At 48.1% G+C, this 71,908-nt stretch overlaps 2 non-coding genes and 1 pseudogene across 2 annotated transcripts; 1 reads left to right on the top strand and 2 right to left on the bottom strand.

Annotated features, from left to right (window-relative positions):
• Positions 1-30,255: 30,255 nt before the first annotated feature.
• On the top strand, positions 30,256-30,329 carry TRNAT-AGU. The gene has a single exon. It is a non-coding gene; the product is annotated as a tRNA-Thr (tRNA).
• A 19,229-nt stretch (positions 30,330-49,558) lies between these two features.
• TRNAC-GCA lies at positions 49,559-49,630 on the bottom strand. The gene has a single exon. It is a non-coding gene; the product is annotated as a tRNA-Cys (tRNA).
• An 11,191-nt stretch (positions 49,631-60,821) lies between these two features.
• Positions 60,822-64,998, bottom strand: LOC120381640 (annotated as a pseudogene).
• Positions 64,999-71,908: the final 6,910 nt, after the last annotated feature.

The raw sequence follows: 71,908 nt of genomic DNA, 5'->3' as shown, positions 1-71,908 counted from the left end.
GATTTTTCCATCTCCTCCCCATCCCTCCCCCTTAAAATGTAATGAAGAAATGTTACCTTTCTCTGAAAGATGTTTTTCTAGAAATAAATAACAAGAGACATAAAGTGACATAGTTGACTTAAGTGATGGCAAACTTACAGCAGTATTTTTTTCCCTACGGATCATTGTACGCACAGACACTCGCTTTCTATCTGTTCCCCTTGTCTATATTATACTGAGGCCATAGGGCTGGATCCACAAGGGGTCTTAGGTATTGTGATGCTGAGCATCATAGAGTCTCACTTTTAGTTGTCCAGAAAAATCATAGGGAAAACAATGAGATTCATAGAGCCTGAGTTAGGGGCCTTGGCTTGTGACAGAGACATGCCCAAGCAAGCGTATTACAAGCTCATCAAAGAGAGGGTCATTTGTGGTCTCTGCCAGAAGCAAAGACCTAGCTGATTCTCATAGTTATTGTGAGATGTCTGTACAAGGGAAAAATAGTTTTGTAACATGTAGAATATTATGTTCCCCAAAACTACTGAAGGTAAAACAGCTCACCTGAGGCTGGGTGAGTCTCAGAACTCAACTCATTTAGCAGTGAGGACACTGACATCCAGGGCCGGTGCAAGGATATTTTGCGCCCTTGGCGAAACTTCCACCTTGCGCCCCACTTGCGTCAGCTCCCCACCCTCTGCCCTGAGGCACTGCCCCCGCCCCAGCTCACCCCTGTTCCGTGCACGAGCACCCTGAGCATGCCATGGCCGCTTCACTTCTCCCACCTCCCAGGCCTGTGGTGCCAATCAGCTTAGGCACCACAAGCTTGGGAGGCGGGAGAAGTGAAGCAGCCACGCCGTGCTCGGGGAGGAGGTGGGGCAGGGGTGAGCTGGGGCGGAGAGTTCCCTTGTGTGCCCCCCCCCTTACTTGCTGCAGGCGGCCCTCCCCGCGCTCTCCTGCCCCAGCTCCTTCCGCCTAAATGCCGGTGGCAACCAGGGGGCCGAAGATCCAGCCACCATGGCCGCTGCTGAAGAAAATGGCGCCCCCCAAATGCCGGTGCCCTAGGCGACCGCTTAGGTTGCCTAAATGGTTGCACCGGCCCTGCTGACATCCCTGGACCCAGGCCATCCCTATGTTTACACCCTGGGGCAGATGCGGGCATGAGCATTTACAAAGACAAACGGACCCCAAGAGAAGACTCTGACTGGGGACCATCAGAGTTGAGCTGAAGTTAATGAAACACCCTGAGTATGAAAAGACAATAGTTTAGGATTGTATAAGAGGAGAAGAAAGCGCACAAGATATTCCCCATTATGGAAGAGAGACTCTGCTAGCAGGAGTGTCTCATGAAAGGTGGATCCAGACTCTTTGGATTGGATAAGTGCTGTTTGGATCGACCACTGAGTGAAACATACCTTGTTGGACAGGAAAGTACTTTAAGACGTACAGGGTATAAGAGTGCATTTTATATTTTGCTTTTACCTGTCACCTTATGTTTGAAAATCATAAGAGGGGGAAGGATAGCTCAGGGTTTGCACATCCTGCTAAATCCACAACTGTGAGTTCAATCCATAAGGGGGCCATTTAGGGATCTGGGGCAAAAATCTGTTAGGGACAGTACTTGGTCCTGCTGGGAAGGCAGGGAATAAACTCACTGACCAGTTTTATGAGAGGTATATCTCCATATTATAATCCTTTTGCTTGCTTTTATTTGAATCTTTATCTCAAGATCTGTAAAATAAACGTGTTTGGTTTTACTCTAAGTGCCTTGTGTTAACAAGTGTTGAACTGAGGTGAAGCCAGTTAACTGGGGTGCCCTGCTTCCACGGAGGCAGTGGACTGGTGCATTGCAGGTGTCCAGAAGACAAGGGACTGGGCAATTCAGTGTATCAAATTGGGGTGTGTAAGTTGCTAGTCTGCAGAGAGCCAGAGAGAGAGGGTGGGGCTTGCGGAGCCCAGAGCGGAGTGCCGGTGTTGCCAGAAGCTGTGAGAGCGTTTCCTATGGTGGGCACAGACAAGGCTCCCACTGTAAGCAGGTGGTCATCATTGACCCCAGACACCTTGGGTAACCCCAAAGGTGTGTCAAGGCTCCCTATACACTGAATGGCAAGAGATGGCCCATTCGAATGGGATCCACAAAAGCCAGCACACAAGGTAGGCAGCTGCCAAAGACAGCCAATGGGAGATGCCAATAATGGGGGCATTTGCCTTTCTCAGGGGTTTGGTGCCTTGGGATGGAGGGAGAAGCCCTCACTGCTGGTGACCCAAAGCTGGGAACCCCTCTCCTGCAGTCAGGTGGCTTAGGTGCCTACGTTGTTCCATGCAAGACAGTATGGCACATGCCTTTAGGCTTGTCTATACTTCCAGCTAAGCGCTGATTTAGTGGGTCTGGTGATGACCTGCGAAATCGATGGCAGAGTGCTCTCCCGTCTATACTCCACCTCCGTGAGAGGCAGAAGGTAAGTCAGCGGGGAGAGTATCTCCCGTCGACATAGCCTGGTGTAGACACCGCTGTAAGTTAACTGAAGTTACGTCAACTTCAGTTACAATAACTTACGTAACTGAAGTACCGTAACTTAGGTCGACTTCCCGCTGCTCAGTACTAAAGGTGTAACTCCACACAAAATGGTCAGGGGGAGAGAGGATTATAGTGATTCCCATTTAATAGTTAATTAAGTTTAACAACTTCAGCAAAGGGGATAGGGGGAGCCCCGTGTCAGAATATCCCACTGCCTAGTGGCTAAGGCACTCATCCGAGAGGTGGCAGATCCCTCCCATCAGGCAGAGGCGGGACTTGACCCAAAGTCTCCCACAACCCTGGTGGGTCCCCTAACTGTTGGGTTAAAGATTATAAGGGAGGTCCTCCTCTACTCCCACCACTACCATATCAGGCCCCATAGGTGAGAGAGAGACTCCTCCACCCATCTTCCCCTGGTTTGTGGATCATGCTGAGATTCAGGTGGGAGGTAGGTGCTCAGATGCCTAGACTGAGAAAGCAGCATGCATGCCCAGAGACAGAAACTTAGACAACAGGAGAACTTTTAGAGCTCAGGTTTATGCCCTGAGTGAGTTTAGATGCCTACAGGATTAGGCGTCAGCCAAGTGGGGTTTTGTGGATCACAGACACTGACCTTTCTGTTTCGCCAGTGCAGATTGCAGTCTCTCTAGGGAGAGAAAAGGGGGAGATGTGAGATTTCACCCTGCCGTATTTATGATGGTGACACTCCCCCCCCTCGCCCCCAGCTAATGTAACTGGCCCAGACACTCACCATTCTCACGCTCCATTTCAGTTAGCAGAATCCCTAGAGGGATAAAAGGGCAGAGGTGATATTTAAGTTCTAAGGCCAGAAGGGACCATTGTGATCATCTGCTCTGACCTCATGCATAACACAGGCCAGAGAACGTCCCCAAAATAATTCCTACGGCCGCTCTTACAGAAAAAACATCCAGTCTTGATTTATAAACTGCCAATTATGGAGAATCCACCCCAAACAACCCTTGGTAAATCGTTCCAGTACTTAGCTAATACAGGTGAGATTTCACCCTGCTCTGTCTGAGATGACCCTACTCTCCGGTAATGTAGTGGGTCCAGACACTTACCCTTCTGATTCTTCATATGAGTTTGCAGGGTCTCTAGGGGGAGGGGGAAAAAAAAAAAGGTGAGATTTCACCTTGTTGTGTTTATGGTGCAGTTCCTGCTATTCATGTAATTTATGCAAGAGAGGCAGGCAGTCAAACAGGACCCACAGACAGATCTGTCTTGATGTTCCTTCACTCAGCATCCCTACTGCCCGGGCCCCACTGACTAGCATGTCTAGGGATTGCTCTGCGTGTCTCCCCGAGGGGCCATCCTCACTGCCCAGACCCCGTCACACTCCTGTCAGATCTGGCTGCTGTGGGAGTGGGGTAGAGAAGGTCTCTGCTCCCCTCTGTGCCCATCCCCTGAACGGCCACAGCTCCCCCCACCTCCTGACTGTGGGGATGGGGACAGGAAGTGAGCAATGGTAATGGGGCATTGACCTGGGCTGGATAAGGGATGGGATCTGGTTGGCTCCATCCAAGCCCAGCTCCTGCCTTTGTGGCTGGCATCTGCCCCCTGGCCCTAGTGATACCTGGGAAACAGCTCCCTGTAGGGCTGGGGCAGATGGTGGGTGCCTAGCTCAGAAAGGGGTGGATCCAGCCCTCGGATCCAAACACAGCTGGAAATGAGAGAAACGTGTCAGGTGAGACATTTCCCTGTTAGCAGCTTCCCTCCTCCTCCATCTCTATTGGGTGAGGCATTCAGAGGGGACCAGTGTTGTTACTGGAGGCTCCTCGACTAAGCCCCACCCTTCAGCTCAGTCCACCACAAGAATTCTTGCAAAGCTGCAGAAACACTCCAGGAACTAGAGAGACAGCCTGGAATTCTGTTCTCTAACCCTAAGGCAATTATATGTCTACGTCTCCCGGAGAGAAAAAAAATCAGCTTGTTCCACGCTGTGTTCCAGTCATTTACCAGACTAGCAGGGTGGGATGAATGAGAAGAGATGCTGAGAACAGAAAAAAAAATTACCAGGTAAGAAATCTCATTCTGCTGCACAGCTTCTCTCCTCATTCATCCCTAATGGGAAGTACAGAATCGCAGAAGATGGGGGTGAGGGAGTATAAAACACAAACGTAATATTATTGCAGTAGAATAATTGGCAGAAATGGAATCTCTCCCCCCACCCCCCAGCAAAGGCTGTTTCATTTAAGGAATTATGTGGGAACCAATACAGTAACACCTTCCTATCAAAGGATGCTTCTGCAGAAGAACAGAAACCTGCTTTGCAAATCTTCCTCAGATGATGCTCAGTCGCTTCTTGTAATACAGCTAGGGACCTTGTAGAGGGAGCCTTGATTCCTTCTGCGAATGGTTTCCCAGATGCCAAAAGGTGCAAACTTTTAAACATCTTGCTGCAGGAACTTTGAGGCTGCAAGGTCCTGGGATTTTGGATGGCATGCAATGAACTATGACTAATGGCTAAAATGAAGTGACGGGGAAACTGTTTCCAAGGAACAATGGGAGAAAAACTTCGCCTGGGCAGAAAGAGTTTTCGTCACGAAAACAGGAGTGTGGCTCTTGTACGGCTGGAGGCACTAACTCCAAAAGCTGCCTGTCTGAGGTAATGGCAGCTAGAAAAGCTAGCCCCAGGCTTGTCTCATCTGGCCAGTATGAGGAATCTTAACACCTGATGATACTCAGCTGGGGAGTCCAATATACCTGCCTACACATCCCCCAGTGAGGCTGTTACCCACTTTTCTGTGGTGCTAGGACCCCTATAATCACCCTGGAAGAACACTAGTGTAGCTGAGATTACTAGAACATTGTGGTCTTTCGTATTTGTAATGTGGCAGCATCCCGAGATGAGGCCCCATTGTACTGGGCACATCACAAAGAGACAGAACATGCCGCAGAGAGCATTCTCTTCCCCCCTCACTTCTGAAATGTGACACAATGAGATCAGTGAGTGAAATTCCCTAGTTGAGTTCTGTCTGGCGACTCCCTGCAGACGTGCACCTCTCCTCCGATGCCCATGCTGTTACCTGTAGGTCATCCAAGTCCATATGAAGATGGACTTCCTGCCTCAAGGTGCAATGGAGATTCCTTGAATGTCTATCAAGTCCAAAGGACCTTCTGAGCCAATGGAGGACTAGGAGAAAGACTTCAGCTTTTTCTTTACCCTACTGCCATTGCCTACAAGAGAATCTTTGCTCGCTGGTTATTCTGGAGTTCTTGCACCTTCCTTTTGAAGCAGCTGATGTTGCCACAGTCAGAGACAGGACCCTGGCTTGGATAGACCCCTGGTCTGATTCCATATGGTCATGCCATTGTTTCTGGCCAGACACCACTGACAGAGCTAATGACGTGAACTAAATGCATGTGCACGCTGAGACTTTGGCCATGTGGAATCAGACCAGAGTGGCTTCAGCATGCTGCTTGTACTTACCTTTCCGCTAGGGGCATACAAAGGTGTTCCAGGAACACTGCCTAATTTTGCATTGGACCCAGTGTGTGGTTCCATGTCATCAGAAAGAAGTCCTGGAGACACATTTTCAGAAATCCCACTTGGGATGACACTGATGCATGCACCAGCAATCCTCGCAGCTGGAGATAATTGGCTGTGGATGATGACTGCCCAGGAATGGCTGATGCAAATCTTTCCCTAGTGCACTGCAGTCTCCCTTCTTGTTCCTTTACCTTTTGCTCTGCGTTGTGTCCAGATGCAATAGAGGGCCAGGGCAATCACAAGAGCCAGGATCACTACCAGAGCCACCACCCAGGGAGAGACCCATGGAAAAAAAGAGATCTGCAGGAGAAATACTGATTTAGGAACAAACACATGTAGAATGAAGACAGGACATTGAGAAAATGGTGACACTGTGACTGGCTAAAAGAATCTCACAGGGAAACACAACGTGAAATGTGGCTTCTTTGAGTTTTATTATTAAGCCAATGAAATTCCGAGTGCTAATCTGGTTACCAAACATGGTTAATTAATAAGAATGGGGATATTAGTGGTAGGCACGGGGCATGGCAGAGCTCTACTACACCCATCTGCCACTGGTGTAACTTAGAGCAGCCCCTAGGCTTCTCTACCGGATGTCAGGGCTGCAACCAGTGCAGACTGGCCCTCGAGATCAGAATGCTGTAACCAGTTACTGATGCTCCACATTCTCCTGTGCTCAGGGAAGCTCAACCACACAGGGATTTTAATAACAACAAAGCCTGAGTCTGAGGGCAGGTTTACATTGCAGTGTAGACATACAGTGTGTTCCTTGCTCACTGGGGGCAGGGGTTTCCTACAGAATCTAGAATCACTAGGGGGTGATTAATACAATATTCCGCAACAGTGGCTATGCAAATTCCCCAGTCCTTGAAGCTTGACCTTCTGGGGAATAGGAGGAGGGACGGGTTTTATCTGTTTCCAGGAAGTTGCGGGGACAAAGTGAGACTTTTGGAATAAAAGGCAGTTAAACCAGACTCAAGGTCTTCCTGGGTGAGCAAAAGGACAGCACCTTCTTTACACTGGTGCTGGAGCCTGAGCAGACCTGCTGGGGGAATCACAGTGAGTTGCAGAGGGAATCACAGTGAGTTGCAGAGGGGACTGCAAGTCAAAGCCCCCAGGCTGGAAGGAGAGAGATGCAGGTATCTTTCTACGAGAGATGACAGCTGGGAGCTGGAAACCTTAACTGGATGCCCTCAAGGAAGACCAGGAAGGAAGTAAAAGGTGACTCTGTGAAACTGATGCACTGGGCATGCCACAGGGAAATGTTACAGCCCTTTGAGATGGAAGATGAATAGTGCTTTACAAATGCAAAATTATTATTACAGTGACAAAATATTGGTTCTATAATAATTGTTATTAGCTAGGAAATAGTACAAAAAGCCTGAACTGTTTTTCTAAAATGTTAAGCTGGATTTAGGTAACATTTTGTATTTACACGTTATAGGCTTGATTGTTTATGCCTAGCAAATCTCTCTATCAATTTCATTGTACAATGAATGCAGGATCAGGCTCATGAAATGAGTCAAAAAATGCCGTATGTGCACAGAGGAGGTCCAGGTTATGCTGCCTGTGGAGTTCTGCATTTCCTGACTTTTGTGCAATTCAATACAAGTTACAGTTTGAGCCCTCTTTTCTAACCCCTTACGGCAATGGGAGTTTTGCCAGGGTTTGAACTGCAGCAGGGGATCCATAGTGCAGCCATTCCACTGCTGTGATCTTTTCAGGTGCAGTCTAAGCAGCAATGCTGAGATCCTGACCGGGGCCCTTTTTCACTGTTCAGGAAAAATGACTTCAGTGGCTAGATTTTGTCAAAAATACTCAACACCCAGCAACTCCCATTGGGAACACAGGAGAATTCCCTCTGCAGCCTGACTGAGAAGAAAGGAGATTGCTGGTTGCTCAGCTTTTCTGGCTAAACACCCTCAGCTACTATTGAAGTCAAGGGTTTGTCTACACTAGAGTTTTTTACCTGGAGTAAACTGTCAGTTAACCCGAGGTAGCTTTTACAGGTCAGTCCGGATAGCCCACAAACGTTATATAGAACTATTTTGAGTCACCAGGTATATCCAAAGAGACTTGAGGATGCTCAAGACCTCACTACTAGGAGACACTCTAGTAAGTGCTCCCCACTAACATCTGCAGTGTCTCAGTCTGTCCATGTGCGGCACTGACCTGCTATGTAAATTGCTGACTCTCTCTCCTGGTTGACATGCGGGTTCCTAACACAGCAGGACACTTTCTGGTTGGACTCTTCTGTTATAACAATGGCAATCTCTGTTTGAAACAGGCCACTGGCTGCTTGGGATATGTTTTCAGAGGCTGATGGTAAGAGCTGCCCCTGGAGATCTCTCCACTGAGCCTCGGGCTGTGGGTACCATCTGGATGAACGACACACCACCTTGATCCCTCCGTCCTGATGTCCCTCCACAGAGATGTCAGGGCCAGAGCCCAAGCCTAGAGGGGAATGCACTGAACTGATGTTAATTCTACAATATTGTGTTATGAGCCAAATGTTTCATGACAGTATCTTCAAGAACACCCCTTTGGGAAGGGGGGGAGGCATGGATTCTCGTAAACTAGGAATTTCTGGGACACCTGGAAGATGTGAACAGCACTGACCGAAGTAAGGAGGAGATGATGTAGGACGGGGTGGCCAACCTGTGGCTCCGGAGTCCCGTGTGGCTCTTCAGAAGTTAATATGCGGCTCCTTATAAAGGCACCGACACTGGGGCTGGAGCTCCAGGCACCAACTTTCCAATGTGCCAGGGGTGCTCACTGCTCAATCGCTGGCTCTGCCACAGGCCCTGCCACCACTCCACCCCTCCCTTGAGCCTGCCATGCCTCGCTCCTCCCCTCCCTCCCAGAACCTCCTGCAGGCCATGAAACAGCTGATCAGGAGGTGCGAGGAGGGAGGGGAGGTGCTGATTAGTGTGGCTTCCCATGGGTGGGAGGCGCTGGGAGCAGGGGTGGGAGCTGATGGGGGCTGCTGATGTATTACTGTGATTCTTTGGCAATGTACATTGGTAAACTCTGGCTCCTTCTCAGGCTCAGATTGGGCACCCCATATGTGTGGTATTGTTCTATCCACTCTCAAGGCCTGATCCAGAGTGTAACGCCTCACATTAACCATCTGGGCTTTGGATTAGGCCTGGAAGAGCTCTGTAGTGTCAGACTAGATTGGTTATAGAGACCATTTCTTTTGCATTATTAGGGTTACAGTTAGTCTGACTTGCTAACAGAGACTGTCTTGCATTAAGATCCCCTACAAATCCCTGTCAGTTCTTGCTCCACTTCCACAATGCCTTACACTCAACTCAGTGGCATCTCTCTGTTATTCTGTCTGTGTTTGTAATGTGACACCTTTTGAACGCTGTACCTAGTTGATTCCAAAAGTGCAGGGACTGTTCTAGGTCTCACTGGGCACTTGATTTAGGGGAAAATTAGAAAACCAAATAGGGGACAAATTAAGCCTCTGCCAACTGATTAGCCCAACCACAACTTCAAGCCCCTTTGCAAGTGTCCAGAGATCAAACTTCCAGCATAACTAGTGTGTCACACACTTTGTATCTTGTGTAGGCTGAGTGCATCGCACGCATGAGGGGCTCCTTGCGTACCTCCATACCCCCCCCAAGTCACTGTCCCATCCCCCTCTACTTCAGGGACTCCTGCAACTCCCCCAATCTCCCCATACCAGGGGTTCGGTGTGCACACCCCCATTCCCACTTCCCCCAATGCTGTCCCTTTCCCCCATGCCAGTGGCTCTGTTTACTGTCCTATTTCCATGTCCTCCACACTGGGGTCCCCATCCTTCCCATCATGCCATGGTTTCTGGGTCTCTCTTCTCCCCCATAGATTGGAAGGGTAGGGTGGATGGCTGGTGCCCTCTCTCCCCTGACAGGAGCAGGTGTTGAGGAGGCAGGACTTTGGGAAGGAGGAAGGAAGGAATGACATCTCCACCCCCTCTGGCTGTCCCTGCTGGCTGAGTATCCACCCCATGGAGGGAGAACAATTATTTCTCTTCTAACACTGGAGGTGTCAACATGATAAACTCTGTTGGCAGAGTGAGTAGGGCTGTTATGCTTCAAGGTGTTAATGGTGCCATCAACAGATAGCAGCTCCATATGGCCCCCATTTCCCCCCATTTTTGTTTTCTGATTGTCCCCAAGATCAACAGGATTCTGGCCTTTGATGCTGAGAAAATTCCCTAAAATGTTGGAATTGATCAGAGGTGGCATTCAGTCCCTTTGGCCCCACTGCCTCTCATTGATTGCTGTTCTGTCATATGTGCAGATCCTTCATTTTCTCTAAGGACCAGGGATAAGCTGCTACATAACCCAGGAGGCTGATAGTGTGAGCAGGAGTAAGGGAATCAGTTTTCCTTTTAACGATGCTATAAACAGGCTTGGTGCAGCAGCTGCATATAAGAGGAATCATGTGGAGTAGTTGTGAACCACCTAATTGACATGCATGAAGGCTGAACTCTTCCATAACCTTCACTTGCAAAGCAAAGTTTAGAAGCAGCCTCAGAGTACAGAGCATTCCAGCAAGCCCTTCAATGTGTCCTGAGAGCAGACACTGACTCTACTGGGAAATTACGGGAAGTCAAAAGAGAATTCAGAGCATTGGCTGGCAGAGAAACCACAAGCATTGTCTCCCAAGAGCTCTCTATTTATTATCCTTTCTGAAGTAAAAACAGCAGTGAAACAAGTTACTAACCTTCCACCTGCAGGAGCACTGAGGCGCCTTGAAAAAAGGTAAGTGATTGAAATAAACAAGCGTACTGGCCCTCGTCAGAAGGTCAGATATCACGTATTCTCGGGGAAACACTTCCATTGGTGATGTCATCTTTCAGCAGCTCTGTCCTTCCTTGATAGTCCAACATCTGATTTTCATACTGATCCTGCCCATCTTGGTACAGGTGCACAATTGCAGAGTGCTGGGATCGGATCCATCTCACCTCCATGCTCTGAGCACTCATCCTGGGGGAGAGGTGGCAGGGCAGGACGGCCTCCCACCGACAGATGCTGTGATTGGACGATCAGGTCCAGTCCCTGTGAACTGTGCTGTGAAATGTGTCAGGGATAAAAAGTCAATTAAATCAAAGAGGAGCTGAGTGGTGTGTTAATTCAGCAGTAAGACCCACAGTAAGAGAGAGCATCGTGTATTAGAATGCCTGACATGGTCTCACGCAGTGCCCTACACACGTGTACGAGGGCAGAGCTCGTATGTGAATTTTATGCATTACTTGTATGATCTCTGACTATGGCTCAACACTTCTCATGGACACCCTGGGGATAATGGTATGGGGGGCCTGATTCTCTGATACGCCAAGGCCTTTTCCTGCTGCTGCAGCGCAGGGACTGTCCCAGCTGCTGTAGGGATGGTGTAAGCCAGGGGTCTCAAACTCAAATGACGAGGGCCACATGAGGACTAGTACATTTGCCCAAGGGCCGCATCACTGACACCTCCCCCCTGCCGCCCTCGGCCCCGCCCCCATTCCACCCCTTCCCTGAAGCCCTGCCTCTTCCCACCCCTTCCCTGCCCCCATTCCAACCTCTTCCCCAAAATCCCCACCCCAACTTCACCCTCTGCCTGCCCCCAGAGGGTGCAGGAGGGGTGTAGGGTATGGCAGGAGCTCAGGGCAGGGAGTTGGGGTGTGGGGTGCAGGAGGGATGAGGGGTGCGGCAGGGGCTCAGGACAGTGGGTTGGGGTACAGGAGGAGCAGTGGGGGTTCAGGGCAGGGGGTCGGGTGCAGGGTGCGGCAGGGGGCTCAGGGCAGGGGGTCGGGTGCAGGGTGCGGCAGGGGGCTCAGGGCAGGGGGTTGGGGTGCAGGAGGGGTGTGGCAGGGGGTTGGGGCAGGGGGTTCGACTGCAGGAGGAGTTTGGGGGGGGGCGGGCTCTGGCCTGGCACTCACTCAGGGCAGGCTCCCTGCCTGCCTGCTCCTGCCCTGCTCCGCTCCGGGAAGCAGCTGGAACGTGGGGGAGCAGGGGCACAGGGGAGTGCGTGTTACTGTTGCTTCAGGCACCGCCCCAGCATCTCCCATTGGCCGGGAATGGGGAACCGCGGCCGATGGGAGCTGCTGGGGGCGGTGCCTGAAGCAACATCCACACGCACCTGCCTGCGCCTCTCCTCCCCCAGGTTCTATCTGCTTCCTGGAGCAGTGCAGGGGCAGGGCAGGTGCCCTGCCCCTGGTGCACACAGGGCCGGAGCCGCTCTAGGTAAACGCTGGGGGACGGTGGGGGGGCTGCAAGGAGCTCGCAGGCCACAGAAAATAATCTCGCAGGCCGTGTGCAGCCCGCGGGCTGCATATTTGAGACCCCCGGTGTAAGGGCTTGCAAAGTGTAAAGATCATCGCTACACAGGTGGTCACTCTACGGGTAAACGTAGAGATAATGGAGAGGGAGGACGAGGCAGATCGGAAAGTGCAGGAGGCAGTTCTGTGTATTTATACCTGCCAGAAACCAGCCAGAGGCTTGAGAAGATTGAGCAGAGGTGTAGCAACCATGGTTATTAGGGACCCAGCTGTGCCCTGCAGTGTCTCCATTTGTGTAAAGAGCATGAGACACCAGGCGGGGTGAGCAGACGTGGTTTGCAAGACAAGGCAGTGATGTGAGAGGGATGTTAATAACCAGCAATAGACCAGCAGCAAACTCAGCGAGGAGGCCGGAGCTCCTACCTGACACCAGCCTCCGCACCTGTAGAGCGAGGCAGAGAGCGACGTAGCCGGGCAGAGCGGAGCTCACTGTGGAGCCGGGGGAGAAGGAGGGAACCTTCCCTATCATCACAGCTGGATCTGGGGAACAGGAGAAATAACAAACCAGATGGCGGGTGAGTGTGATGCAGTGACAGTGCCATGGAGCTGCAGGGAGGAGGTAACAGGCCTCACTGCTGCCTAACATACAGCCAAAGGGAAGGGATTTTCCCTACAGTCCTCGTCTGGCCCGGCTCTGAGCTAAAACCCCCGAGCTGCTGTCTGGTCTGTTTAGATTGTACAAAGCTCTCCAGGGCAGAGATGGTCTCTCACTATTGGTGTGTCCAGGGCCCAGTACAATGGGGCCCCCATCTTGGTTTGGGCATTTAGGTGTTACCGTAATCCCAGTGAATGAATAAATAAGAAGGGAGGTATTAAGGAAAACAAGCCAGTGCAGGCAAAGCTCTTGAGCTTAGGCCACTTATTGCTTTGGGGAAAGCAGCTCCATCTCCCAGCAACATCTGTCCCAGGTGAGGGTATTCTGGGGATCTCGCTACCTCGGGGCAGTGGGGGGCATTCCAGTGAATAACATCACCCTTTGGCTTTCTGAACAAGCTCCTTCTCTGCGTCCTGGTCACACACATCAATGTAACATCAGCTAGAGCAGGGGTCGGCAACCTTTGGCTTGCGGCCCGTCAGAGTAATCCGCTAGCGGGCCACGAGACAGTTTGTTTACATTGACCATCCGCAGGCATGGCCACCTGCAGCTCCCAATGGCCGCGGTTCCCCATTCCTGGCCAATGGGAGCTGCGGGAAGCGGTGGCCAGCACACCAGGGGTCAGGCAGTTCCTTAGTGTATGTGCTTTGAGAACGCCTGATGGAAAGGACCATCTGTCACAAAGGTGAGCTCACCTGCATGGTAAAATATATGGGATCACCCAAGGGGACTGTCTGTGACTCCATGTTAATGCTGGTACAGTGCCTGAAGCGTTTACACTGGATACTTGGTTGGTGAAATCTCCATACAGACCTCACACCCAATTTGGGGTTTGTTCCCTGCTTCTTACCAGTCTGCCCGAGGCTGGTGCTCGTGCTCTCCAGTCACTGGAGACAGCGTTACAGAGAGAGGGGCTGTGACTTCCCCATGGTCACTGAACAGGTCTGTGACAGAGCCAGGAACAGACCCTGTTAACTCCACAGCCCCGTCACCCGCAGCTTGGGAAGGTCCCCCGAGCACACTGTATTAGGCTGCAGGAAGAGGTGTGCAGGGACTGCAGCTGAGCTGCCCTGCCAAGACAGCCTGTGCATCCATGGACAAACCACCTCGCTGGGGGGGTGTCCCCTGGGTCAGGAGAAGTCAGTGTCCAGCCCTGTGGGGCTGCGCTCCTGGCTCATACCTCCAGCACTCACTGCTGCCCCTCCCTTCCCAGCTGCACTGTTCAGCCAGCCCCAGGCCTCTGTGAGGTCACTTCCCCCCGCCCCCACCTCAAACCTTCAAACTGGGACATGGTGCACCAGTACCAATCAGAGTGCACTAGTGTAACTTCTGTCTACACTAAGGGTTTGCACCAGTGCCTAAAACACCAGGGTGGCAGAGACCTTCAGTGCCCAAAACAGCAGTACGGTGGCACTAGAACCTATTTCTAGCTCGGTCACTAGCTATACAATTTGGTATTGGAGAGTTGTCTGGCGGCCTCCTTTTGGTAGTCAGACCTGTTCATGACTACAGCACCTCCTTTATCAGCCTCTTTGATTATAATGTCAGGATGGTTTCTGAGGCTGTGGATGGCATTGCGTTCTGCACGACTTAGGTTATGAGACAAGCGATGTTGTTTTTCCACAATTTCTGCCTGTGCACGTCGGCGGAAGCATTCAATGTATAGGTCCAGACTGTCATTTCGACCCTCAGGAGGAGTCCATGTGGAGTTCTTCTTCTTGTGCTGTTGGTGGGAGGGTAACTGTGTATCAGTGTGTTGTTCAGTGTTGTCCTGAAAGTATTCTTTGAGTCGGAGACGGCGAAAGTAGGCTTCCAGATCGCCGCAGAACTGTATCATGTTGGTGGGGGTGGCAGGGCAGAAAGAGAGTCCCTGAGATAGGACAGACTTTTCTTCTGGGCTGAGTGTGTGGTTGGATAGATTGACGATATTGTTGGGTGGGTTAGGGGTACCACAGTTGTGGCTCCACGTAGCAGGTAGGAGTTTAGACAGCTTACAGTCCTTTTTCCTTTGTAGAAAGGAGAAGTGAGTAATGTAGATCTCCTGTCTTATTTTAGTGAAGTCCGTTTGTATGGATAAATGGACACAAATCAGATGTTAGGAATGGCAATATTCAAAAACCTGTAGGAGAACACTTCAAGCTCCCTGGACACACACTAGCAGATCTTAAGGTGGCCATCCTGCAGCAAAAAAACTTTAGGACCAGACTTCAAAGAGAAACTGCTGAGCTTCAGTTCATCTGCAAATTTGACACCATCAGCTCAGGATTAAACAAAGACTGTGAATGGCTTGCCAACTACAGAACCAGTTTCTCCTCCCTTGGTTTTCACACCTCTACTGCTAGAATAGGGCCTCATCCTCCCTGATTGAACTAACCCCGTTATCTCTAGCTTGCTTCTTGCTTGCATATATATACCTGCCCCTGGAAATTTCCATTACTTGCATCCGAAGAAGTGGGTATTCACCCACGAAAGCTCATGCTGCTAATTGTCTGTTAGTCTATAAGGTGCCACAGGATTCTTTGCTGCTTGTATTGTAACAGGAGGCTATTCAGTAGATTATGTCTTTTCAAATGGTACCTCACAAGCCCTACAGTGATAAATGAAGGGGAGGGGAGGGATCTCCCTTTTATAAACACCCAGCCAGCCAGTTGGCTGTAAAATCCCTGTTGGTGCGAGTTCTCTGCTTGCTCTACCTCTAAAGGGTTAACAAGCCAACAGGGTTTAAAAAAAAAAAAGTATTGGGGACCTGACCAAAAGAGCCAATGGAAAGGCTAGAACTTTGTTAAATGGGAAAGTAACTTTCCCTTTGTCTGTTGTTCTCCGGAGAAGGCGACACGGAGTAGCAATGCTGTTTATGGCTTGAAGCTGGTATGAAAATTCATCTTCCATACCTAGAAGAAATGATTTGGCCAGGGAATGTTTAGACAGACACAATCAGGTTTATTTTTTATTTTGGCTTTTGGATCTACTCGGTGCTATCCCAGATGCTTTTGTTTGCTTGTAAGCTTTAAGCTGAACCCCCAAGAAAGCTATTTTGGGTGCTTACAAACATTTTCTTTTAAGATCTAGCAGAAGCCTGAGTTCCAGATGTATTGTTTTCCTTTTCAGTTTTACTAAAATTTACCTCTTTTAAGAACAGGATTGGATTTTTGGTGTCCTAAGAAGTTTGTGTGTGTTGTTTGATTAGCTGGTAGCCACAGCTAATTTCCTTTGTTTTCTTTCTCAGCTCTTTCCCAGAGGGGAGGTGAAAGGGCTTGAGGGTGCCCCAGAGGGAAGAATTCTCAAGTGCTCCTTCCTGGGTCCAAGGGTTTGGGGGGGGGTTTGCATTTGAGTGGTGGCAGCATTTACCAAGCCAAGGTCAGAGAAAAGCTGTAACTTTGGGGGTTTTAATACAAGCCTAGAGTGGCACAAATTAATCTGTAGAATCCTGTCAGCCCCACTTTCTGTACTCGGAGTGACAGAGTGGGGATTCAGCCCTGACACATACTATGAACAAAATTGATCATAATTTTCTAGAAGAGTGAACATAGGGGAACAGACTAGCACAGTGTCTGTGTGTTCCCAACATATATGTGGGTATTCTAGTCCCTCACAAGCAAGGTGTTCGGCATCTTCAAACACCTGAGGAACCGGTCCTGGGAATTGACTGGTTTATTAAGTGACACTGTATGGAATTGAGAGACACTCTATATTATTATTATTTTATTATAAATACTGTGGCAAATTGCCAGTACTGTTATGCTGGGTCTCGTACTTTCTCTTCTTTGGGGAAGGTTCAGGGCGCCATTGCTTGCCTCCTAATCGGTATTTTAATTACCCCACTAGTGTCCTTGAGGAGGGGAGTGGAGAGGGAGGACCTGGGCCGCCCTCTTCTCCAGGTCCCAACCCAGGGGCCCTGAGGTTAGTGGTGAACCACTTGTACTGGCAGTTCCTTCCCCTGGGCTACTTCCCTCTCCTGCCCTTCAGCTTGTGGAGGGGCTTCTTGCCCTCCTTCTACACAAGCCAGGTGCCCCTTACCTAGGGTTTTTGGATTTCTCAGCCCACCGCAGCACTCCTCCAAACTTTCCTTTTGTCTCTCTTCAAAACTGCTCTCTGCTCCAACCAAACCTTCCTACTCCAACTCCCCACACTGTCTGGCTGAAGCAGGGTTTTTTATCACCTGACTGCTGGTGCTCTAATTGGCTTCAGGTGCTCCAGTTAATTTGTAGCAAACCTTCCTCCCCTTGCAGGGAATAAGGCTCCCTGCTAACACTCTCCTGCTGCATCACAATACCAATATGATGAAATTGCAATGAATTGTGCTATATATGCCATGTAAGGAGTCAGTGAAAATGTTATGAGTTTCCACGTATGATAATCTTGTTTCTATCTTTGTATTGTGAGTTACAGATATGTAGGGTATATCTGTATTCCAGACTTGTGCATTGTTTCTGAGTGACACCCCCAGATATATTGGCATCAGCCCTGCCCAGCCTGTTCGATGGCCCAGCCAGAGTCATCAGCCATACAATGAACCCATTGAAAGGATTAAGGGGATACGCCTATTGAGTCAGCAAGACATGCAGGGTTATGCCTGTTGTGGCAAATTGCCGGCACTATTATGATGGGTCTCCTGCTTTCTCTTCTTTGGGGGGGGGGGGTCAGAGCACCATTTCTTGCCCCTGAATTGGAATATTAACTGCCCCACTAGTGTCCTAGAGGAGGGGAGTGGAGAGGGATGGACCTGGGCCCACCCTCTACTCCAGGTCCCAGCCCAGGGGCCCTGAGGATAGTGGTGAACCACTTGAACTGATGGTTCCTTCCCCTGGGCTACTTCCCGCTCCTACCCTTCAGCTTGTGGGGGCTTCCTGCCCTCCCTCTGTACAAGCCAGGTGCCCCTTACCTGGGGTCTTGGACTTCTTAGCCCACTGCAGCACTTCTCCAAACTTTCCTCTGCTTCCCTTCAAACTGTTCTCTGCTCCAATACCAATCCCCTCTGCTCCAACTCCTTCCCTGTCTGATTGGAGCAAGGGTCTTTATCAGATGACTGACTGCAGGTGCTCTAATTGGCTTCAGGTGCTCTAGTTAATCTATAGCAAACTTTCTTCCCTCTGCAGGGAATAAGGCTCCCTTCTAACCCTCTCCTGCTGCGCTCTGGCCAGGCTGTATCACACTGTGTACTGAGAACTCCAAGGCTTTTCCATGCCATGTGCTGTGAAGCTTGTGTTTGGGACCCAGGAATTAGAAGCCACTTGGCAAAAGAAATATAAAGGGCAGCTGCATCATCTCCATTTTGTCTTCAATTCCTCTTCCTACCTCTGGAGCAACTTCTCTACAAACTGAAGGCTTGAACAAAGGACTGAATAATGTGGATGTGTACCAGAGAGCCTTTCAAGCCAGAAACTCACCAATACTGCTAAGAACCAGATGTATAGATTTCTGAATGTGTCTGACTGCTTTCCCATTTAACAACTCCCTTTTTCTTTCTTTCTTTCTTTTATAATAAACCTTTAGTTCAGATGCTTTCTTGCTTATAAACCTTTAGTTTAGATGCCAATGATTGGCTGGCATCGTACTATTTTGAGTAAGATCCAAACCTATACTGACCTGGTGATGTGGCTGACTCTGGGGTCAGAAGAACACTTTGTTTATGTGAGCAGAGTTTTTAAATAACCTCTCACTGTGCTGGACCTAGGTGCTGATTGGGAGTCAGAGAACTGGGATGCAATAAAGGGGGCCGTGTGATTTCTTTTTTCAGTTTCTCGATAACCAGTGTGGGGGATCAGAAGCACAGTTGGTGACTGGTCGGTGAGTTTAACTTCTGTGTTAACCACCAGTTTGGGGAGCCTCTGCTCTCCCTTTTTCAGCCTGCCCCGGTCTTGGCATTTTCAGTGAGGACTAGCCCAGGCACACCGGGTCACACTAAATATTAAAGTTAAATTAATAGAATGTTTTTTATGACAAAGTTTTATGAAATCAACGGAACTCCTTTGTTTTCTTTCATCTGAGCAGGGTTTCCATTTTCCAAACCTGATGTGATCTCCCAGCTGGAACAAGGGGAAGAGCCATGGGTCTCAGACCTGCAGGGTTCAGAAGGAAAACAGACCATGAGTTCTCTCTGCAGAGGTGAGGAAACATTAAACCAACTCTGAGTGTGAAAGTGCCTGAAGGAAACATCTGGGATGCCCTACAAAGCCCTTGAGAGGTTTCTCAGTTCATTATTGTTGCCAGCAGGGGTCATATCCTCAGGGTAACTATAGCTCATGGCTTCCCATAGATTCTAGCAGACACCAGGCAGTAGCTTCCTCCCTTCCCCCTGCGTATTTGGATGGCATTTGAAAGCCAGATTTCCCCAAAACAGGAGTGAGGAGGGGATCAGAGTATGGGGGAGTTCAGTTTGTGATTTTTATTTGACCTCCCTCCAGCACTTAGTTTGTTTTGGCTTTTCACTTTTCAACCCTGTTTGATGTTTCTGTCTTTTTCACAGCAGGTGATGCAATGGCATGTGAGAAAGAGGAGCAGAATTCTCAGCAGAAAAATGTTCACCAAGTGGATAAACACAGAGCATTATTGCAAAGATCAAAAAGCCATGTGTCCAGGAGTCATGAGGAGGAAAACTCCTGTGAGATTCAGCACAGACCAGAAAGAGAACAAGGAAACCAGTCGGGGGTGAAAATGGGTAAACGTATTTCCTCTCAGGGAACTCAGAAGGACCTCAAGGAAACCACAACAAAGCAGGAAATCATCACTGGAAAGAGAAAAAATACATGCACAGAGTGTGGAAAAAACTTACGTGACTACTCAGCCCTTCTTGATCATCAGAGAATCCACACAGGGGAGAGGCCCTACGAATGCCGTGAGTGTGGGAAAACCTTCACTCAAATATCAAACCTTTCTGTTCATCAGAGAATCCACACGGGTGAAAGGCCCTACGAATGCCGTGAGTGTGGGAAAAGCTTCACTCAAAGAGCAGCCCTTTCTGTTCATCAGAGAATCCACACGGGGGAAAGGCCCTACAAATGCAGTGAGTGTGGGAAAACCTTCACTCAAAGAGCAGCCCTTTCTGTTCATCAGAGAATCCACATGGGGGAAAGGCCCTACGAATGCCATGAGTGTGGGAAAACCTTCAATCGCAGCTCAAACCTTTCTGAACATCAGAGAATCCACACAGGGGACAGGCCCTACAAATGCAGTGAGTGTGGGAAAACCTTCACTACCAGCTCAGCCCTTTCTGTTCATCAGAGAATCCACACAGAGAAGAGGCCCTATGAATGCAGTGAGTGTGGGAAAAACTTCACTCAAAGATCAGCCCTTTCTAGACATCAGAGAATCCACACAGGGGAGAGGCCCTACAAATGCCGTGAGTGTGGGAAAACCTTCAATCGCAGCTCAGACCTTTCTAAACATCAGAGAATCCACACAGGGGACAGGCCCTACAAATGCTGTGAGTGTGGGAAAAGCTTCACTGAAAGATCAGTCCTTTCTGTTCATCAGAGAATCCACACAGGGGACAGGCCCTACAAATGCCGTGAGTGTGGGAAAAGCTTCACTAGCAGCTCACACCTTTCTAGACATCAGAGAATCCACACGGGGGACAGGCCCTACGAATGCCGTGAGTGTGGGAAAACCTTCTCTTGGCACTCAGCCCATATTAGCCATCAGAGAATCTGCAAGGGTAATGAACACCATAAAACCCTCCAGGGCTATCAATTTTTTTTCTTTAATACTTTTCCTGATTCCCATATAGTAACTTTTTAAATCTGTTTGAACTGTTTGCAGCACCGTTATCCCTCAGCTTGGCCAGATGAGTGGCCCATTTATGCCTTTTGTAGTTTGCCTTCTTTTGAGGTGGGCCCATGTGTCCTTTCTATCAACTCAATTATCCCACAAGTAACTGGAGTGTGCCCTTCCTATGAGGAACCAGGGAGCGTCACATTTATACCATTGCTCCTATTGCAAAGTGATTGTTAGAGTCGCCGGTGATACAGATTGTATCCATGCCAGTTGTTCTCACGTTGCTCTGGGTTGTGCTGAAGAGCAGTTACATTGGGAATTTTTCATGTTATAGTTAAATAAAGATGAGCAGGGGGAAAAAGTGTCATTTCAGCCTCTGTGACACTGGAAGGAGATGGGGAAGGAGGGATTCTCTGAACCACCCCATCATTCCAGAATTGTTACATTTTGGCTTCTCTGTGCAGAGTTTATTTTCATCACATTCTATCCCTCCACTTCTCAAAATGTCATGTGAGGAAGAGTTCTCAGCTGTCTGTGCTTGGCGATGATGCTTTGATTTCTTTCCTCCTATATCAGAGTCGCTATGACTGGAGATGAAAGTGTCAAAGACCTGGAAGGGGAATTTAAATGGATCCCAAACATAGTGTGATTATTTGGCGTTTAAATTCCAGGTTTCATCTATTGGTAAAGCCACTTCTGGCAAGAGGATTGTTTTGTCCCCCATTATGGGATGCTGAGATACTTACAATTTTGCAAATAACATAACTGACTATTGAGAGAGTGCTGAGTGAAGCTGCTTTGGATGGATCAGAGGAGAATGTGATGGGAGAATCTCTTGTCCTGATTCTAAATAATCAGATGTAACCTGCTCTGGAATTTCTCTTGATAATTTCATTGTCATGTATTCTGTCTCTCTGTAATGTGGGTTTCTCTCTTTCCTGAAGGCTGTTTGCTTACCCAATTGGATATTAGTTCAGTTCGATAGGACGTAGCTCAGATTTCTTGGAGAATTGAAGACAAATGACCATTTCCTAAAGTCCTCATTTGTCACTTCAGCTTTGCTTTTTCCCCACCCCTCCATGATGACACGGAGAAAGTTCAAGTGCAGTTCTGTCAACAGTGGAGAACGCTCCAATTTACTGCACATGCTAACAAAGAAACAGCAGTGATTTAAAATCTCCATTTGGAAATGGTGAACAACAGCAGAACCCCAAGTAACTGAGGGAAGTGGATATGATCACAGTGGAGTTCAATTATTTAAGTCAGTATTTTCTCAGATGATTTGGGGAGAGAATTCCACATTAAGTGATTTTTAACTTGGCAAAGTGCCCATGTATTTGGTTCCCAAAGCATTTTTGTAACCCATGCCCCACAGAAGATCTTTCCTATTCGGAATGCTCCCCTTCATGATGCAGATGTTGAGGAAAGAGAAGTGGTATTTTTGTTCAATTTATCCTTAATAGTTGCTCAAAATGTGTATAAAATGAAATCAATGTTGGAAATCTAATAGCTGTAGAAAAATAGCTCTTTTTAAATAGAAATTCTAGCTCTGGTAACGAAGATTCTGATCCAGGCCTGTATCCAGTCCCTTGCCTGGCCCTGTGTCACCAAATTAAAGAAAAGCTGGGCACATTTCCGGAAGCCATTGCTTACGACACTGCTGAGATTTTGAGTGGTTTTGTAAAGGATTCTACTTCTGAGAAGTGTAAATTCACCGTAAAAAGGGCAAGGAAACAAAGGGCATCAGGAATGTATGTTTTTTCGGATGAGGCAAGAGAAGGGAGTAGCATTGTCCCCCTTGGGTAGCCCCTGTTCAATTCCAGGTCAGAAAGCAAATCTCTTCTGCAAGAATATCCAAAAAATATTGTGTTTCACTTCACTTCATAAGTACAGGTGTGTGGCAATTAAATGATGACCCTAAAATATCATAAAAGCAAAGAACGCTGAACGAAAAAGTGTGGGAAATACGGCTGTATCTGAGAAAATGGCTTGGAATGAAGGAAGACAAAAATTGATCGGTCGAGAGAAAAGGCCCTGTTTCCCCCTAGTTTGGAACTTCTCTCACAACTACTGGAATAGAAAAGCTAAACAAATGGTGTCCTATTGTTGCAAAGGAGATTGAAGTGAGGCCATTTTCTCCAGATAAAAGAAAATGGTCATGTCAGGAGTGGGATTTGAAACCTCGTCTCTATGCAGAAACCAGAACACCCAAGAGATAGGAAAAAAGAGTCTTAAAACTGGCACTTTGGTCCAGTCCACAATCCTAACACTACAAAGAATGTGACTTATCAACCCTAGTTTTCATTAATATTTGATGACACTCTTTAGGGAGGCCAAGATGGCACATCTCTTTCAACTCCTAGAGACCTTCTCCAGCACAGCTGATTTTTAGGCACACTCACCCGGACCTAAATTTACACGTTTCCTGGAGTTCCATGAGTTCCGCGGTGTTGGAATCTCCCTGCTCACGTTTTAAGTGAACAAAAGATGGGTGCTGGCATTCTGAGACCCTCAAAATCCTGCCCTGGGGGCCAGACAGTTAAGCAACCAGCATCCACAACCTCTACCATGATAGCATCCTGTCTGGCAACAACTCACTTATCAATAGCTGGGGTCTGAAATCCTCATTTCTTTGTTGTTCTATCACTGTAGTCTCCACTTTCCTATTGCTTGTCTGCATAATCTCTGTCTGGTTCTGTGATTGTTTCTGTCTGCTGGATAATTAATTTGTTGGGTGTAAAGCAATTCAGGTGGTGGGGTATAACTGGTTAGATAATCATGTTACAATATGTTAGGATTGGTTAGTTACATTTCAGTAAAATGATTGGTTAAGGTATAGCTAAGCAGAACTCCAGTTTTACTGTATAGTCTGCAGTCAATCAGGAAGTAAGGGGGGGAATGGAATGGGGGTAGGGGAATTGGAGTTATGTTTTGCTAAGAGGGGAATAGGAAGAGGGAATGGGAACAGGGACATAGACAAGCCTCTGTGGTGTCAGAGCTGGGAAGGGCGATACCGAGGAAGGAAATTGGCATCATTGCTTGCTGGAAGTTTACCCCAATAAACATGGAATTGTTTGCACCTCTTGAACTGCGGGTATTGCTGCTCTCAGGTCATGCGAGAAGGACCAGGGAATGGGAGGGTGATGGGATAACCCCTCTAAGAAGTACATCTTTCAGGGTGTGAAAAACCCTGGAATCAGTATAATTAAGCTGCCCTAAGCCATGGTTAGATAGTGCTAAATGAAAGGACAGATTGTTCTGTCAATGTAGCTATTACAGGGATGGAAAACCCCTCCACTCACTGTAGCAACTGTCTACTCCACAGTGCTATAGCAGTGTCACAGCAGCATTTTAAGTGTAGACAGCCTCAGAGTGAGACCAGGTCTGGCTCTGTGGATGTTCCGGCACTACAACAAGAGCAGTGACAATACACTGATGCTTCCGTAGTTGGCAGGATTCAAACTTGCCGGGGGAGACCCCAATGGATTTCTAGTCCATTGCCTTTACCACTCGGCCACAACTACTTGGTGTATAGGTGCTTCACTACACAATGATTCTGTTCTCACTGAATTGTCACTTCACGTTGCTCAGACCAGCTCCCCCAGCACACTCCTGACTGTGCATTAGTGTAGGTGTGTCCATGGCTGAACAACAAGAGTTCCTGCCCATTTCCCTTCTGGCTGGAGCATGATTAGAGAGTGTTTGTGGATAACGACATTGCTATAGATTGTTGTTCATTCCCCACACTGACAATTCAGACCGTCCCGTTCCTCTTCGAATCTCCACCAGATCATGCCAATAGCCGGAATCAGGATTTCTCTGGGGCACTGAAATGTTTCAGGGGGTTGGTGCATGAACTCAGCCTTGCATCCATCCCTGATGTTTCATGGACTAACAACAGCAGCGTAAAGAAAGAGCTGATCCAATATCTCACTGTCAGAGGTGAAGGTGGCCTCGTCCCATCTGCATGACCATTGCCATTGCAGGAGAGAAGGTTTCAATGGAATTGAATGCCCTGGCTCAGACAAGAGACACAGGGAGGTTTTGCTGTTCATGGACCTGTGCAAAGGAAATTGTGTCTGTGTGAAATTGAGGAGGGAAATGAAACGTCCACATGGTGGCCCAATGCCCTAAGGAATGTGGGCGATGGACTCTGGCTGGGAATGATTTCACAGGATCAATGTATTGCCCTGATTAAAAGCTATGGCTAAAAGGCAGCACTGTTGTCAGTACCTGAACCTGTGTAGGGACACCCGAGTGGGTATTAAGTCCATTGCCTTAACCAGGGGTATTCGATTATTTTATCAAGATTCAAATTTCTTGGTCAAGGCATAGTCAATGTATAGACGCCAGAGAAAATAATACACTGATGATAAGAATATAGAAATATTTTGCAGTCACTATGGGCATAACTATGATAATTGTTTTGTGTTTCACTCTTTATATATGGCACCACCTTCCTTCCCTTTAGACTTCTAGTTTACCAAGGGTAAAACTAAACATCTCTTCAGATAGCAGGGTGTGTTTGTGTTCATTCCTGCTAGCTACACAGGGATTTGATGTCGCTGCTTTCAATCCTCCGGCTCTGCCGGGATAAGTAACATTTCAGGCTGTCACTGAACTGAAGGTGGAGATCATTTTTTGACAGGTTACGCCTCCTCTTAAAGGTGTTTGTCTGGCAGCCTTGGTTCCCAGGTCTCTCCTGAGGGAAGAAAGTTTCTGTGAAAAATACCAAAACTTTTAATAGAGCGGAGGGAAAGGCAACGGCCACATGATGAGGCCAATATGTACCGCAACATGATTCTTTTATGTGGGATGACTCTGAACACTGACTGATCTGCACTCTCTTGTGTTTGAAGAGATGTTGAGTTTTGCACTTGGGAACCTATAAGGCTGAAGCAATGTTATGGATAGTGACACTGCGATTGAAGGGTGATTTAAGGTTGTAAAAAATTGTTAAAAACACTGAGCTTAAATGTGAACTGCCTGTTATTAAAGGCTGGTTTCCCCACGTCAGTTCCATAAGCTCTGCTAGAAAGGCCCTGGGTTCTCTCCTGCCTCGGTGGGAACTCGAGGGAATCATCCCCTGCTGCCCTTGGCTCCAGGCTGATTTTTCTGGGGAGGGGGCGTGGAATTGATTTGTTTGCTGTTGAGAAGGGAGCCAGGCCAGTTCTCAGGGAACGAGAACTCCCAGCATCTGCCCAGCCCAGCCCAGGCTGCTGCCCTGTCCCAGCCTCTGTTCCCCTGGGGGCCCTGCGTGTTTGACTCTAGAGCAGGCCGGGAGCAGCAGCTGAGGCAGAGGACACCTGGGCTGGGCAGATAGGAGGGAGGTTAGCAAGTGGAAATGGTAAAACTGCAGTGAAGTATTACCTTGGACTCGACGGCATTTCTCCATTGGTCTGTCTGCTTTGGGGCAGGGACAATGACACATCCTGCTGCATTCGTCATTTCAAAGGGTGGTTTAGGATTTTCATTCTCAGACACGGTGCACAAAGCAGGACTCAACCCAGGGTGCAAATGAAATGAGCCACTCAGGTTCTGGCGGCCACAATGAGCATTTGGTGAGAGAGCTCAGACCTGCCCCTGTCCCAGAGGGAGGGGGGTGTCTACAAGGGGCTTGGACCACTGATCTGTCAGTGCCTAACTCCCAAACTTTCAGTAACTCTATTATCAGTGCCCGTGAGTGTAATTTAAACCATGAGAAAAACCACACTGGGCTAAACCAAAGGCCCATCTAGCTCTGAATCTTGTCCTCTGACAGTAGCCAATAGCAGGTGCCCCCAAAGCCACCACTGGGAGTTGAACCCAGGCTCACCTGTTTACAAGGCAGGTGCTTTAGCCAGCTAAGCCATGGTCCCTGCCTGGGTGTAAGACATAGTGTCTGCCCACACCTGACTCCCTGCCATCTCCACCAGGCCCTGACAAGCTTTCCTTGTGTTTGGATTCTGCAAAGCAGAGGAGCAGGTGACGTTTTCCTTGCAAGCTGTGTGTGTGAGTGAATCTTTGGCCAGGTCTGCACTACCAAGTTGTTTCAGCAGAAATATATTGCTCAGGTGTGTGAAGAACACACAACGCTCCCTCGGTCGGCAGCTTGGTGTGGCTGGTGTACACACTGCAATGCCATGTCTGGCGACAAAACTGCCCTGTTTTGGTGACAAAATAAAACCACTTTGATGAGAGGCCTAGAGCTTTTTGCAGCAAACGGAAAGTGACGGCGTGCCAGTGTAAATGCTGCTGGTCATTAAATCACCATAACTGGCCTCCGCCAGTATCCCACAATGCCCACCGTGAACTCACCTGCCCTGCATTCCTGCTACAGACGCTGGGCCCCTCCCCTTTCCTAGCTCCAGGAAGTTCTGACAGCTGAGCCTGCTGCTCTGCTCCGGCAGCCAGGAACAAATCACTGCCGTGGAATGCTGCTCTCCGGCCCTGCGAACACAGAGCAGGGTGGCGGGAACTTCCATACATGGGGGGGCCACCAGCATCCGAACTGTGACACCCCATGACACCCCTTCCCTCCAGGAGGCTCTTACCTTCTAAACAGGGACGGCTGTTTTCTAGTAAAATCACTAAAAGGAAAGGAGAAAACTCGAAAGAGGTTCCTCCTGGTGCTCACGTCCGTGAATCCGAATACTCTCTCAGTCCTCAAAGAGAGACCTGGAGAAGGAGACTTGCTGAAGCAAAGCCACAGGGGTCTCTGAGGTTTCCCTGGCCCCTCGCCCCTGTCCTGCCTCCCTGATGTCAGCATCTCTCTGTGAGGTCACCACCTCCGACCAATAGGCTGAGGTCCTGCCAAAGGCCTTTGTGATGTCACTGCCGCACCCCTCCCTCGCTGTGCCAATGTCCTGCCCCGGCCAGGCACTTTGGAGGTTTGAGCTACTCCCTGTGGATCACCCCACTCAAGGAGCATTCGTTCTAGGCAGCAAGCCGGCTAGACAGGGAAACATCAGACGCTGCTCCCAATGCTACACTCAGTTTTTCAGAAATTAGTCGACTTTATGGCCAGAAGAGACCATTAGAGCATCTAATCTGACCCCCTGCATATCACAGGCCTCCTGTATGACACAAGAGCTACTTTGGGGGCAAACACATTCCAGAAAGGCATCTTGTCTTCATGAAATGACCTCAGGAGATGGAGAATCCACCACTTTCCTTGGTAGCTTGTTCCTGTGGTGAATCATCCTCGCTGTTGAATTTTTGTGCCTTAGTTGTAATATGAATTTGTCCCTTTTCACCTTCCAGCCATTTGGTCTTGTTATGCCTTTCTCTGCTCGATTAAAGAGCCCTTTAATACCCAATCTTTTCTCTCCATTAAGGCACTTCAACACTTCAGTGAAATCACCTTTCAATCTTCTTTTGATCAGCTAAACAGGTTGAGCTCTTTCAATAGCTCCCTAGAAGGCATTTTTCTCCAGCCCTCAGAACATTAGGTGGCTCTTTGCTGCCCCAGCTCCAATTTCACAACATCTTTTTCAAATGAGGACACCAAAACTGGAGGCAGTTTTCCACTATCAGTCTCACTGATGCCGTGTCAGCTCCTGTGACGTTATTGACATAATTTGTAACTGTATAGATCACCATTGCAACCACTGTTCTATATTTGCAGCCAATATTGTAGAAAGTTTGTCGTGTAAGGGGTCCATGGAGAGGTTCTGACTGGCTGATTATAATGATGCTATCTCTAGTTGTGTATCAGTTTTTTAGTTGATGTTATGAATATTGGCTCTATGCTGCCTGTATTTCAAACTTGTTCTCTGCTTCTGGGGAACACCCCGGACAAGTTGGTGTCAGTTCTGCCTAGCCTGCTTGATGGCCCATTAAGGACTATCAGCTATACAATCGACCCACTGAGAGAAGGCAGATACGCCTTGTAACTCAGCAAGGTCTGCAGGGACCTGCCTATGGACAGAACTCTAAGGTTTTTCTATGCCACGTGCTGGATAGAGTGTCCTTGGGACAAAGAAAGCAAAGACCACATGGCAAGAGACTATAAAAGGCTGATGCCTCATCTCCAATCCTGCTTTTTACCTCTGGAGGGACTTTGCTACAAACTGAAGCTCTGTACAAAGGACTGAATGGCCCATCCCAGCTGTGGATGGACTCCCGAGACTTGATTTGAACCTGCAGTTTATTCCATCACTGCTACAAGCCTGAACCAAGAACTTTGCCATTACTGTATGTGAAGGGTTAAAATCCATGTGCATTTTATATAACAACCTGGTCTATGGCTTGTGCCACCTCTTTTCCAGACCCAAAATCCAGAGTATGGTCAGGGGACGAGAGGCCTAGCAAATAGTGATCAGCTAAGAGAAAGCTGGGTAAACAGAAAGCCTTGCTTGCTGAGATAGGCCTGGTCAGCAAATTGCCAGGTGTTGGAGCTAAGAACTAAATAATTGTGTCTTATTCAGAATTGCAGATTGAGCAAAGAATCCCTGTTCCTATTGTGTTAGTCTCTTCTGTAGGGAGACGTTTTTCCCACAGAGCCAACCTTGAGTTTATGAAAAGTTGGCACGTCAGTATAAGATATGGCATCCTTCCACCTCCCTTCCCAGGGACCAATGCCTGCCTTAAGACACACAGAAAACAATCTTTATTGCCATATACTTTCACTGTTTCTTTGCTTTAACCCCTAGGAATGTACCTGTTGGACAATCAAAGGAGTTGCTCCATTCCTATGGACCTCAAATCAGAATTCAACATATATATTTTATACTAATAACATATTATCAAAGTATTAATGAAATGTTAACTTGCTAACTTGAGACCATGGGTGGAGACATTATGTGACCTGTTAACCATTGGCTACTGTGCTATCTTGTCTTGCTGCAAAACCTATCCTAGGTTTTGGAACTGCCTTCGCCGTCACTTTCCCCCACCCATGGAAAATCTATATATTCTATTGTAATTAATTAATTAATAGTGTCTCTGAGCCTAATAAGCCCACTCCGCCAGCACTGTGTGTAATAAACTCCTATTCTTTTCCTCTACACAGTGGAGATTTGTGTCCTTCAGAGACACCTGCTGAAGAAAGAGGAGATTCAGCATCCAGCTTGGCTGAATGTGTCTCCTCTCCCCACAGCTTGGTGATTTTTGAGGAAATGGAGAAGACTGCCTTTGTTTAGCTGTACATTGCTTGCAAAAGAAACAGGTCTTTTTGGTGACAAGAGTTGAAAGGAGCCATTAGACAAATGTGGAGATAGGAAAAATGTCCCCTAACTGAACTGGCATCTCTGGATGCTGAAGCCACAACACAAAGTGCTAAACAGTATATGAGAACGGCTGGTGTCAGAAGAGTCTCTACCAAAGCCTCCCAGTGGTGTCTTGTTCCCACCAGCAGGGGCCTCTCTGTGCACAGAACTCCTGGTAGTGTGATGGCTGCAGGCAGTGGAGAACTCCATTTTGGCATCTCTTTGTCGGTGAACATCTGCAGTGTCTGTTTAAAGGTCTCTGGATAGTGATCTTTGGGAAGAGCTGGCTGAAGTGACTTCCTAGTAACCAGGAGATCCTGGCTTGGCCTGACAGTTCTTCCTTGCAAGTCTTGAGGGAAATGGGGAACGTCTGTAGTTTGGAATTTGCAGGTGTTGTCCTGGACCATCAAATGGAACAGTTGCAAGTACTTTCTTGAGGCAGGCACTATGGCTTAGCTGGCTAAAGTACCTGTCTAGTAAACAGGAGATCCTGGGTTCAACTCCCAGTGGTGCCTTGTTCTATGACTTTTGTCTCCTCTGCTCACATTTTCCTGTCTCTTTCCAGGAAACAGAAGAGACCTCCCTTGGTATCCAAGTAATTGCTTGCTAAGGAAAAGGTTTCTTTGGAGAGAAACATTGGAAAGAATCAGATCACAAGCTTGGAGCTGATGAAAAGGCTGCTGTGACTGGCATTAGCATGGTGGTTGCTTCAACTACGATTGCTGCAACACAAGAGCCTGCGCCACACGTCCTTGTGATTCGCTGAGGATATCTGCACACAGATGTCATGTCATCTTCCTTTTGATTGTCACTGATGAAAAATGGAGCCGCTGGGAGAAAAGTCCCAGAGGCACCTGCCAGGTAAAGTGGAGGTTAGAGATGCAGCACCCAGTAGTGCCTTGCCAAATGTGTCCACTCCTCCCACATTTTGGTCAATCTTTTGAGGAAACAGAGAGGACTGCCTCTGCCTTGCAATGCAAATGCTTCCAAAAGAAACCGGTCATTTTTTCTGACAAGTGTTGGAAGGAGGCACCTAAGAAATGTGGAGACAAGGAAAAGGTCGCCATAACTCAACTTGCATCCATGGCTCTTGAGGCCACAACGCAGAGCACTAAGCACTGTACGACCACAGCTGGGGACAGAAGGGTCTTTTCCAAAGGCATTTTCCACTTGCAGGGTCCTCTCTGTGCGCAGAATTCCTGATAATTTGATGTCTGCAGGCACTGGAGATCACTATTTTGCCATCTCTCTCACTGTTTCAGTGAACATCTGCTGTGGTTGTTGAAAGTCTGTGATGGGATCTATGGGATGCAACCTGAACAGTGGGACCCCTGAGCTCCCTCTCACACTATGATGCTGTGAGGAGCTGTGAATCTCTGGCAGATATTGCACTTACACAGACATCCACAGGTAGGGACACATCCAGCTGAGTTGCATGAATGCTTCTCCCAGACACTCATAACACTAATGGTAGATAGAGAGCCTCCCGCCAATTTCCCCCAGCTCTGCAGCCTTGCGCCCCTGGATCATACCATCTTGCCTTAATCAGAAGCCTGATCAGTGTGAGTTTATTACGCAGGGTCCATCCCTCCCTCACTGTGAATTGTACATGAACCAGCCTTGTAACGAAGCTGCGATTTCCCAAGAACTTCAAGCAAAATACACCAGTTTAAGTACAGCATAAAACAGATTTATTAACTACAGAAAGATGGAGTTTTAAGGATTATAAGTGGTAGGCATAAAAGAGCAAAGTTACCATGGAAATTAAAGATAAATTCACAATCTAAACTTTACACCTTATTACACTAGGCCGTAGTTCGGTTATGCCACAGGACGGCTTAATGCTCGAGCTGCAGTGCATGCTGGGCAGGCTTAAGGCCGGGCTCCCCATGGCAGGAGAGAAGAAGATGACTCGGCCCCTGCAGGTGAGCTGGGGCTTCCTGGATCCCATTTGCTCACAGCCAGTGCCCTGCCCCCACTCCCATGTCATCAATGGCTCCCCCAGGTCAGCCAGAATGGAGCAGCGGTTTTCACTCCACGAAGTCCACTTATGGCTTACAGGCAACTCCCAGACCCACCATGTCGGCCAGAAAGGAGCCCACTCCACCTCGCCATTGCTGCTTTTCCTTCCCCCCAGAACCCCGCTTCTCCTGGGCTGCAAGGAGCCACCCCTGGGAAGCCAAGAGGCAGGCACAGGATTCTGCCTCCCAGCAGCCAACCGCACCTCCCCCGGCTTTGCAGAACGAATGGTGATGCTCTACTAACCCCATTTAGCTGCACTGAGGCGCTTAGCTTCTGCCCTGCCTTCCTCAGCTCGACTTTCCTCTTTTGCCCCATTCCTGCCTCACTTCCTCCTTTGGCAAGTCACGCAGAGGAGGCCAGCAGGAAGAGCCGGCCTCCACCGGCCAACCTCCCAGGGCAGAGGAGGCCAAGCCACAAGCCTCCAAAAGGTGACACGCCGCACTCCTCTAGGTTCTCCAGCCTGACACCAAGGTGCTTTCTCCACTGCTGTCAGCACCCTCTGTCATGCAGGGGTTGGAGTTATCCCACGGACAGGCCAATAGGAGAAGGAGGAGGCCTTCCTGAACAGCAAGGGGATCTGGGAAAAGGAAGCCATCATGTTTCTGCCTGGTTTTGAACCAGGGACCATTTGCGTGTTAGGTAAATGTGATAACCGCTACACTACAGAAACTCCATCTGCTTGGCTGTTGCTCACCCTGCCACAGACCAATGGACAAACCTAGAGAAAGTGGTGGCAGCCCTTCGATGGGTCAGCTGGCAGAGCAGAGGACTGGAGCGGGCACTCAGGAAGTCGTCCTTACGTCGCCTTTGTGACTCCAGCTTGAGGGAGAGCTTCTTTTTCTTCCCCTTGCTGACAAAGAGCAAGAGAAGAATGAAAGGTCAGGTGGGCCAACTCGGTGTAGAAGCCCATGCTGCCTTTTCCTGCTGCATAGCCTGAAATGAGGGACTCGTGGCAGTTAAAGGAACTGCTGCACTTTCAGAAAACATCCCACCCGTGCACAAAGGGGGATAGAAGAGCCTGTTAATCTAGCACGCTCCCAACTGAACTACTTCAGCAGCTGCTCGGTTTCTTTTTGGCCTCCTGCTTTTCTGTCTGGGATGTTGTTGTCAGCTGTGGCATAGAAAAAGGACGTCATTGCGAGCGGCCCATGAAGACAAAGTTCACTTTTGCCTTCCTTGCTCGGCTTTACTTGCTTCCTCGCCCTATTTCTGCCTTAGTTCCTGTGTTACCTGAAGGCGACGGGGGGCCAGCAGTACCAGGAGGAAGTTGGGCAGCTAGACCCTGGTGGCAAAAGTCCTGCCACCACTTGCCACCCCACTCTCTTCTCCCAGCGTCACATATTGGCCACCAGGGACTTGGGGCCCAGCAGCGCAACGGAAGGCAGTGGACAGAGCCACCCTCGCCTTGGAGCTCCAGCTCATTAAACCACATCTTCAGTCGCTGATGGCCAATGAGAGACTGACATCGCTTGCTATTTTAGCACTTGAAAATGCCATTGGTCAGTCATTGGATCTCTGTAATGCTGTTACAGAACAAATGAACATAGAATCTCGGTGTGACATTCTATACCTTTGGGGGAGCGGCTGTAACCCCCATAATCCTCATTTTCATATCATCGTGATCTTACATATAGAGCATGAGTTGTAAGGTATCAGGGAAAGGATATGATCTGCTGAAAGTCATTTCTCTACCCATAGATGTAGACCATTCATGCATATGAAGTCATGAGAATTGTGCAGCGTGGTTGTCACTGTGCTGCAAGGTGGGGGAGTCAGCCAAATATTAGCTCCCCAGTGGCAACAGCAAGGAAAGTAACCAACACCCGGACAGGGTGTCAAACAACCCATTGACAGCCATTGTCCAGCAAGGGAGCTACAATGCAATGACTCACCTGCATGAGGACACCCCAGGGGAATTGCTCAGACTTGCTTGGAGAGACGCAGTGATGCTCACCTGACTCTGAAGGGGGGTGGGGGCAAAGCCATGAGGGAAGAAAGGACATGATAAAAGGAGAGACATTTGCCAGGCTTTATCTCTCTATGTCACCTACATCTACAGACACCCCCACACCAAGCAACTGAAGCGCTGATGAAAGGGGAGAGCCTGGCTGAAAAGCCACCAGCCAGCCTGTGGTGAGAAGCATCTGAGTTTGTAAGGGTACTGAAAGGGTTAAGATCAGCTTAGAATTAAAAGCAATGAGGAGTCCGGCACCTTAAGGACTAACAGATTTATTTGGGCATAAGCGTTCGTGGGTAAAAAGCCCACTTCTTCAGATGCATGGAGTGCAAATTGCAGATAGAGGCATAAATATAGATTGGAACATGAAGTGACGGGAGTTACCGTACAAGGGGAGAACCAGTGTTGAAGGCTAATTCAGTCAGGGTGGATGTGGTCTGTAGCCCTGAGGATTAATCTGTTGGTCTGTATAAAATGTCTTTTTGATAAAAGTGTGTAGGGTGAGGACTGAGAGAGTATTCGGGTTCATGGATGTGAGCGCCAAGAGGAACCTCTTTCGAGTTTTCTCCTTCCCTTTTAGTGATTTTACTAGAAAACAGCCGTCCCTGTTTAGATGGTAAGAGCCTCCTGGAGGTTTGAAACCTGTTCAGTCTGATCCATCTGGTGAGAGTTGAATTCTAGGGATGGAAAACACGAGCTTAAGGAGGCAGAATTTTATTCCACACCTGGGATTTTGTCCCTGAGAATCACTGGGGACATTGGGGTTTGTCCTTTTTGTTTCACCTTTTCCTCCATCCCTCCCTCCCTCCTTTCTCTTCTTCTCTTGCTTCTTTTCTCTTTTCTCCTGTTCCCCTCCCAACACCAGGAGGGGTGTGTGTGTGTGTGTGTGTGTGTGTGTGTGTGTGTGTGTGTGTGTGTGTGTGTGTGTTGTGGGGGAGGGCTCTGCAGCTCCCACTGTGGGAGGTCCACCCAAAAATGTGGGCCTGAAATAGTGCTCGGGCAGTGATCCCCACCATTGACCTGGGCCATCCTTTGGGCTCTCTGGTGAGAACCCTCCGCCTCCCGTCCTCAGTCTCTACCCTGATTGGCTGAGCAGGGGGTTATTGACAGGGAGGAGACTCAGGTCCTTGTTGTTCTCTTTTAAGACCAAGGAAATAAGTCAGAACCAGTTCTGTGTTTGATGAATTTTGCTGCTTCTCTACATTAATGGTCTCTGAGCAGTTCATGATTCTCTCAAATGTTGCAGTTCTCCTCAAATACTTGCTGAATAATTCGTGTCCACTGTTGTTGGTCTGGAGCTCATCTGTGAGCACTTTATTCAGGTCATTCAGTGTATGAAATTCAAGATCGGATGGTTAGATTGAAAATCAGGGCTTTTGGGTCCTATTCCCAACTCTGCCCCTGACTGGCTGTGTGACCTAAGAGAAGTCAATTCTCCTTTCTCAGCCTGAGCTTCTCTCTCTTTCGAGTAGGGATAATAATGATCTGCTCCTACCTAGCTCAACACACTCACTCTTCCCCAGCACACACACTGTCTCTCCCCAGAACACAAACAGTCTCTACCCCGCCACGCACACCGCAGTTGAAAAGCAGCTGGCAATCTAGTAAGATGCCCGTGGAACGGTGGGATAGAGAAACCTGCATCATGTGATGCTGTACCAGCCCGTGAGGCACTGCAAACCCTTCCCAAAACACCCTGCAGCCAGTTGCACAGTGGGATAGTTGCCCACAGTGCACTGCACTCTGTTGCCATCCACGAACTGCTAGCATGGATGTGCTCTGGTGACACAAGGGGCATAGGGAGGACATTCAATAGCTGTTTTAACTAAACACTTTAACTAAAGCAGCAATGCCAGGGGGGGTTGGTGGCTCCTTTCTTTCCTCACCCTGGAGTAAACTCAGCTTTTTATTCCATTCTTGATGTTTCATGGAATAACAACAGACGACCGAAGAAAGACGTGGACAGGGTGGGTCTCGGGAGGGGCAGAGAGTTTCGAGCGGTGGGCAGAGCAGGTCTCGGTGGTGGGGGCAGGGGGCCGGGCCGGTCTCAGGGGCGAGGCAGAGAGGTGTGGGGGGGGGGCAGGGTGGGTTGCAGGGATGGGTCAGAGCGGTGGCGGCTGGTGGGCAGACCTTGTGGTAGGGGGTGGAGAGGCACGAGCAGGAGGCAGGAAGGCCTTGGGGGAGGAGAGGAGCAAGCGAAAGGTGGCTCAGCCATCCTCAGCCAAAGAGGAAGAGCGGGGGTGGGAAGTGGCCAAACAGGAGCAAGGGGGGAGCACAGGTGGGGCCTCAGAGAGGAGAAGGGTGGGGGGCAGTGCCATGGTCTGGGCACCAATGGGCCCCCACTTCCAGGAGCTTCCAGCGCTCACCCAGCCTCCCCAAATGCAAGAGCCATGGGCCACCTATTCTCTTCATCTTCACTAACCAAGCCCCTCCCCAAGCTATGTTGATGGGAGAAGCCCTCCTGTTGGCACAGCGCTATCTGCACCCGGGGTTAGGCTGATATAACTGCATTGCTTAGGGAGGTAAATTTTTTACACCCCTGAGTAATGTAGTTACACCGATCTAATTTTGTAGTGTCGACCTGTCCAAAGAACCTTGGGAGTAAAACTTCCCCTGCTCCTCTGCTTTACTGAATCCAAACACCAGCAAAGTTTGTCAGGCCCAGATGGAGGTTGGCAGAGAGTCAGGTGTGTGCAGACATGATCCCTTCAGCAACTGTAGGCACCATGGCTTAGCTGGCTAAAGCCACTGTTTTGTATACAGGAGATCCTGGGTTCAAGTTCCAGTGGTACCTTACTGAGTTGCTTTTGGGGCACCTGGTATTGGCTTCTGTCAGAAGACAAGATTCAGAGCTAGATTTACCGTCGGTCTAGCCTAGTGCGGTTTTTCTTATGGTTTAAATTACACTCACAGGCACTGAGGATAGAGTTACTGAAAGTTTGGGAGTTAGGAGCTGATAGGTCAGTGGTCCAGTCCTCTCACAGACGACCTCCTCCCTCTGGGACAGGGGCAGGTCTGAGCTCTCTCACCAAATGCTCACTGTGGCTGCCAGAATCTGTGGGCAGTTCGTTTAGATTATGCCGAGGGTTGAGTCCTGTTTTGTGCACCGTGTCTGAGAATGAAAATCCTAACCTGCCCTTTGAAATAACAAAAGCAGCAGGACGTGTTTCTGTCCCTGCCCCAGAGCAGACAGACCGATGGAGAAATGCTATGAGTCCAGGGTAATACTCCCCTGCGGTTTTACCATTTCCACTTGCTAATCTCCCTCCCAACCTTCTGGGCTCCTGGAGCAGGGGACTGAGCCTGAGCTGAGACACGGACACTGCAACTTTACAGCCCAAGCCGCATGACCCTGATTAATGTGACACGGGCCAGTCGTGGGTGTTTCATTGCACTGGAGACGTAGCCTAATGTTATGTCTGCACTGCGATTAAAACACCCAGGGCACCTGTCGCAAAGCCCGGGTCAGCTGACTCAGGGTTATGGGGCTTGGGCTGCAAGACTATAAAATTACAGGGCAGACAGATGGGCTTGAGCCCAACCTCTGAGACCCCCCGAGGGGTGAGGGTTTCCGAACCCAGGCTTCAGTGTGAACACAAATATCTGCACCACAGTTTTTAGCCTCTCAGCTTTAGCTCCATGAGCCCACGTCAGATTGTCCAGGCCAGCCATGCTGCCATCTTTATCCCAGGAGAGATGGACTCTAAGGGTACGTCTCCACATTGCAATGTCAGCCCAGGGGTGGCTCGCTGTGCTCAAAGCAGCACCCTGGAAGCCCCATATTCACTGATCTCATATAATGATGATACGGTTTGTACAACGTCTCCTTGGTGAGGTGTCATTTCAAAAGTCTTGTTCTGTTGAACATTAATATTGTGTTGGATTGTGTGTGTAGCATTGGCTGGGAAGTTTTGCTCTGTGTGTGTTACTGAGATGAGGTTGGGAAATGCCCACCACCAGCCTTTCAGGTGTGACAATGGAGGAGCCAGACCCGCTGCTGGCCCATTAAGCACTATCCCAGGAACCGTGTACAATGCAGATGTCTCCGAGATAGCACAGCGACAATGGGCACTGCTTGACTCACATCCTAGCAAAGGTACTTCCTAGCCAGTTGGAAGAAACTATGAAAGGGGGGGGTAGAGACATTATGAATTGGCCTCTTTCCCCCACAACTCAACAGCTGGAAACACACCTGGATGACAAAATTGATTCAGAAATCAGAGGAGAATAATAATAGTACATTCAAACCAAAGTCCCCAAACAGACTAGTAGTGGTTTTTCAGCAGAAAATTTTCAGTTTGGGGAATTTTGTTTTCTCAATCAGACTTTGCCAAGGGAAGCAGAGAGAAAATGGTTGAGTTGTCTCCTTCAGAACAGCTTGGCCTAGACACTGGCTCTGGTTCACTGTTGTGGCGTTGCTCAGGTTGGGGGTATTTTAATTATTTGGGGAGGTCCCAGGGTGTTTGGGGCAGATTATGAGGCTGTTCCCTTTTGAGATAAAAACTAAGAAATGCTGGACTAGAGAATTTTTTTAGAAATCTGGGATTTAGATATTTTATTTGAAGCAAGGGGGGAGGGGCAGCTGAGATTCTGAGAAGGTTTTTGTTTGCAAGAAGCAACATTGTTTGATCTGTCATTGTACCAAGGGGGGAGATGGTTGTCTGTAAAGGAGAATGAAGACTAAATGCAGCCCATGAGGATGGGATTTGAACCCTGCGTGCATAGCACGATAGATTAACAGTCCATCACCTTAACCACTCAGCCACCTCATCTAAGCTGCTAAGGCAGGGACAGGAGGAGAAATCTAAGGCCGGCAGAGATAGGGCCACTAGGAGTTTTTAAATACTAAGCATAAGCAGGGGCTGAATGAGCTCCCCCGTCACATCTAGTGAGGAGCTGGGGGAAGACTTCAGGAACAGGCCGTGTTTGCATAGACACCCCTACTCTGCCTAGCTATGCAGCATGAGTGGGCCGCTTCCCCAAAATGACCAGTTTGGGATGGTGGTGGGTTGCAAATCACTTTAGCATTGAGTGCAATGAAATGTTATTCTCCTCCCTGTATGAGTGAAGGGCAGCAGAATGTACCTAGGCCGTCCTGAGGGAGGGGTGGATGGGTGGGTGAGGAATCGCTTTCATTGGACTGCAGAGAAGTGATTGAGGACGTCCCCCTAACCCAGTGGTCCCCAAACATTTCACACTGCACCCTCGTATCCATGGCTGTTGCCCCTCGGAAGCCATGGTCGAGAACCGGGGCTGGGAGTGGGGCCGTTGCTTGCTGGGGAGGGGGGTGCGGACAGGGGTAAGGGGGTCGAGGCCGGGCTGGGAGCCGGGGCCCAGGCTGAGGGGGGTTGGGGAAGAGCTGGGACAGAGTAGGGCTGAGTGGGGCTCCCTCCCTGCCCTCCATGGGGGCTGGCTCAGGCCCTGAGGTGCCCCCATCAATCTTCCTCTGTGTCCCCCTAGGAGTCACGCCCCACATTTTGGGGACCACTGACCCCCTACTCGCTAAGCAGGGGCTAGTGATGCCAAAGCCCAGGGAAAGGGAGAACAAGTGTGGGGGCCCCAGCACCGGAACCCTGCCCCCCCACTTCTGTGTGTGGCTCCGCCCCCTTCCACCCCTTCCACCCACGGCCCCACCCACTGTCACCTCTGTTCCACCCCTTCCCCCACTGGTCCCACCCTGTCACTCCTTTACCCCGGCCCTGCTGCGGCCCCGAGACCAGAGAAGCTCTGTGCCCCTGCTGCACCCCCGGGCCGTAGCAGGGAGTGGGAGCTCCTCCAGCCCTGGGGCTGACATGGGGGAGACTTTCCCAGGGGGGGCCCAATTTGGCCAGGGCCCCTAGTCATGGGCCCCACTGTCCCCTTGGCGACGCAAGGTTTGGGGAGGCTGAGCCCCCCCGAGCCTCCATTACGAGCCGCCCAGGCTACCTCTGCTCAGTGGGTGGCCAGTCTCCCTGTGTCTCTGCTGTTCGTGCTGGGGAGCCCGGCCGGCCTTAGGGGTGGGGCCCCCGGCAGCCGCCCAGGGCTCCAGGGGGTCAAAGGGCACCGTGTGGCCATGCAAAGGTGCTCACTGCTCTCCCCTGCCCCAATGCTCCTCCGTGGCCCCACAGAGGGTGGGGGGAGCGAGGAGCAACACTATGTGCTCCCTGCGTCCTGGTCACTTTCCCCACCTGGGCTGGGCTGGGCTGTGAGGGGAGCATCAGAAGCTGCTGCTCTCTGCCCTCCCCTGACGCAGCCCGGCTGAGGAAAGTGACCTGGATGCAGGGAGCTCGGATGATGTCCCTTCTCGCCCCCATGTCCCTGCTAGGTGTGAAAGTAGAATGAATTATATTGTAAAAATAAGAATGAATTAAAGAAATGTTGTATGTACCTTTAAGCAGAAATAAAAAATGTTGAAATACAGGTGCCAGGAAAAGAAACATTAGGCATAAACAATGGTGCTAATGGCAAAACATTAACAGAAGATGGGTAATAGTTAGTTAAGGAAATAAGATATGGATGCCTAGCCCAGGTAAACTTATCTGATTCTGCTTCCTTTGTTATCTTGTTAAGTTCTCACCCTTTTATCTGTATAAATAAGATAGTTTGTGTCTTGCATGGGGCTCACATTATCTGGGTGTCATTAGCAGAGCTGTGCTAATAAAACAGAGTGGTCTGACAAACTGTGAGTCCTGAGTCTAACTTTGACAATTTGGAGGTTCCACCGAGATGGCAACCGTCTTCACTGGGGCTGTGTGATTCCTGACTGTTTTTGTAGGATGACCGTGGCAGCCGGCACCTGGGCATTTGGCCCGAGCGGTCCTCCACCAGAACGGAAAGGTGCACGACCACAGTGAAGTCTACGCCATTGAACCTGTTGGTTCCCACTCTGTTCTGGTAGGGATCCCGGGATCTGACATCAGGAATCTGGTCAGGTAATTATTTCTGTGTTTTGTCCGGACTGAGGACTGTCCTGTCTCTGTGTCTATCCGTCTTCCTGTGGAGTGTTTGAGTCTGGGTGCCATCTCCGTCCGGGGATCGGCCGACCAAGGGGTTCCTGTCCCCGCGGTCTGAGTGAGTGGAATCTGCACAATCGCAGCCGCACCGCACTTTGGGTAAAAGCCTTGGTGTGAAAGCAAGGGCGATTGAGGCAGTAGCCTGTGGGCTCCTAACCCGAATTTCCTTCTTGTGCGATTGGTGTGTGAAGTCCTCCTGTATGGGTAACCAGACGTCTAAGTCAGGACAGTTCCCTAAACGAACGCTGGCTCATTTGATATATTTAGGATGGGTCCAGACTCCTGTAAGAAGGGTCTGGACTCCTGTAAATTTCTGGAAAAATGGTCTAGGCTAACTCAGGGGGATCCCAAAACTCAGTGGCCACTGTTAAAAACTTGGAACAAGACCGAGTGGATGTCTTAAAGGACAAACTCGGCCAACCTAAAACTAAATTGGCTAAAGAAGAGGTTAATTGTTTCATTCAGTGGTGGGAAGAGGCAAATCGTAGCTGGACAAAATTAAAAAAAAAACTCGCCTCTCTCAAATATTCAAATAATAAGTTGAAAGCTTTATTAAAAGCCTCCTCTCCCACCACCAGACCGAGCGCTCCCCTTTACCCCGTTCTCAAAAACCCACCCCGGATCGATCCAACCCCCTTAATACTCCCATCTCGTTGTAAAAAGGACAAAAAGCCCCTTGTTCTGTTCCCCTTTGTTGTCTGCCTCAAAAAAATTGATTCTTTAGTGTTCCACTACCAATTCAGCAAAGAAGGTGAGTTCCTCAACTAGCCCCCACCCTTCCTGGTCCCTTTCCTTAAACATTTCTTTCAAAATTGTGAAGTGACCACAATATCACTCACAAACGGTTCATTGAAAAAAAAAAAAAGCAGGATTGGGCCCAGAAAAGCAGGCAAGCAACAGATAAAGAAACTGAAAAACAGGTTGGAAGCCCTAAGGGCATAGTGTTGGCAGTAAGAAAAGCAGTAAGTGCAGGCATGAACCCCTGGAACAATACTTAAAATGGTGAAATCTGAGGTGATAAAGGTGTTATTTTGGGAGATAAACGAGTGGTTTAAGGAAAGAGAGTGAAAAGTTAACTCTACAAAGGCTGGAAAGAATTAAGCAGTTAAACTTTGTGAAAATGTTAAAAAGGACCATGTTAAAGAGAGAGAATTCTTGGTTTCTTTGCAGCCATTCTGAGGGGAAAATGGGCCCTTTTCCAAAAGAATGCCTGTAAATAATCCAAATATATATAGAGCTATGTAAAAACAAAGCAGTGCAAAGGAATGTTAAGGAAAAGAAAATGTGTATGTATCTAGTTGTCTGTGAAAATATGTAAAGTTCTAAGACTCTAAACCAGCACATCTGGTTTGTAAAACTCCTGTTTTGTAGGTATAAGATAAATTGGTTTTGTTTTTGTTTTTAATGCCACTAAAAATTCATTTGACTCTTAATTCAAAGTTGCAAAACTGACAGACCTTTTTGCAAGACACAGGTAATTAGTGTTGTTTGGCTTTGGGATTTAGCATTTAACCCTTAAGGGGTAACTTGATTCTTTATAAAATTTAAAATGTTTTTTTAAATAAAAACCAAGTCATGGCTGCAATAGGGCAGTCAAAATCAGGAGAATAGGGAAAGATTCTGGAGTCTTTTTGTTTGTTTGTTTGGTTTTTTTTTTTGTAACAATAGCAGATAACAGCTGTAGTGAAAGAATAAAAAAAAAAATTAACATTCCCCCTCTGAAGCAACAGCACAGGTGAGGTGCATAACACAAAAATAAGCAATGTTAAAAAATTAAGCCTTAAAATGGCTCTGTGTAATCACACTGTCACTTTTTATAAGGGTACATGACAACTCTGTAAAAAAAAAAAAGTTACATCGTATGTAAAAATTTATATGGCTAATGTTTCCAAAAAAAAAAAAGTTGTAGTATAGAAGGAATGTGCTTTTTCCCTAGGACATGTGCAGTGTATATTGTAAAAAGGGGTAAAAGAAATACAAATGAAATATGCTACTGAATTAAAATCCTATTAGGGCTCCAAAAAGAGCCAATAGATTGTGTTTTCTTTTTCAGATCTCTGTTTGTTTTGTAAGCAGGAGCTGAAAGTGGAAAGAAATCAAAACTCTGGTGAAAGTTGATTGTGTCCCTTTTAAGACAGAGTCTCTGAGCAAAGATATACTGTGGAGTGGGCTGGAAAGTTAGCCCACTCCACAGATTGCACCTGGGATCCTTCTGGCTACCTCAGACCTCAAGCCAGTGGGCTGGGGAGGAAGGGAAACTATTGGACACTAGAGGTTGTACCAAGTGGACTCCTCAAAAGTGGGTATGCTTATCCATGCCTGTTGCTCCAAAGCCCTGTAGTAAAGGCATCTCACTAGAATCCTGTATGTGGGATAAAATTAATAATTAGGCCAAAGTATTGTATAACGGGCAATGTGTGTGTTAATTCTTGAAAAGAAGTGTTTTAAAAGAATAAAAGTGTTAGCAACCCACCAGTAAACAAATGTACATGTAATGTAAGTACTGTGTTTACCAATAATCACATTTACTATTTGCCACAACCAAAAAGTCTCAGCTTACTGTAAGCACTAATTTAGCTGAGTTCTCTATCAGTCTTAGCATTGAATGGCAAACAGTTACCAATTATCTGTTTAAAAAGGTAAAAAGGTAACATAGTTCCTAAAAACAAACAAAACAATGTGGAAAACAGAACCATTCATATTATCTGGATGGTCCCCCACAACTACTGGCATACTTATGTTACTACCCCTAATTGTTTTTGGTTTTAAATTGTATGTGTTTAATTAAAATGTTTAAAATATGCTGGTGGATAAAACAAATGTATGCAAAGCTAGAGCCACAGGCCCAAATCACCTCCCAGTATTTTACTACATAAAAAGTGACACTGGCGATTAATAATCTTAGTGTCAAAAGGGGGATATGTAGGAGCTGGACTTTATAATGTATAATTTGATTTCATCCTACGAGCTGGACTTTATAATGTATAATTTGATTTCATCCTACCAGCCACCCTTTTTGAATAGCAGAAAGAAATGACCCTCTGGGACTATAAGATTCTGTTTTCCCATATGCATTACAAATTGGGTCCTCTCTAACTCTTTGTTTTAAAATTTAGGTAGTAAGAGACAGGATTCTCTATTGTGTCTATGTTAAGTAAATTAGAAAAACATTGAAGGCCTGGGTCTCAATGTAAATTGTCTTGGTTAATTGTAAAACTTAGCAAGGTTTAATTTGCAATGCCTTTTTGCTCAATATAAAATACTACTGTTTGTATTCTCAATCTGTTTGTGTGAATGAGGAATGAATGCATCAGGAAAAGATAAGGTGTGAAGGCCATTGTTATAGCCAGAGTCAAGGAAAGAAGCAAAAAGACTTAAAAGAGTATCAAAGAATCATCAGGCACTGCTTACTACCCAGACGGCTGTTAAACTGTCTGGCATCCGCAGCATGAATACATGCTTTGCCGTGTAAGAATGCACCACCCCCAGCGAACCAATCATCACCTCAGGACCACGCAGAGTCAATTTTGACTCCAGAAGATGACGTAGAGGAACAGCCTGCAATACCTTACAATCTACGTTCTCGTAAGGGTTGCCAGAAGCAGACGACTACCTAAGGCCCAAGAAAAAGCAGTAGTGAGCCTAGCGCCTGCTGCCTGGTGGACATAAAACTGTGACTACAGTTCCCTCAGTTGAGGTTGTCAGAACCAGAAGGGCCCTGCCTCCAACATGTGGTGCCTGTTCCTCGGCTGTTGGTGTCTGAAGGTCTGGGGAGTCCACAATGACAATTCTTTTATCCAGCAGCAAGTGTGGATAGCTCAGACCCTTAATATTTCTAAATGCTGGGTCTGCAGCCACATCCCAGCCCACTCTCAAACTGATGTTCCTGTCCTGGCTATCCCACTCAATTCCCCAGACCTCACTGGAGGACCTTGTCCGTTTAACACAATATGGAACAGTAATGACACCTGGGAAGAGACTATTGGCAGTTCCTTTAACCCAAATGGGGAAGTAATACACCAGGCAAAAAAGGCTCCTGAGGTTAAAAGAAGTAGTTAAAATAATGGCAAATAAAACTGGAGAAAGTTTAAGAGCCCTGGCCAAAGAAACAGGGGCGATCCGACAGGTGGCCTCCAAACCCATCAGGCATTGTACATAGTGCTGGCGGCCAAAGGAGGGACCTGTGCTCTCATTGAAAAACAATGTTGTGTGTTTATACCTGACAATACCAATGAGGTAATAGATCACGCTAGCCACTTAAAACAAAATTGCATATCTTCCCCAGGAAGAGCCGAGTTCTTTATGGAAGTGGCTAAGTAACCTGTTCAATTTCTCTGGCATAGGAAACTGGTTGTTTCAGGGAGCCCTGACTATCCTGTTTGGAATCCTAATAATTTTTGTATGTTTTCAGTTAGTCTCCTGTTGTACCCAAAATTGCGTAAGGCATGCCACTCAGGTGACTGCCCCAGAACAGAGTGCTAATATGATAATTTAAAAAATTGCTGATGAACAAAGAGATAAAGAACGGTTAATATGTGGAACCCAGTAAAATTTTGGTCATGGCGTGAGCTTGACCAAAAGGAGGGATTGTGAAAGTAGAATGAATTATATTGTAAAAATAAGAATGAATTAAAGAAATGTTGTATGTACCTTTAAGCAGAAATAAAAAATGTTGAAATACAGGTGCCAGGAAAAGAAACATTAGGCATAAACAATGGTGCTAATGGCAAAACATTAACAGAAGATGGGTAATAGTTAGTTAAGGAAATAAGATATGCATGCCTAGCCCAGGTAAACTTATCTGATTCTGCTTCCTTTGTTATCTTGTTAAGTTCTCACCCTTTTATCTGTATAAATAAGATAGTTTGTATCTTGCATGGGGCTCACATTATCTGGGTGTCATTAGCAGAGCTGTGCTAATAAAACAGAGTGGTCTGACAAACTGTGAGTCCTGAGTCTAACTTTGACATAGGCAAGGCTGGTGTGTGGTGTCTCCATGGCTGCACTTTCAGTGATGCAGGTTTCTCTCTCCCATTGTTCCATGGGCATCCTACTAGATTGCCAGCTGCTTTTCAACTGCAGTGTGGAGACTGTGTGTGTGTGTGTGGGGAGAGACAGTGTGTGTGTCTTGGGGAAGAGTGAGTGTGTTGAGCTAGGTAGGAGCAGATCATTATTATCCCTACTTGAAAGAGGGAGAAGCTACATGTGAGAAAGAAGAATTGACTTGTCTGAGGTCACACAGCCAGTCAGTGGCTGAGTTGGGAATAGGACCCAAGAGCCCTGATTTTCAAACTAACCATCGGATCTTGAATTTCAGACATTGAATTACCTGAATAAAGTGCTCTCACATGAGCTACAGACCAACAACAGTGCACAGGAATTATTCAGCAAGTATTTGAGGAGAACTGCAATGTTAGAGAGAATCATGAACTGCTCAGAGATCATTAATGCAGAGAAGCAGCAAAATCCATCAAACACAGAACTGGTTCTGACTTATTTCCTTGGTCTTAAAAGGGACCAAGAAGGACCTGAGTCTCCTCCCTGTCAATAACCCCCTGCTCAGCCAATCAGGGTAGAGACTGAGGACGGGAGGCTGAGGGTTCTCACCAGAGAGCCCAAAGGATGGCCCAGGTCACTGGTGGGGATCACTTCCCGAGCACTATTTCAGCCCCACATTTTTGTGTGGACCTCCCACAGTGGGAGATGCAGAGCACTCCCCCGCAACACACACACACACACACACACACACACACACACACACACACACACACACACACACACACACACCCCACCTCCTGGTGTTGGGAGGGGAACAGGAGAAAGGACAAAAGAAGCATGAGATAAAGAGAAAGGAGGGAGGGATGGATGGAGGAAAAGGTAAAACAAAAAGGACAAACCCCAATGTCCCCAGTGATTCTAAGGGACAAAATCCCAGGTGAGGAATAAAATTCTGCCTCCTTAAGCTCGTGTTTTCCATGCCTAGAATTCAACTGTCACCAGATGGATCAGACTGAACTGGTTTCAAACCTCGAGGAGGCTCTTACCTTCTAAACAGGGACGGCTGTTTTCTAGTAAAATCACCGAAAGGGAAGGAGAAAACTTGGAAGAGGTTCCTCCTGGCGCTCACATCCGTGAACCCAAATACTCCCTCAGTCCTCAAAGAGAGACCTGGAGACGGAGACTTGCTGGAGCAAAGCCACAGGGGTCTCTGAGGTTTCCCTGGCCCCTCGCCCCTGTCCTGCCTGGCTGATGTCAGCATCTCTCTGTGAGGTCATCACCTCCCCACCACCTTGGACCAATAGTCTGAGGTCCTGCCAAAGGCCTTTGTGATGTCACTGCCACACCCCTCCCTTGCTGGGCTAATGTCCTGCCCCTGGCCAGGCACTGTGGAGGTTTGAGCTACTCCCTGTGGATCACCCCACTCAAGGAGCGTTCATTCTAGGCAGCAAGCCGGCTAGACAGGGAAACAGCAGACGCTGCTCCCAATGCTACACTCAGTTTTTCAGAAATTATGGCCAGAAGAGACCATTAGAGCATCTAATCATAGAATCATAGAATATCAGGGTTGGAAGGGACTTCAGGAGGTCATCTACTCCAATCTACTGCTCAAAGCAGGACCAATCCCCACCTAAATCATCCCAGCCAGGGCTTTGTCAAGCCTGAGCTTAAAAACCTCTAAGGAAGGAGATTCCACCACCTCCCTAGGTTACGCATTCCAGTGCTTCACCACTCTCTGAATGAAAAAGTTTTTCCTAATATCCAACCTAAACCTCCCCCACTGCAACTTGAGACCATTACTCCTTGTCCTGCCATCTTCTACCACAGAGAACAGTCTAGATCCATCCTCTTTGGAACCCCCTGTCAGGTAGTTGAAAGCAGCTATCAAATCCCCCCTCAGTCTTCTCTTCTGCAGACTAAACAAGCCCAGTTCCCTCAGCCTCTTCTCATAAGTCATGTGCTCCAGCCCCCTAATCATTTTTTGTTGCCCTCTGCTGAACTCTTTCCAATTTTTCCACATCCTTCTTGTAGTGTGGGGCCCAAAACTGGACACAGTACTCCAAATGAGGCCTCACCAATGTCTAATAGAGGGGAATGATCACATCCCTCAATCTGCCGGCAATGCCCCTAATTATACAGCCCAAAATGCCGTTAGCCTTCTTGGCAACAAGGGCACACTGTTGACTCATATTCAGCTTCTCGTCTACTGTAACCCCTAGGTCCTTTTCTGCAGAGCTGCTGCCCAGCCATTCAGTCCCTAGTCTGTAGCAGTGAATGGGATTCTTCCGTCCTAAGTGCAGGACTCTGCATTTGTCCTTGTTGAACCTCATCAGGTTTCTTTTGGCCCAGTCCTGTAATTTGTCTAGGTCCTTCTGTATCCTATCCCTACCCTCCAGCGTATCTATCAATCCTCCCAGTTTAGTGTCATCTGCAAACTTGCTGAGGGTGCAGTCCACGCCATCCTCCTAATCATTAATGAAGATATTGAAGAAAACCGGCCCCAGCACCGACCCTTGGGGCACTCCACTTGATACCGGCTGCCAGCTAGACATGGAACCATTGATCGCTACCCGTTGAGCCCGACGATCTAGCCATGTTTCTATCCACCTTATAGTCCATTCATCCAGCCCAGACTTCTTTAACTTGCTGGCAAGAATACTGTGGCAGACCGTACCAAAAGCTTTGCTAAAGTCAAGGAATAACACATCCACTGCTTTCCCCTCATCCACAGACCCAGTTATCTCCTCATAGAAGGCAATTAGGTTAGTCAGGCATGACTTGCCCTTGGTGAATCCATGCTGAATGTTCCTGATCACTTTCCTCTCCTCTAAGTGCTTCAGAATTGATTCCTTGAGGACCTGCTCCATGATTTTTCCAGGGACTGAGGTGAGGCTGACTGACCTGTAGTTCCCCGGATCCTCCTCCTCCTTCCCTTTTTTAGAGATGGGCACTACATTAGCTTTTTTCCAGTCATCCAGGACCTCCCCCGATCGCCATGAGTTTTCAAAGATAATGGCCAATGGGTCTGCACTCACATCCGCCAACTCTTTTAGCACCCTTGGATGCAGCGCATCCGTCCCCATGGACTTGTGCTCGTCCAGTTTTTCTAAACAGTCCTGAACCACGTCTTTCTCCACAGAGGGCTGGTCACCTTCTCCCCATACTGTGCTGCCCAGTGCAGCAGTCTGGGAGCTGACCTTGTTTGTGAAGACAGAGGCAAAAAAAAGCATTGAGTACATTAGCTTTTTCCACATCCTCTGTCCACTAAGTTACCTCCCTCATTCAGCAAGGGGCCCACACTTTCCTTGACTTTCTTCATGTTACTAACATACCTGAAGAAACCCTTCTTGTTACTCTTAACATCTCTTGCTAGATGCAACTCCAAGTGTGATTTGGCCTTCCTGATTTCACTCCTGCATGCCTGAGCAATATTTTTATACTTCTCCCTGGTCATTTGTCCAATCTTCCCCTTCTTGTAAGCTTCTTTTTTGTGTTTAAGATCAGCAAGGATTTCACTGTTAAGCCAAGCTTGTCACCTGCCATATTTACTATCCTTTCTACACATCAGGATGTTTTTTTCCTGCAACCTCAATAAGGATTCTTTAATCCTTTAGAGGATTGGAACTGATTTCAGTGAAGGGACATGTTTGCTAGGTTTTTATGCATTTGCACAGGAAAACATTGAGTGTTTCCATTCATTTTAGGGATCCCAATTCAGTGGAACTCCTGAACATAATAGAAACGCCCTTATTTTTGTTGAAGGAAGAGGTTTGTAAGGGGGCACTTGAATTTGAACCAAGGACCACTTGAACTGCAGTCAAACACTCTACCGCTGAGCTATACCCCCATGACTGCTGTGTAGGTAAGTCAGAGATCTTAAAGATTTTGAAGGACAGGCCCTGCCTCAGCGATCTCCTGTTCTGTTCCCAGACCACAGTGCTTTTAAAATGGGGTTTGATTAAACTTATAGATCCATGTAGACACCACAGCTTGCACACCCACCCACATAGCTTCCCCCAGTGACATAGCTACCACCTCTCGGGGAGATGGGTTAACTACACGGACGGGACAGCTCTCTCCCCTCCGCTTAGAGCATCTTCATTATTTATGAATAGGTGGGAAATAACCTCCTGAATGGACAGTAACCAATTTATCAAATATTGCTGGGTCTGCATTCAAAATGGGTACCTGGTCGTATTGGCTGGATTAGTAGGAGCATTGCCGGCAGATCGAGGGAAGTGATTATTCCCTTCTATTCGGCACTGGGGAGGCCACATCTGGAGCATTGCGTCCAGCTTTCGCCCCCCCACTACAGAAACAAATTGGAGAGAGTCTAGGGGAGGGCAACCAAAATGATTAGGGGGCAGGGGACTTACGAGGAGAGGCTGAGGGCAGGGCCACCGAGAGGGGGGGCAGGTGGGGCAATTTGCCCCAGGCCCTGCAGGGCCCCCATGAGAATACAGGATTCTAGAGTATTGCAACTTTTTTTTATGGAAGGGGCCCCCAAAATTGTTTTGCCCCAGGCCCCCTGAATCCTCTGCGCGGCCCTGCCCACTCCACCCCCTTCCCTCAGTCTCCTCCCTCCGAGGCCCCACCTGTGCTCTGCCCTCACTCCCATTGGCCACTTCCCAGCCCCGCTCTTCCACTGTGGCTGAGGCCTGCTGGTCCACCTTCCGCTCGCTCCTCTCCTCCCTGAAGGCCTCCTTGTGCCTCTCCACCCCCTACCCCAAGGCCTGCCTGCTGCCCCCACCTCCCTGCCCCTCCCCTGAGACCCGCCCCGCCCACCGCCCCACCTCTCTGCCTCTCCCCTGAGACCCGCCCTGCCCACCGCTCCCACCTCTCTGCCCCTCCTGAGACCCGCCCTACCCACCGCCCCACTTCTCTGCCCCTCCCCTGAGACCCACCCTGCCCCTGCCCCACTTCTCTGCCCCTCCCTGAGATCTGCCCTGTCCACCGCCCCACCTCTCTGCCCCTCCCGAGACCCGCCCCTGCCCCCGCCCCACTTCTCTGCCCCTCCTGAGATCCGCCCTGTCCACCGCCCCACCTCTCTGCCCCTCCTGAGACCGGCCCTGCCCACCACTTGCACCTCTCTGCCCCTCCCTGAGACCTGCCCCTGCCCACCGCCCCCACCTCTCTGCCCTCCTGAGACCAGCCCGCCCACCGCCCCACCTCTCTGCCCCTCCTGAGACCCGCCCCGCCCACCGCCCCACCTCTCTGCCCCTCCCTGAGACCCGCCCCGCCCACCACCCCACCTCTCTGCCCCTCCCTGAGACCCGCCCTGCCCACCGCCCCACCTCCCTGCCCCTCCCTGAGACCCGCCCTGCCCACCACTTGCACCTCTCTGCCCCTCCCTGAGACCCGCCCTGCCCACTGCCCCACCTCTCTGCCCCTCCCTGAGACCCGCCCTGCCCACTGCCCCACCTCTCTGCCCCTCCTGAGACCCACCCTGCCCACCGCCCCACCTCTCTGCCCCTCCCTGAGACCCGCCCTGCCCACCGCCCCACCTCTCTGCCCCTTCCCGAGACCCACCCTGCCCACCGCCCCACCTCTCTGCCCCTCCTCTGAGACCCACCCTGCCCACCGCCCCACCTCTCCGCCCCTCCCCAAGACCCGACCCGCCCACTGCCCCCACCTCTCTGCCCCTCCCCTGAGACCTGCCCCGCCCATTGCCCCCACCTCTCTGCCCGTCCCCTGAGACCCTCCTGCCCACCGCCCCACCTCTCTGCCCCTCCCTAAGACCCGCCCAGCCCACAGCCCCCACCTCTCTGCCCCTCCCCTGAGACCCACCTTGTCCACCTCTTTCTTCAGTCATCTGTTGTTATTCCATGAAACATCAGGAATGGAATAAAAAGCTGAGTTTACTCCCGGGTGAGGAAAGAAAGGAGCCACCAACCCCCTAGCATTGCTGCTTTAGTTAAAGTGTTTTAATTAAACAGCTGTTGCATGTCCACACTATGCCCCTTGTGTCCCCAGATCACATCCATGCTAGCTGTTCTTGGATGGCCACAGAGAGCAGTGCACTGTGGGTAACTATCCTACTGTGGAACTGGCTGCAGGGTGTTTTGGGAAGGGTTTGCAATGCCTCACGGGCTGGTACAACATCACATGATGCAGGTTTCTCTATCCCACCATTCCATGGACATCTTACAAGATTACCAGCTGCTTTTCAACTGCAGTGTGCATGGCGGGGCAAATACAGTGTGTGTGTTGGGGAAGAGTGAGTGTGTTGAGGTAGGTAGGAGTGGATCATTATTATCCCTACTTGAAAGAGGGAGAAGCTCAGGCTGAGAAAGGAGAATTGACTTGTCTGAGGTCACACAGCCAGTCAGTGGCAGAGTTGGGAATAGGACCCAAGAGCCCTGATTTTCAAACTAATCATCGGATCTTGAATTTCAGACATTGAATGATCTGAACAAAGTGCCCTCAGATGAGCTCCAGACCAACAACAGTGCACAGGAATTATTCAGCAAGTATTTGAGGAGAATTGCAATGTCAGAGAGAATCATGAACTGCTCAGAGACCATTAATGCAGAGAAGCAGCAAAATTAATCAAACACAGAACTGGTTCTGACTTATTTCCTTGGTCTTAAAAGAGACCAACAAGGATCTGAGTCTCCTCCCTGTCAATAACCCCCTGCTCAGCCAATCAGGGTAGAGACTGAGGGCGGGAGGCTGAGGGTTCTCACCAGAGAGCCCAAAGGATGGCCCAGGTCACTGATGGGGATCACTGCCTGAGCACTATTTCAGCCCCACATTTTTGAGTGGACCTCCCACAGTGGGAGCTGCAGAGCCCTCCCCCACCACACTCACACACTCCCCTCCTGGTGTTGGGAGGGGAACAGGAGAAAGGACAAAAGAAGCAAGAGACGAAGAGGAGGGAGGGAGGGAGGAAAAGGGGAAACAAAAAGGACAAACCCCAATGTCCCCAGTGATTCTAAGGACAAAATCCCAGATGTGCAATAAAATTCTGCCTCCTTAAGCTCATGTTTTCCATGCCTAGAATTCAACTCTCACCAGATGGATCAGACTGAACAGGTTTCAAACCTGCAGGAGGCTCTTACCTTCTAAACAGGGATGGCTGTTTTCTAGTAAAATCACTACAAGGGAAGGAGAAAACTCGAAAGAGGTTCCTCCTGGCGCTCACGTCCGTGAACCCGAATACTCCCTCAGTCCTCAAAGAGAGACCTGGAGAAGGAGACTTGCTGGAGCAAAGCCACAGGGGTCTCTGAGGTCTCCCTGGCCCCTCGCCCCTGTCCTGCCTGGCTGATGTCAGCATCTCTCTGTGAGGTCACCACCTCCCCACCACCTCTGACCAATAGGCTGAGGTCCTGCCAAAGGCCTTTGTGATGTCACTGCCACACTCCCTCTCAAAGGCAGGGGGAGCGGCCGTGAGGGCCTTCTTGTAATTGCCAGCTGTGGGAGGGAGTGTGCAGCAGTGGTTAGCGAAGGGGCCTGGAAAGAAGGACTGCTGGGTCCCATCCATACTTCTGACACTTGGTGTGAACCTGAGCCAGTAGCTTCCCCTCCCCAGGCCTGTTTCTCGTCAGTAGGGTTGGGTCGCAGTCCCGACAGCCCAGGGGGGTTGGGAGGCTCCAGGAAGGTGTGTAAAGTGCTGGGATGTCAGGATCCCGGAGGCGCTGTCACCCCCACACTAGGACGATGTTCTGCACCCCCTGCTGCTGGCTGAGTTTCCTCCGTCCCTTGGCAATAAGACAGTCTAGAACCCCAACCAGGGTTATTGTATCTGCTGCCCAAGATCCATAAACCTGGAAATCCTGGATGCCCCATCATCTCAGGCATTGGCACCCTGACAGCAGGATTGTCTGGCTATATAGACGCCCTCCTCAGGCCCTATGCTACCAGCACTCCCAGCTATCTTCGAGACGCCACTGACTTCCTGAGCAAACTACAGTGATCTTCCAGAAAACACCATCCTGGCCACTATGGAGGCAGAAGCCCTCTACACCAACAGTCCACACAAAGATGGATTACAAGCCATCAGGAACCGTATCCCCGATAATGTCACGGCAAACCTGGAGGCTGAACTTTGTGACTTTGTCCTCACCCATAACTATTTCACATTTGGAGACAACGTTTACCTTCAAGTCAGCGGCACTGCTATGGGTACTCACATGGCCCCACGGTATGCCAATGTTTTTATGGCTGACTTAGAACAACGCTTCCTCAGCTCTCGTCCCCTAATGCCCCTACTCTACTTGTGCTACACTGCTGACATCTTCAGCATCTGGACCCATGGAAAAGAAGCCCTTGAGGAATTCCACCATGATTTCAACAATTTCCAACCCACCATCAACCTCAGCCTGGACCAGTCCAAACAAGAGATCCACTTCCTGGACACTACAGTGCTAATAAGCGATGGTCACATAAACACCACCCTATACTGGAAACCTACTGACCGCTATACTTACCTACATGCCTCCAGCTTTCACCTAGAAGTCATGGAGGTCGCGGGAAGTCACAGAATCCGTCACTTCCACCACCTCCGTGACAGACACGGATCCCTTCCAATGAGACAAAGCCCTCCCTGCTGTGACTGCAGTTCCTGGAAGGAAAGAGAGACTCCCTGTCACCCAGGGCCGGCTCCAGGCACCAGCCTACCAAGCACGTGCTTGGGGCGGCACCTTGGGAGGGGGCGGCGATTGGGGTTTGGTTTTGTTATTTTTGGTTGGGCGGCGCGCTGCGCCGCTCGGTGAGGGTGGGGGCAGGGACTTGGCTGGCGCTACGAGCCGCTCGGGGGGGAGGGAATTGGCTGCTCGGGGGAGGGGTGGTAATGGCTACGCGCTGCGGGGGGCGGGGACTTGGGCGGAGCGATGCGCCGCTGGGGGGGCGGCGCTCTCCTTTTCTGCTTGGGGCGGCAGAAATGTTAGAGCCGGCCCTGCTGTCACCTCTCTCCCTGCTGCCTCCCCCCTTGTATTCTGTAACCCCATCTCACTGAGTTCCCTGTGCTGGTGCCATGGGGGTGACACTAGAGTTCTGGGGATTTGGGGGGAGGGGAAGGGGGCTCTTCATTTCTCAACATTTCACACAAATTTGTCTTTGGGCTGAAATTTCTCCTGTGAGGCCTCTCAGTCAGAGCTGTACCCCACCCTGTTTGCGGGAGGGGGGGGAAGAGGGGAGATGTAAATTGCAGAGCAGGCAGAGAAGTCGCACATAAAGGGTCATATTGATCTGGTGACTGGTTCTGACTGGGGTCACACGTCCTCTGACACAGGCTCATGTGCAGAACATGGGAGCTCTGGCTTGTCCTAAATGCTGTAGAGTGTGAGTTCCTGGGAAAGGGCAGGGGAGAGGGAGCAAGAGGAGAAAGGCAGAGACATTGGAGACGAGGAATTGGGGGGAGAAGAAGGAGAGAACAGAGAGACAATAAATGATTGAAGCAGAACAGGTGTCCCAACTCCATCTTGCTCATCACAGGTGTTCAGAGAGACAGGTAGTTGCAGGTTTTCCAGTGTCAAGTCTGAACTTTGATTCTAACAATTTGAGTTCAAATATCAAGGGGATCTCCACATACCTGATCTCTTCCCCCCTCCCCTTTTTTAGTATTAATTTTTATTTTGACGTGTTTGGCTTAACCGTGATTTTCTCTTTCCCCACCTGTATTGCAATTTGGGGGTTATGTTTATTGTGCCTCCCTGTTGTTCATGTCATTATAATTGTAACAGCAAAGGAACCTGCAGGAGCAAAAACTGACTCAAAACTTCATTTCCCCATCATGCCGGAACATCCTACAAACAGCTCACGCAGCTGGAATCATAACACGCAAGGCCAGGGGATGGGAGATGCAGGTTTCCAAGGGTTCTGTCTTTCTCAGATGACACATTCCAGCCCCTTGTGTGCCTCCATCCTGTATGACCTGCTGGACTTCGACACATTTATTGTCTCATTCTATAGATAATGTGATTGTAACACAATGTGACTGAAATTAAACCACTTCCAGATGAGGAAACAACAAAAGAGAAAAGCCATTATTGCATTGGCTGAGAATCAAACCCAGATGAATTGCTTGGAAGACACCTACGCACACCACTATACCACCAATGCATCTGGCAGGAGTAGCTTTCCTGCAGGATCTGTGTGCTGGCAAAGGGGGTGACACACGACCACAGAGTTAATGAGCAGGGTGGATGGGCTGGAAGCTGCCTGACAGCAGGGAGCAGAGTTAGGATCCCAGAGTGACTGAAAGGGGGCAATGGTGAAAACAGATCTCATTGGGAGCTGGCCCCCCACCCACCCCACCCCTAGGAGCGGGAAACTGAAGCTCAACCTCAATCACAGAAAAATCTTCCCTGAGAAGGGGACAGCTTGTTTTAAAGATCAGGTTTGTGTTTGTTCCTGCTACATAGGGAGGGGCTGGTAATGCTGATTCCAGCCCCCAGACTCTGAGAGGATAAGGAACAAATTCAGGCTGCCAGTGACCTGCAGGAGGGAGATGATATTTTGACAGTGACGGACGCCTCGTCCTAAAGGCCTTTGTCTGCCCCCTTCCACTGACTGTTTGGTACTGGAATGCAGCCCCCACACTCCTGGATCTCTCCTGGGGAAATAACGTTTCTGTGCAAAACACCAAAGCTTTTAACAGAAAGGAAGGAAATGGCCACATGATGGGACTAGGACATAAGGAATGAAACACAAGATGCTTCTCCCATGTGCATTGACTTTTAACCTTGTTTGTGGTGGTGTTGTATCCATGTTGGTCCCAGGGGTCCTCTGGGGTGCCGGGCATTGGCCACTTTCGGGATAGTGGGCTAGATGAACTGGTCTGACTCAGTGTGGCTGTTCTTATGTTCTAACTGCTGGTTATGGAAGAGACGACCTTCCAGGCTACACAGAACTGAAGAAGGGTGCTGGGTTAGCTCCACAGCTTGTCTCTTTCACCAACAGAGGTTGGTCCTTTGCAAGCTCTTACCCTCACCCGCCTTGTCTCTCTTGGACTCTGAAAAGTGTTTTCTCTCCACTCCCCTTGGAGAGACGTTAAGTTTCCCTTTGGGCAACTATCAGGCTGAAGCAATTGTATTGACTGTGACACTAGAATTGAAGATTTAATATTATAAATAAATGAGTCTAAACCTGAGGTTTTGGTTTTCACATTGGTTTTTCTAACTCAGTTCCCAATGCTCTTCTAGAAAGGCCTCCAGGCTGCCTGCCCAGCCCAGCAAAAGTGGCCAGGAGAAAGCCCACACTGCTGCTCTTTCAGGTAGTTGAAGGCTGCTATCAAACCCCCCTCACTCAGTCAGTCCCCAGCCTGTGGCAGTGCCTGGGATTCTTCCGTCCTAAGTGCAGGACTCTGCACTTCTCCTTGTTGAACCTCCTCAGATTTGTTTTGGCCCAATCCTGCAATTTGTCTAGGTCACTCTGGACCCAAATCCTGTCCTCCAGTGCTTGGATTCTTTACATGCTTTCACAGAGCAAAGAGCACATGTTCCATGATTTCATAGGGCAGAGTTTTGTGCTATCGGGAGCTTTCCCTGTGTGAATTTGACAGGTGGATCAACATAGAGACACATTGTGACCCTTCTCAGGGTGCTGAGGGCTGTGAGTCTCCTTGTTGCCACCTGCCACAAGGAAGAGGGAGTTTTGCATTTGGCAGCTGGATGTTAGTGACCAAACTCACCAGCCTGCTGGAACTCAAGGACCCTCCTCTGAGCTACAGCAGCCACCTTAACCCTTGAGTTCCTTCAATGTGTCCCCCTCTGGGGCCAGCCTGGATCACCAGATACTCGGTGAAATCTCAGATCCTCTCTTCCCCACGTATCCCAGGTTACTAGTTTTACTGTGGACCATTGCTACTGTATCTCACACAGCACCTGAGTACAGTTATCGAACAAGCAAAAAATTTATTTCACAACGGATAGAGATTTAAACAAACAAACGTGAGTGATGGAAACCAATTGTTACCACTAAACAAAGGCAGAAAATGATAGAATAGAAAGGCCAGCACAAAAAACAGAGAGAGGAACAATAAGATACTAAAAGGACAATTGTTGGAACTCTCCATTTCTCTCAGTCTTTGGATTGATGGGTACTAGAGCTGTAGCTACAGTTGAGGAACCACGGTAAATTTAATCTAATTAACTTTTCAAGATTAGCCATCATTTCCTGTACGACTAACAAAACACAAAAACAAGACAACTTTCAGTTTTCCAAAATAATTCACATTATCACAGTCTCTTATTCTTTAACCAATAACTTCACCTATAATTTCATTTTAACTGGTAACAATAACATATTCAAAGATCACAAATTCTTGTCATATATGTTAGTTTTCTTTTAATCCCCATTGCCAACAACTGAACCTTGGCTCAAGTTGTGGTTTCTTCCAACGTGAGTCCCAACACTTCTGTGAGTGCATATATCTCAGGATCTTCTGCCATGTGTGTTGGTAGAAGGGGTCTTCTATGTCGCAATGTTTGCATCATGGAGAAAAATACCTCTCTTTTCACACTTTTTAATCTTTCAAAGTAGGAGGAGGTAGAGAAGTAAGGTAAATGCATAAAACACAAGAGAAAACTAAGACCTGGTCTACACTAAAGACATTTATCGGGATAACTATATTGCTTAGGGGTGTGAAAAATCCACACAGCTGAGCAACGTAGTTACACAGCCCTAACCCCCTGTGTAGATAGTGCTACATGAGCGGGAGAGCTTCTCCTGCCAACATAGCCACCGCCGCTTGCGGGGGCTGGACTAATCAAGTCCGATGGGAGAAATCTCTCTCATTGGCTTAGAGCATCTGTTATAGCAGTGCTAGAGCAGCGCAGCTACATTGGTGCAGCTGTGCCAACATCAGCTTAATTGTGTAGCCACAGCATCAGACACAAAACCATAGAATCAGGACTCAACATGTGTGTATCTGGAAGTCTGAAATTGGAGGCTGACAAATGCGTTGCCTCATTGGTTACCATCATTTCTACAGCCTGAAAGTCCTTGTTACCCAGTCAGGCAGCCAGTTTGGGATCCACAGGGAAGGACTGTCCTATGAAGCACTCTCTCTTTGCATCCAAACAGTGAAGGATGACTGTTCTCAATCTAACCCTGGCATACTTTGGAAGTGTAATCAGTGACACTGAACTAGGAAGTGGAGTTGTACAAACCATTTTCCTTGGGTCACCATAGTTTCCTTTACTGGGGTGGAAACCAAGAACTGGGTGTGGACTCTTTCAACCTCAGCTCTTTCCAAATCCTTGGTTTTGGATAGGGTAAATTTACACTTCTCTGAAGAATATACTTTACAAAACCACTTAAAATCTGAGCAATGTTAATGAGGAGTGGCTTCCTGAAACATGCCCAGCTTTTCTTTAATTTGGTGGCACAGGTCCAGGGAAGGGACTGGATACAGGCCTGGGATCAGAATCTTCGTTAGTTTCCAGAGCTGGAGATTCTATTCAAACATGGCTATTTTTCTGAAGCTATTACATTTTCAACACTGGTTTCATTTTATACACATCTTTAGCGCCTACAAAGGAAAAATTCAACCAAAAACTCCACTTCTATTTCCTCAACATCTGTGTCATGAAAGGCTGCATTTCCCATAGCATAGGATTAGCTAGGAGAGATCTTCTGTAGGGCCTGGGTTACAAATGCTCTGGGAACCAAACACATGGGCATTTTGCCTAGTTCAAAACCACTTACCATGGAATTCTCTTCCCAGATCATTGGAGACAATATTGCCTTAAACAACTGAAATACACTGTGATCAGATGCACTTCCTTCAGTTAGTTGGGGTTCTGCTGTTGTTCACCATTTCTGAGTGGAGATTTTAAATCACTGCTGTTTCTTTGTTAGCCTGTCCAGTAAATTAGAGAGTTCTCTCCTGTTTATAGAACTGCACTTCAGCTTTCTCCATATCATCATGGAGGGATGGGGAAAAAGCAAAGCTGAAATCATAAATGAGGACTTTAGCAAAGGGTCATTGTCTTAAATTCTTCAATAAATCTGAGCTACATCCTACCAAATGAACTAATATCCAATTGGGTGACCAAACAGCCTTCAGGAAAGATAGAAACCCGCATCACAGAGAGACAATACATGACAAAGAAAGTGTCAAGTGAAATTCCAGAGCAGGTTACATCTGATTATTCAGAGTCGGGACAAGAGATTTTCCCACCACATTGTCCTCTGATCCATTCAAACCTGCTTCCCTCATCCCTGTCTCAATAGTCAGTTATGTTATTTACAATTTTTTTAGTATCCCAGCATGCCCATAATGAGGGAAAAACAGCCCTCTTGCCAGAAGTGGCTTTACAATAGATGGAACCTGGAATTTAAACTCTAAATGATCACACTGTATTTGGGATCCATTTGAATTCCCCTCCCAGATCTTTGACACTTTCATCTCCAGTCATAGCAACTCTGATATAGGATTAAAGAAGTCAAAACATCATCTGCAAGCACAGACAACGGAGAATGCTTCATCACATGACACTTTGAGAAGTGGATGGATAGAATGTGACGAAGATAAACTACTTGGCTCAGGCAAAAGGTAACAGTTCTGCAGTGAAGGGGAAGGAGGGTATCTTTGAGTCACCCCATCTCCTTCCAGTGTCACAGAAGCTGAAATTATACTGTTTTCCTGCCCCTGCTCCTCTTCATTTACATATAATTTGAAAAATTCCCAATATAACTGCTCTTCAGCACAACCCAGAGCAACGTGAGAACAACTGGCAAGGATACAATCTGGATCACTGGTGACTCTAACAATAACTTTGCAATAGGAGGAATGGTATAAACGTGATGCTCCCTGGTTCCTCATAGGAAGGGCACACTCCAATTACTTGTGGGACAATAGAAAGGACAAATAGGTCCATCTCAAAAGAGGGCGAACTGCAAAAGGCAAAAATGGGCCACTCATCTGGACAAGCTGAGGGATAACGGTGCTGCACACAGTTCAAAGAGCTTTAAAAGTTACTATGTGGGAATCAGGAAAAGTATTAAAAAACAAAGTATTGATAGCCCTAGAGATTTTTACAATGTTGATCTCTCTTGCAGAGTCTCTGATGGCTAACATGGGATGAGTGCCAAGAGAAGGTTTTCCCACACTCATGGCATTCATAGGGCCTCTCCCCTGTGTGGATTCTCTGATGCTGAGAAAGGGCTGAACAATTAGTGAAGCATTTTCCACACTCACAGCATTTATAGGGCCTGTCCCCCGTGTGAATTCTTTGATGGCTAATAAGGTGCGAGCTGCGATTGAAGGTTTTCCAGCATTCACTGCATTCGTAGGGTCTTTCCCCTCTGTGGATTGTTTGATGACGAATAAGGTGCGAGCTGCAACTGAAGGTTTTACAACACTCAAGGCATTCGTAGGGTCTTTCCCCTGTGTGGATTCTCTGATGAACAGAAAGGGCTGATATTTGAGTGAAGCTTTTCCCACACTCACGGCATTCGTAGGGTCTTCCCCTGTGTGGATCCTCTGATGTTTAGAAAGGGCTGAGCTGTGAGTGAAGCTTTTCCCGCACTCACTGCATTCATAGGGCCTCTCATCTGTGTGGATTCTCTGATGAACATAAAGGGCTGATATTTGAGTGAAGCTTTTCCCACAGTCACGGCATTCATAGGGCCTTTCCCCCGTGTGGATTCTCTGATGAACAGAAAGGGCTGATCTTTGAGTGAAGTTTTTCCCACACTCTCTGCATTTATAGGGCCTCTCATCTGTGTGGATTCTCTGATGAACAGAAAGGCCTGATCTTTGAGTGAAGCTTTTCCCACAGTCACTGCATTCGTAGGACCTGTCCCCTGTGTGGATTCTCTGATGTCTAGAAAGGCCTGATCTGTAAGTGAAGGTTTTCCCACACTCACGGCATTCATAGGGCCTCTCCCCCGTGTGGATTCTCTGATGTTGAGAAAGGGCTGAACTCTTAGTGAAGCATTTTCCACACTCACAGCATTTATACGGCCTCTCCCCAGTGTGAATTCTTTGATGGCTAATAAGGTTTGAGCTGCGATTGAAGGTTTTCCCGCACTCACTGCATTCGTAGGGTCGTTCCCCTCTGTGGATTGTTTGATGGCTAATAAGGTGCGAACTGCGATTGAAGGTTTTCCCACACTCAGGGCATTTGTAGGGCCTCTCCCCTGTGTGGATTCTCAGATGAACAGAAAGGCTTGATCTGTGAATGAAGTTTTGCCCACACTCAGTGCATGTATTTTTTCTCTTTCGCCTAAGGATTTCCTGTTGTGTTGTGGTTTCCATGAGGACCTTCTGAGTTCCCCAACAGGAAATAAATTTACCCAATTTCTCCCCTGGCTGGTTTCCTTGCTCTCTTTCTGGTCTGTGCTGAATCTCCCAGGAGTTTCCCTGCTCAGGACTCCTGAACACATTCCTTTTTGAGCTTTGTGATAATGCTCCATGTTTATCCACTTGCTCAACATTTTTCTGCTGAGAATTCCGCTCCTCTTTCTCACGGACCATTGCATCACCTGCTGTGACAGAGACAGACACCTCAAACAGGGATGGAACAGGAAAGACCAAACCAAAACAAGTGCTGGAGGGAGGTCAAATAAAAATCAGGAGCTGAACTCCCCCAAACTCTTCCCACAGACAATCCAGGAAGTTTCTAGAAAGTGTAGGGGACAATTTCCTGGTGCAAGTGCTGGAGGAACCAACTAGGGGAAAAGCTCTTCTTGACCTGCTGCTCACAAACAGGGAAGAAATAGTAGAGGAAGCAATAGTGGATGGGAACCTGGGAGACAGTGACCATGAGATGGTCGAGTTCAGGATCCTGACACAAGGAAGAAAACAGAGCAGTAGAACAGAGACCCTGGACTTCAGAAAACCAGACTTCGACTCCCTCAGGGAACTGATGGGCAAGGTCCCTTGGGAGAATAACATGACGGGAAAAGGAGTCGAGGAAAGCTGGCTGTATTTTAAAAAATCCTTATTGAGGTTGCAGGAACAAACCATCCCGATGTGTAGGAAGAAAAGTAAATATGGCAGGCGACCAGCTTGGCTTAACAGTGAAATCCTTGCTCGTCTTAAACACAAAAAAACAGCTTACAAGAAGTGGAAGATTGGACAAATAACCAGGGAGGAGTATAAAAGTATTGTTCAGGCATGCAGGAGTGAAACTAGGAAGGCCAAATCACACTTGGAGTTGCAGCTAGCCGGAGATGTTAGGAGTAACAAGAAGGGTTTCTTCAGGTATGTTAGCAACAAGAAGAAAGTCAAGGAAAGTGTGGGCCCCTTGCTGAATGAGGGAGGGAACCTAGAGACAAAGGATGTGGAGAAAGCTAGTGTATTCAATGCTTTTTTTGCCTCTGTCTTCACAGACAAGGTCAGTTCCCAGACAGCTGTACTCTGCAGCACGCTATGGGGAGGAGGTGACCAGCTCTCTGTGGAGAAAGAAGTAGTTCGGGACTATTTAGAAAAGCTGGACGAGCACAAGTCCATGGGGCCGGATGCACTGCATCCGAGGGTGCTAAAGGAGTTGGCCGATGAGACTGCAGAGCCATTGGCCATTATCTTTGAAAAATCATGGCAATCGGGGAAGGTCCCGGATGACTGGAAAAAAGCTAATGTAGTGCCCATCTTTAAAAAAGGGAAGAAGGAAGATCCAGGGAACTACAGGCCAATCAGTCTCACCTCAGTCCCTGGAAAAATCATGGAACAGGTCCTCAAGGAATCAATTCTGAACCACTTAAAGGAGGGGAAAGTGATCAGGAACAGTCAGCATGGATTCACCAAGGGCAAGTCATGCCTGACTAACCTAATTGCCTTCTATAATGAGATAACCGGCTCTGTGGATGAGGGGAAAGCAGTGGATGTGCTATTTCTGGACTTTAGCAAAGCTTTTGATACAGTCTCCCACAGTATTCTTGCCAGCAAGTTAAAGAAGTATGAGCTGGATGAATGGACGGTAAGGTAGATAGAAAACTGGCTAGAAGGTCGGGCTCAACGGGTAGTGATCAATGGTTCCATGTCTAGTTGGCAGCCGGTATCAAGTGGAGTGCCCCAAGGGTCGGTGCTGGGGCCGGTTTTGTTCAATATCTTCATTAACATACTGGAGGATGGTGTGGACTGCACCCTTAGCAAGTTTGCAGATGACACTAAACTGGGAGGAGTGGTTGATACACTGGAGGGTAGGGATAGGATACAGAGGGACCTAGACAAATTAGAGGATTGGGCCAAAAGAAACATGATGAGGTTCAACAAGGACAAGTGCAGAGTCCTGCACTTAGGACGGAAGAATCCCATGCACTGCTACAGACTAGGGACCAAATGGCTGGGCAGCAGTTCTGCAGAAAAGGACCTAGAGGTTACGGTGGACAAAAAGCTGAATATGAGTCAACTGTGTGCCCTTGTTGCCAAGAAGGCTAATGGCATTTTGGATTGTATAAGTACGGGCATTTCCAGCAGATCAAGGGATGTGATCATTCCCCTCTATTCAGCACTGGTGAGGCCTCATTTGGAGTACTGTATCCAGTTTTGGGCCCCACACTACAAGAAGGATGTGGATAAATTGGAGAGAGTCCAGCGGAGGGCAACAAAAATGATTAGGGGGCTGGAGCACATGACTTATGAGGAGAGGCTGAGGGAACTGGGATTGTTTAGTCTGCAGAAGAGAAGAATGAGGGGATTTGATAGCTGCTTTCAACTACCTGAAAGGGGTTCCAAAGAGGATGGATCTAGACTGTTCTCAGTGGTAGAAGATGACAGAACAAGGAGTAATGGTCTCAAGTTGCAGAGAGGGAGGTTTAGGTTGGACATTAGAAAAAAACTTTTTCACTAGTAGGGTGGTGAAGAACTGGAATGGGTTACCTAGGGAGGTGGTGGAATCTCCTTCCTTAGAGGTTTTCAAGGTCAGGCTTGACAAAGCCCTGGCTGGGATGATTTAGTTGGGTTTGGTCCTGCTTTGAGCAGAGGTTGGACTAGACACCTCCTGAGGTCCTTCCAACCCTGAGATTCTATGATTCTAAATAAGAGAGAGGAGGATCAATTCAGCCTTCACATCCCATCCAAATACGCAGGGGGAAGGGAGGAAGCTACTGCCTGGTGTCTGCTAGGATCTATAGGAAGCCATGAGCTATATTTACCCTGAGGATATGACCCCTGCTAGGGACAATAATGAACTGAGACACCTCCCCAAGGGCTTTGTAGGGCATCCCAGATGTTTCCTTCAGGCAGTTACAGATTCTGAGGTGGTTTAATGTTTCCTCACCTGTGCGGGGAGCTCTCAGGATCTCTCTTTCCTCTGAACCCTGGAGGTCTGGGACCCATGGCTCTTCCCCTTGTTCCAGCTGGGAGATCACATCAGGCTGGGTAACAGGAAACCCTGCTCAGATGAAAGAAAAAAGGAATTCAGTTGATTTCATAAGACTTTGTCATAAAAAACATTCTATTAATTTAACTTCAGTGCTTAGTGTGACCTGGTGGGCCAGAGGCAGGTCTCACTGAAAATGCCAAGATCAGAGCAGGCTGAAAAAGGGATCACCCACTTGGGTTATCGAGAAGCTGAAAAAAGAAATCACACGGCCCCCTTTATTGCATCCCAGTTCTCTGACTCCTAATGAGCACTTAGGTCCAGTACAGTGAGAGGTTATTTCAAAACTCTGCTCACATAAACAAAATGATCTTCTGACCCCAAAGGTCAGCCACGTTACCAGGTCAGTATAGGTTTGGATCTTACCCAAAATACCACACTGCCAGCCAATCCTTAGCATCTAAACTAAAGGTTTAAACAAAAGAAAGAAAGTTAAATGGGAAAGCAGTCAGATACATTCCAAAATGGATATATCAGGTTCTTAGCAGTATTGGTGAGTTGCCGGTGTGAAAATCTGCCTGGAACACATCCACAGCTTGGATGGATCATTCAGTCCTTTGTTCCAGGGTTCAGTTTGTAGAGAAGTTGCTCCAGAGGCAGGAAAGGGGATTGAAGACAAAATGGAGATGATGCAGCTGCCCTTTATATTTCTTTTGCTATGTGGCTTGTACTTCCTGTGTCCCAAACACAAGATTCACAGCATGTGGCATGGAAAAGCCTTCGAGTTCTCATTACACAGGTATACCCCGGCATGTCTTGCTGACTCAATAGGTGTATCCCCTTGGTCCTTTCCATGGGCTCATTGTACAGCTGATGACCCTCAATGGGCCATCAAACAGGCTAGGCAGTGTTGATGTCAATATGTCTGGGGGTGTCACCCAGAAACACTGCACAAGTCTGGAAATACAGATATACCCTACATATCTATAACTCACAATACAAAGGTGATACAGACATAGAAACAAAATTATCATACTTGGCAAATCATAACATTTCCCCTGACACCTTACATGGCATATCTAGCACGATTCATTTTAATTTGATAAGATTATATTATTTTATTATTAATACCAAAGTGTCTCACAATTCCATACAGTGTCACATTTGGTAAACCAGTGAATTTCCAGGACTAGTTCCCCAGGTCCTTGAAGATGCCGAACACTATGCTTATGAGGGACTGAAATACCCACATATCTGCTGGGAACACACACACAGACACTGTGTCAGTCTATACCCCTATGTTCACTCTTCTAGAAAATTATGATCAATTTTGTACACAGTATGGCTTGTGAGGTATCATTTGAAAATGCATAATCTACTGAATATTATCCTCCTGTTAAAATGTGTAGTAACACTGTATGTAAAGTTATGAGATTTTACAGTATGAGATTACGGAAAAAGTTACAATTCTGGGGAACACCCACAGAGCAGTTCCTCAGAGACAGCAAGGCAAACAGCTGGTCGAACAGCCATTCTCCTGCAGGGGGAAGGTGTGAAGATGACATTTACATTCCATCACAGGGACCTCTTGAAGCTGTTGTGGAAAACAACCACACGATTGATTTTGAATCAGCTCAGCCTGAGGCTCTTTTCTTGGTTAAACGTGCGCAGGGGGCGACAGCTATTGGAATACTGTCCCCCTGAGCTAAAAACCACACAAGCCTTTTAAAGCTTAAAACCACAATCAATGGCACATACATTGCACGTTAATTACCTTATTTGGAATATATTGCAAAATATGATGCAGGTCAAAAGCGAGCTGAACAAGCAGTTTTCCACATTCAGCCTTTCCTGTTATTGTTATTCCTAGTCTAGTTCATGGTTTGACTTTTCTAACACTTCCATTGTGGTTATGTTTCACAAGCTCAGTTACTGCAAATCAGTGTGTTTGGGGACTTTCCACTACACCTCCTTAGGCCCCTTCTGCACACAAAGCCATTGTTCCCCAATTTGGGGGATTTTCCATTCCACTCTGCCTTTCTATGCCCTTTACACAGAGAAGCAAGCTCAGCTAATACTTCAGGCCTTCTAACTTGACCAAAGCTCCAAAGCTCTTTCTGTAGACTTTCCCTCCCAATTCTCATATCTCCGACAGACAGCCTGGCACCATGACTCAGCTGAGAACTGAAGTTGTTTCTAGTACAAAGGACTGAGTTATAAAAAGAGGTGAGGAAAATGCTTCAGACTCTCTCTCTCCCCTTTCCCTCTGCTCATGACAACTCCTGAAGACCTGAACGTGGGCGGCAGGGGCAGGTTAGGGGGAGTCCTGGCTGAAAGGAAAACCAGCCTGTCTCAGCACATGGTGAGAGAAACATTTGCCTTGAATCCGTTTCAGCTGGTTAACTTAGATGTTAGTTTGTGTTTTATCTTTGCATTTCTTTTGTAAACAATTCTGAGCTTTATGCCTCATTATCTGTATCTTAAAATATTTTTTTTGATAAAGAATAAAACAAGATTATTAACTATCTAACCAGTGTGGTTGGATTAAAGTGTGTTGGAAACTCCATCTGGGATAACAAGGCTGGCGCATGTCATTTTCCACTTGTGAAATGACAGACTTCATATGAGCTCCCATTGTTCAGTAGTGTGCTGGACAGCGAAAGATGCACATTTCTGGGGGAAGTCTGGGAGCAGAGAATTTTCTGGGGTTCTCCTGTGTTGCACTGTAACTCGTGAGTCACTGACTAGCAGCACTCAATACTGTGTAGCTGGGAGCGAGTTACATGCTGGAGACTGCGTGTGAACTGCCCAGGAGTGGCTGCTTTCACAGTAGAGCAGTGTAAAAGGCACCCCAGCCTGGGGAACTGAGGGGACACAGCTGTTCAACAGTCCAGGTTGCACTGTGCTTAATGTCACAGACACTCAATTTCAAAGAGTCTCCTACAACACAGAGAAAGTAAATCCATGTCCCAGAAATCAAAGACTCCAGAGAAAGGGCAAGTCTCCCCGGCACTGCTTCTTGCTCACAGAGAGGTCCAGAGACAGAGACAATGAGAGAGTCCTGGGGAAGCTGGAAACAGGAAGCATGGGCCGGTGGGGTTCAGTGGAGAAAGGGAACAGGAAGGGCAGGGATATCACTGAATGCAGGATCTCAGCAGTACTAGATGACAGGATAGCACATATTGCAGCCCATTGGAAAACATAATCCCAACTATACATACAGAATGACGGGGTCTAAATTAGTTGTTTCCACTCAAGAGACGGATCTTGGAGTCACTGTGGATAGTTCTCTGAAAACATCCACTCAATGTGCAGCGGCAGTGAAAAAATGTTGGGAATCATTAAGAAAGGGATAGATAAAAAGACAGAAAATATTATATTGCCTGTATATAAATCCATGGTACGCCCACATCTCGAAAACTGTGTGCAGATGCATAGACAGCTGCAGCGGCACAGCAGCCAGCAAACAGAGCTGTAAACAGGCGAGTTTCAGAGGGAGTTTACTTGGGAGACTAAGAGACCTAGGCAGAGGAACTGACAGGCTAGTGAAGGGAGTGGGTGGTGGTCTGCCAGTGTTCTGGTGCCTTTTGGGGGTTTGTTTTGTTTTGTGTTTCTTGGACTAACACATTTTAGGTGGGAAGGCTATGACCGATACAGAGGCAGCAGGGAAAGACACAATGAGGATGACTGGATGTGGAAGCTGCGGCATGTATACGATCCTGGAGGGGGTACCTGAAAAGAGTTTTGTCTGCATGAAGTGCCACCTGATAGAGCTGATAAAGGTAATAAAGGTAATAATTGGAGATATACCAATCTCCTAGAACTGGAAAGGACCTTGAAAGGTCATCGAGTCCAGCCCCCAGCCTTCACTAGCAGGACCAATTTTTGCCCCAGATCCCTAAGTGGCCTCCTCAAGGATTGAACTCACAACCCTGGGTTTAGCAGGCCAATGCAGGTGGAAACTCTGGTCAAGTTTAGAAGGCGGTTCGAGCCGATGATGGAGCAAAGACATGAGGAGGCTGAAGGGATAAGCTCAGACTTGCAGATGGAAGCAGGACCAAAGAACTCTGAGGGGAGACTGCTGGGTGAGGAAAGTGAACAGTGGAAGCATGTGACTAAGAGAACCAGGCAGAGGAAAAGACAGGCCAGTGAAGGAGAAATAGAGCTCAGGGACAGGTTTGCAGAGCTGGAAATGAAGAAGGGACACAGCAGGTGGTCACTGAAGGTGAGAGGGCAAGGAAGAAGAGAAGAGCTGCTAGTCCTACAGGAAGAGGGGAAGAGTCAATGGAGACAACACCAAATATGAGCCCCAGGAGGATACGGGAAGGGTTGCGGAGGATAGCAAGGGTGAATAGGAATCGAGAGGACTTGCAGCCAGTGGGAGCAGGGGATAGACCGGAGAATCACACTGTCACCAGGAAAAGGCAGGTCTACGTGATTGGGGACTCCTGACTAAGAAGAATAGACAGGCCTGTAACTAGAGCTGATCCGGAGAACAGAAGGGTGTGCTGTCTGCCAGGTGCTAAGATACAAGATGTGGACCTGAGGCTGAAAAGGATCCTAACGGGAGCGGGAAAGAATCTGTTGATTGTCCTTCATGTGGGAACAAATGATACGGCTAGATTCTCACTGGAACGTATCAAGGGAGACTATGCCAGGCTGGGGAAGACGCTTAAGGAAATCGAGGCTCAAGTGATCTTCAGTGGGATTCTGCCGGTTCCTAGAGAAGGGCAACAAAGGTGTGAAAAGATTATGGCAACCAACAGATGGCTCAGGCAGTGGTGCTATAAGGAGGGCTTTGGGACGTACAGCCACTGGGAGGCATTCATGGACAGAGGACTGTTCTCTCGGGATGGACTCCACCTGAGTAAGGAGGGAAATAGACTTCTAGGATGGAGGCTGGCACAACTGATTAAGAGAGCTTTAAACTAGGAATTTGGGGGAGATGGTTGGGAGATGTCCAGGTAATCTCCACGCCGGAATTTAACATTGAGAGGGAAGAAAACAAAGTAAGAGAGGATACAGCCATGGGCAGAAGAATGGACATAAGGAGGAAGGGTAGTGTAGATACCAGTCTAATAGGTGATGCTGGTGGTAGAATGTCTGTGCCTATCCCCCGGGGAAAGAATGTCAGTGAAGCCAAACAGCAGGAATTAAGCTGTCTGTACACTAATGCGAGGAGCCTAGGTAACAAAATGGAGGAACTAGAGCTACTGGTGCAGGAAGTGAAACCGGATATTATAGGGATAACAGAAACATGGTGGAATAGTAGATCATGACTGGAGTACAGTTATTGAAGGGTATGTGCTGTTTAGGAAAGACAGAAATAAAGGCAAAGGTGATGGAGTAGCATTGTATATCAATGATGAAGTTAATTGTAAAGAAATAAGAAGTGATGGAATGGATAAGACAGAGTCTATCTGGGCAAAAATCACACTGGGAAAGAGAGCTACTAGAGCCTCCCCTCAGATAGTGCTTGGGGTGTGCTACAGACCGCCGGGATCTGATTTGGAGATGGATAGAGACCTCTTTAATGTTTTTAATGAAGTAAACACTAATGGGAATTGTGTGATCATGGGAGACTAACTTCCCAGATATAGACTGGAGGACAAGTGCTAGTAGTAGTAATAGGGCTCAGATTTTTCTGGATGTGATAGCTGATGGATTTCTTCACCACACAGTTGAAGAACCAACAAGAGGGGATGCCATTTTAGATTTGGTTTTGGTGAGTAGTGAGGACCTCATAGAAGAAATGGTTGTAGGGGACAACCTTGGTTCGAGTGATCATGAGCTAATCCAGTTCAAACTAGATGGAAGGATAAACAAAAATAGATCTGAGACTAGGGTGTTTGATTTCAAAAGGACTAACTTTAAAGAATTAAGGAAATTAGTTAGGGAAGTGGATTGGATTGAAGAACTTGTGGATCTAAAGGTGGAGGAGGCCTGGAATTACTTTAAGTCAAAGCTGCAGAAACTTATCAGAAGCCTGCATCCCAAGAAAGGGGGAAAAAATCACAGACAGGAGTTGTAGACCAAGCTGGATGAGCAAGCATCTCAGAGAGGTGATTAAGAAAAAGCAGAAAGCCTACAAGGAGTAGAAGATGGGCAGGATTAGCAAGGAAAGCTACCTTATTGAGGTCAGAACATGTAGGGATAAAGTGAGAAAGGACAAAAGCCATGTAGAGTTGAACCTTGCAAAAGGAATTAAAACCAATAGTAAAAGGTTCTATAGCCATATAAATAAGAAGAAAACAAAGAAAGAAGAAGTGGGACCGCTAAACATTGAGGATGGAATGGAGGTTAAGGATAATCTAGGCATGGCCCAATATCTAAATAAATACTTTGCCTCAGTCTTTAATAAGGCTAATGAGGAGCTTAGGGATAATGGAAGGATGACAAATGGGAATGAGGATATGGAGGTAGATATTACCACATCTGAGGTAGAAGCCAAACTCGAACAGCTTAATGGGACAATCGGAGGGCCCCGATAATCTTCATCCAAGAATATTAAAGGAACTGGCACATGAAATTGCAAGCCCATTAGCAAGAATTTTTAATGAATCAGTAAACTCAGGGGTTGTACCGTACGACTGGAGAATTGCTAACGTAGATCCTATTTTTAAAAAAGGGAAAAAAAGTGATCCGAGTAACTATAGGCCTGTTAGTTTGACATCTGTAGTATGTAAGGTTTTGGGAAAAAAAATTTGAAGGAGAAAGTAATTAAGGACATTGAGGTCAATGGTAATTGGGACAAAATACAACATGGTTTCACAAAAGGTAGACTGTGCCAAACCAACCTGATCTCCTTCTTTGAGAAGGTAACGGATTATTTAGACAAAGGAAATGCAGTGGATCTAATTTACCTCGATTTCAGTAAGGCATTTGACACAGTTCCACATGGGGAATTATTA

Source organism: Mauremys reevesii, linkage group 14 (assembly GCF_016161935.1).
Source record: "Mauremys reevesii isolate NIE-2019 linkage group 14, ASM1616193v1, whole genome shotgun sequence".
Lineage (NCBI taxonomy): Eukaryota > Metazoa > Chordata > Testudines > Geoemydidae > Mauremys > Mauremys reevesii.
The sequence above is the reverse complement of the archived record's forward strand: the minus strand, read 5'-3'. Positions and strand labels throughout refer to the sequence as shown.